The sequence below is a fragment of the Hylobates moloch genome, unplaced genomic scaffold (genome assembly GCF_009828535.3).
Source record: "Hylobates moloch isolate HMO894 unplaced genomic scaffold, HMol_V3 SCAFFOLD_2, whole genome shotgun sequence".
Classification (NCBI taxonomy): Eukaryota; Metazoa; Chordata; class Mammalia; order Primates; family Hylobatidae; genus Hylobates; species Hylobates moloch.
In genome coordinates, this window is record NW_026652277.1 from 125,887,700 (window position 1) to 125,956,904 (window position 69,205).

The window sequence follows — 69,205 nt, forward strand, 5'->3', positions numbered from 1 at the left end:
TTGGAATGTAAGCCTCTGCAAGTCAACAAAAGGAGTTGGGTTTAGAGAGAAAATTGCAACTGCAACAGCTATCAGCCTTTATGCTGAGAGAGCAAGGAACTCGGATCCCTCCGAGTCAGGGCCAGGAACTCGTATACCTCGGAGTCACCTCCCTGAGGAAATGCTCCAAAATACCCTGCCCTTGCAGAAGCTGAGCTATAAACTGCCTGAGGGACCTAAAGACTCTTCACAAATGAGCAGGACTTTTTCTGGATAGAGTGATCTTTTGGGGTTCAGAAATATTTTAATGGTGTCAGTGAAAAACAAACTGCAGTGGAAAAGCCAGAAAACGAGATAAAGCTCCACTGTGATCCTAATATTGATAGAGCAGAGCAATTTATTTTAAAAAGTTAAAAGAGTTGAGTTTTATTTTTGGTAGATTTGCCAAACTATGCAGATGAGTTGTGGACACTGCTCTAGTTCCTTGGCATCTTTGAGGGCAATGTAAAGGAGATACTGAGGGAACAAACAGCAGGTGCCCAGCCTAAAGTGGAACCAAATGGAGAATCCTTTAAATAATTTTGCTAAAGGAGCACTCCTCTGAGATAACTTGCAAGGGAATGAGATTCCTAGCCCAAGGACAACGGCATCTATTTGATCATTGTTTTCTGGTTTTAAACAAAATCAGAGCTAATTACCAAAAAGCACAAACCTTTAAATACTGTCAATATTGTAATTTTATAAATTAAATTATAATTTTATAAATTTAATTGCTATTAATATTTAATATTTTAATGCAATATTTTAATTGTGTCTATTCATTTTTCTATGTCCCCTCAAATTTTTACATAGTTCAGATTATATTCTACTTTTTGTTACTTTAATACCTTGATACCATATCATTAGCATTTTTCTTTCTTTTTTTTTTTTTTTTTTTTTTGAGAAGGAGTCTTACTCTGTCACCCAGGCTGGAGTGTAGTGGCACGATCTTGGCTCACTGCAACCTCCGCCTCTCAAGTTCTAGCGATTCTCCTGCCTCAGCCTCCTGAGTAGCTGGGGTTACAGGTGCAAGCCACCACACTCAGCTAGTGTTTTGTATTTTCAGTAGAGATGGTGTTTTACCATGTTGGCCAGGCTGATCTCAAACTCCTGTCCTTAAATGATCCGCCCGCCTCAGCCTCCCAAAGTGCTGGGATTACAGCCATGAGCCACCGCACCCAGCCTGTTTTTCTTTTTCTTTTTTTAACATTAAAAAAAATAGTTTTTCAATTTAGAGATAGGATCTACCTGGTTATGTTGACCAGTCTGGTCTCAAACTCCTGGCCTCAAGCAATCCTTCAGCTGCAATCCTCCTGCCTCAGCCTTCCAAAGCCCTGGGATTACAGGTGTGGGCCACCATGCTTGTCCATCATTAGCATCTTCTGTTCCCTTTTTTTGTAAAAATGGGAACAAGATCGCTTTTGGGTCCACATACCCAGATTAAAGGTGGGGGCAACTTGATATCTATTTCTAGAAAGCTCTCTGTCAGTTGTGGGGAAATAAGTGCTCTCATGCACTGCTGCAGGCATTTAAATTGCTACAATCTCTCTGGGCAATTTGGCATTATCTATCTTGGTAATTTTTGTAAATTTTGTAATCTTGCTTTGATGTAGCAATTCCTCTCTGGGAATTTTCCCTAGAAGTATATACTTGCACATGTAGAAAATATTATATGTAGAAGGTTATTCTCTGCAGCATTGTTATAATAGTGAAAGACTGAAAACAATCTAACTGTTCAACAGTAGGGAACTGGTTAAAGAAATATACTACATCCTAGACAGGACTATTATGCTGCCATAAAAAATAGATGAGGGTGCTCATTTTGTACCAATTTGGAATAGTCTCCAAAATAGCCTGTTAGGTAACAAAGCAAGCAAATAAACAACAGCAACAAGGAGCAGAACATTGTGTAAAATATGTCACTACTGGTGGGGAAAGGTGGGATTTGACATAGAAATTTTCTAGTAGTAGTTGTTTTCAAGAAGAGAATGGAGTGGCTGAGGAATAGCTGTGGGAGGGACACTTCATTATAACTTTCATATCTTTTGAATTTCGTACTGTGTCAATACTGGTTAATCATCCCTAATCCAAAAACCTTAAATCTGAAATGTTCCAATGAGCATTTATTTTTTGAGGATCATGTCAGTGCTCAGAAAGTTTTGGATTTTGGAGCATTTCAGATTTTGGATTTTCAGATCAGAAATATTTAATATGTTATTACCTATTCAAAAAATAAGTTAACTCTTGAGCCCAGGAGTTTGACACCAGCCTGGGCAACATAGCGAGACCCCGTCTCTAGAAAACAAAACAAAAAAATAAGTTAAAACATACACCTACATTTTTAAAAGAGAATGGGTTGCCATTTTCCAATGTGCTCTCTGCATAGCTCCGTACAATTCAAGGGTGGCCCAGTCTTAAAAGTGTCTTTGTTCATTTCTGTATACTAAATAGCTCATTTTAGACTTCTCGAAGTCTACCTGGGTTAAAAGACCCCTAAAATGGAAGGTACACAGTCACTCTCTCTTTGAAATTTTTAAATGTTTTATAACAAAAACAGAATAATGCATTCTGTGATTTAATTGTTCAAAATTAAAATTCAACAAACTGTTAATTCTGTATAAATAAAACATTCACAGGCTTCATCAGCACGTGCATCGGGACAAATGCTTTGGGCCTTGGAATTGTGAAAATATTTCCTAACATTTGAGATGTGCCAAGAAAGAGATAAAGAAATCAAATAAGATCTTGTATTATGCAAATTCTTCTTGCTCACAGGAGTCTGATTTACTTGTATCAATCAATGTAAGTGATTCACACTTCATGAGCTATATTAAGTGATTGAACTAAAACCTAGGGCCAATATTATTCTCTCCCCACCCCTCAACCCAGGCTGTCTGTATAAATAGGATTGGAAATTACTAGGTTGAAGATATGAAATTAGTGCTGTGTCAGTGGTTCAATACCAGCACTTTTTTTTCTTAGAGAGAGGGTCTTGCTTCGTCAGGCTGGAATGCAGTGGTGTGATTATAGGTCCCTGTAACCTCAAACTCCCAGGCTCAAAAGATCTTCCCCTCTTAGCCTCCCTAGTAGCTAGGACTACAGGCACATGCCCCCATGCCTGGCTAATTGTTTTACTTTTCTTTTCTTTTTTCTTTTTTTTTTTTTTTTGAGATGGAGTCTCGCTCTGTTGCCAAGCTGGAGTGCAGTGGCGCAATCTTGGCTCACTGCAACCTCCGCCTCCTGGGTTCAAGTGATTCTCATGCCTCAGCCTCTCGAGTAGCTGGGATTACAGGCACATGCCACCACACCCAGCTAATTTTTGTATTTTTAGTAGAGACAGGGTTTCACTATGTTGGCCAGGATGGTCTCGATCTACTGACCTCGTGATCCGCCTGCCTTGGCCTCCCAAAGTGCTGAGATTACAGGCGTGAGGCACTGGGCCTGGTCTACTTTCTTTAAAAGATGGAGTATTGCTATGTTGCCCAGGCTGGTCTTGAATTCCTGGCCTCAAGCAATCCTCTCCCTTCAGCTCCCAAACAGCTGGGATTACAGGTGTGAGCCACTAGGCCCAGCCCCAACAGCAGCAATTTTAAGATTCAACCTAATATTTCACATCATCATGATGTTGTAGCCTGTAGCAGAGACACTGTTAGTTGCCTGTCCAACACCCATTTTTCCCTTTTTCCCTGTTAGTACTCCCATTTAGTTCCCATTTAGGAAGGTAGTAAATCTCACTTCAGCTAAATCATAGAAATGGAATTCCGACTTCTTTTGCCTGTGATGGGTTTAGATTTGGGCATGTGATAAAGTTCTAGGCCCTTGGGGTGTCGTAAAAGACAGCCAGAGGTTTCTGGGAAAGGTTTTTCTTCCACTGGATATTTTCAGGTCTAGAATTCCAGCGGCCACCTTACCACTGCAAAGGCAGTAAGCATACAGACAAAATGAGCATGCTAAGGAGACACAGAAGAAAGGAAGGAAGTTGGGTCGCAATGATAGTACTGGGCCATTATATTAAACAGTTATGTAATCCCCCAAACTTGCACTTTTGCTGTGTGAAATGATAATTTTCCTTATAATTTAAGCCATTTTGAGTGGGTGTTCCATTACACATTTTCACCACATAAAGTAGTGTAAGGCTCAGGTAGTATTTTGTAAAAGCTCTTCAAGTGATTCTATTGTGCTCCTCTGGTTGAGATTATTGTATTATTTTGTTTTATTTTGAGACAGAGTCTTGCTCTGTCACCCAGGCTAGAGTGTAGTGGCGCCATCATGGCTCACTGCAGGCTCAATCTCCCTGTCTCAAGCCATCCTCCCACCTCAGCCTCCTGAAGAGCTGAGACCACAGGGGTGCACACCACCACGCCCAGCTAACTTTTTAATTTTTTTGTAGAGACAGGGCTTCTCTATGTTGTCCAGGCTGGTCTCAAACTCCTGAGCTCAAGTGATCCTCCTGCCTTAGCCTCCCAAATTGCTGGGATTACAGATGTGAGTCAACACCTCCAGCCAAAATTATTTTAAATCGTAAAAATAAATGCCTCCTCAACATCATTAGTCATTAGGAAAATGCAGATGAAAACCACAATGAGATACCACTTTACAACCACTAGGATAACTATAATAAAAAGGATGGATGATAGCAAATGTTGTCAATAACGTAGAGAAATCAGAACCTTCATATGTTGTTGGTGGGAATGTAAAATGGTGCAGCCACATTGGAAAATAGTTTGGCAGTTCCTCAAGAAGTTAAACATAGAGTTACTGTATGATCCAGTGGTTCTGCTCCTAGATATATACCCTAGAGAACTGAAGACATACATCCATATGAAAACTTACACACAAATGTCATATTAGCATTACCCATAACAGCCAAAGAGTAGAAACAACTCAAATATCTATCAACTTATGAAGAGATCAACAAAATGTGGCATATTCACACAACAGAATATTATTTGACAAAAAAAAAAAGAAATGAAGTTCGGACACATGCTACAAGATAAACTTTGAAACATTATCCTAAGTGAAACAAGTCAGAGGCAAAAGGCTATATAGTGTATAGTTTTATTTATATGAAATGTCCAAAATAGGTGAATCCACAGAGATAGGAAGTAAATTAGGCTGGGTGCAGTGGCTCATACCTGTAATCCCAGCACTTTGAGAGGCCAAGGTGAGTGGATTGCTTGAGCTCTGGAGTTTGAGACCAGCCTGGGCAACATGGGAAAAGGCCTGTCTCTACAAAAAATTTTTTAAAAAATTAGCCAGGCATGGTGGTGTGCACCTGTAGTCCCAGCTACTCAGGAGGCTGAGGTGGGAAGATTGCTGAAGCCTGGGAGGTGGAGGTTGCAGTGAACCAAGATGGCGCCACTGCACTCCAGCCTGGGAGACAGAGTGAGACCCTTTGTCACAAAATAAATAAATAAAATAAAATAAAAAAGGAAGCAAATTAGTAGTAGTTGCCAGGGGCTGGTATGGGGAAATGGGAAGTGACTGCTAATGAGTATGGAGTTTCTGTTTTGAGTGATGAAAATTCTGGAATTTGAGAGTAGTGATGGATATACAACCCTGAATGTATGAAAAACTACAGAATTGTACACTTTATAGGATGAACTTTATAGTATGTGAATTATATCTCAATAAAGCTGTTATAAGCCGGGCGCGGTGGCTCACGTCTGTAATCCCAGCACTTTGGGAGGCTGAGGTGGGCAGATCACGAGGTCAGGAGTTTGAGACCAGCCTGGCCAACATGGCGAAACCCCATCTCTACTAAAAATACAAAAAATAGCCAGGCATAGTGGCACATTCCTGTAATCCCAACTACCCAGGAGGCTGAGGCAGGAGAATTGCTTGAACCCAGGAGGCAGAGGCTGCAGTGAGCCAAGATCACTCCACTGCACTCTAGTGACAGAGCAAGACTCCGTCTCAAACAACAACAACAACAACAACAACACAACAACAAACTGTTATAAAAAATTAAGAAAATAAATGCCTCTTATAATTATTTAAAAGATCCCGGCCGGGTGCGGTGGCTCACGCCTGTAATCCCAGCACTTTGGGAGGCCGAGGTGAGCAGATCATGAGGTCAGGAGATCGAGACCATCCTGGCTAACACTGTGAAACCCCGTCTCTACTAAAAATACAAAAGAAATTAGCTGGGCGTGGTGGCAGGTGCCTGTAGTCCCAGCTACTAGGAGAGGCTGAGGCAGGAGAATGGCGTGAACCCGGGAGGCGGAGCTTGCAGGGAGCCGAGATTGCGCCACTGCACTCCAGCCTGGGCGACAGAGTGAGACTCCGTCTCAAAAAAAATAAAATAAAATAAATAAATAAATAAATAATAAAATAAATAAAAATAAATAAAGATCCCAAAATTACAACTAAGAGCCAACTTTCAAAATTAAATATAACCAGTTTAATAGAAAGACTACTTTTTCTCTAATTAGATTTGGATTTTTGTAGTCCTTTAAGCAAAATGAGTGAAGATTCTGTCTCCCAGCAGACTATAAGCTTCATGAAGACAGGATCCACCTATGTGTCTTTGTGCCAGCATGTCCAAATGGATTACACATACAAGTGAATGGATCTTGGTGTATCTTCTTAATGAGCACTTGTGGGCTTAGCCTCTAAAATTTAGGCCTCTGTTTATTTATCTGTAAAATGGGGTTAAAGCAGTAACTACCTTACAGGATGGATGTGAGAATTAAATAAGATAATGGAGCTAAAGCTTTACATAGTTCCTGGCGTATAGTAAGAGTCAGTAAGAGGTAGTTATTGCCATTTTATTATGCAGTTATTATGATGATTGTATTTTGGGACTTTGTGTCAACTCATCACAAGAGATAAGAAATTTCCTACCAGCTGGCATGAGCAAATCTTGAGTGATTATTTTTAGAATATATAGTCATTATTATTACAAAATGGAAGAAAAAGGAATTAGCAATTTTCAGATTTTGAAACAAAAAATTGGAAATTGGAATTCAACAATCGTAAGATTTTACAAGTCTATGAGTATGTGAAAAAAATCTAAAATATAGATTTGAATTCCTATAAATGATTTAGTCTGAAACAGCTTTCTAAATTTCTACTGTTTTTTTCAGTTACTCCATGAAGTTTAAATACCAAAGGCCTTTTTGTTAAATAGTGAGCTTTCAGCCTGTGCTGCTTACAAGTGTTTGAGGAATGTCCTTCCTTCTCCCCAACCCTTGTATCCCTCATTCGTCAGGCTATAAGATGTGCCTTATTTGAGTGCAATGCTTTTCACTTTGCATGAAGTTTAACACATACTGATAGGACAGAAATTGAGTTGACAACTGTTTGGGGTAGGTAGGGGTGTGCTAGAGGCCAGACTTTGGTCCTTCCATCTCACACAGAGAAAAGCAAGCGTAGGTAAGTGATTTACCCAAAATCATATAACTTGGTAAAGGGACTTTGAAAGGAAAACTCAAGACAAGCCACTTTTTTTTCCTGTTACTACAACACATAAATCTCCTCTATCATATAACACACAGACAAACAAGGGACAACAAGCACCCCCCGCAAACCATCTCCCAGCAGCCACGATGGCAAGTATTAGGAGAAGGGACAAGCACAATGGGGAAAAGTGCAAGATTTTCAAGGAAACTCTTCCAAGTTTCAATGCAGGTTTTGATCATTTATCCGGTCACAAGTTTTCACTAGATCAATATGCTTCAATTAGCCTTCTTGTTTGCTTCTGTGAGGAAAATACAATGACTAGGGAAAAGCAGGGGAATGATGAGCGGGGACGTGTTTTGCTGGAGATATTAGATAATCTCTGCTAGAATCAATTCCATGTATTCACACCATAGCCACCCACCTGACAAAAATAGAGACAGCAGAGGGCAGGATAGAAAGAAGAGTCTTCTCACCTGAGGTCAGGAGTTAGAGACCACCGTGGCTAATATGGCGAAATCCCGTCTCTACTGCAAAAAAAAGAAAAAAGAAAAAAAAGGATTTTTCTCATCTTACCGGTATGAACCGGGTAAGATATCACCAAACTGGGCTGGAAATAATGGATGGCAACCCCACCATTGCACAGCATCCCTGGTATCTGTTCCTTTTTCTTTGTTCTCAGTATCAGTAAGACCCACCCACAAGGGGCAAGATTTCCTCCCAGTGTGAAAAAACTTTCTAACAACTGAGAAAGTTGGATGTTTTCTCTGCTGAAAGGTTACATCTTGTTTATGGGTTGGAGTCTCTATTTTAAAAGTTCATGGGAAGAAGGACCCTGTGGAGAAGTATTATTCCCCATTCCCCCCAATTTAATCCTTTCATTCAATTCACATTTTTTCTTCCTCCTTTACCCTTTCTGGTTTCTCTCTTCTTTTCTCCCCTCCTTCCTCCTATTTTGCACCTCTATTTTTATTTCTCTTATCCATTCTTCCCTTCTCTTTCATCACATCAATCTTTAGTCGTATATTTAATGTTTCTCACCAAAGTGAGGAAGTCCTGCTTCTGAAACCCTAACTGCTCTGCTGGATAAAAGATGGGTTTAACATTAAGAATTGCAAGTGGTCCAGCATTCCCTCTCATATCAGCCACCAAACAAGGAAGCCCTATGTCTATCTAGAGATATTTTGTGGAGCTTAATTCAGAATACATGTAATTTACGTGTACATACATATTAAAGAATTTTCTGGATGTGGTAGAAACCTTTGAAGTCTCTTCTGCATGTTAATTTCTCTGCTAATCCAGATGCCTCTACTCTTTGTGACATTAGAGAGGTCACTGAGCACCATCCCGATAACCCTCCAGAAAACAATGGCATGCCAGTGCAGAACCCTTTTTTTTTTTTTTAACTAATCATTTAGTATTCTTTTTTCTTTTCAAGAAAAGCCAGTCAAGTCCTAGGAGGTCTTATCACTAATACTAATTTCTCCCCAGCTCAGTCGATAGTTACCCTCTGCAGAGAAACTTACAAGTGTATCTGTTCACAGATTTACACATTTCCTGTCTATGTAATTACTCTCCAGAAGGAACTACCTTGAGCTTCTGTGCCCCTAAACTGATCTTTCTGGCCTTCCCATAATTATGTAGTCCAAAGAATCATAGCTTTTACAGATGAATTTGCCTCCTGATGTGGACTTCTAAGAGCTCTAACTAGAGCTAAACTGTGTATAGACGATAGGAGTTTGAAAGAAGACTGCAGCCTTTTAAGCTACATCGTCGACAAGCAAAATACCAGCTTGAATTGAAAGCTGGGTGTGTGTGTGTGTGTGTGTGTCTGTGTGTGTGTGTGTGTGTGTGTGTGTGTGTGTGTGTGTGTGAGAGAGAGAGAGAGAAAGGCCTCTCACTCTGCTGCCCAGGCTGGAGTGCAGTGGTATGATCTTGGCTCACTGTAGCATTGACCTCCCAGGCTCAAGCGACCCTCCCACCTCTGCCTCCCAAGTAGCTGGGATCACAGGTGTGCACCATATCCAGCTAATTTTTTTTTTTTTGGTAGAGACTGGGTCTTTCTCTGTTGCCCAGGCTGGTCTCAAACTCCTGGGCTCAAGCAGTCCTCCTACCCCAGCCTCCCAAAATGCTGGGATTACAGGCATGAACCACCATGCCCATCCGGAAAAAATATTTTTGTTTTAGCAAAAATGTAAATGTAAAATTAATAAATTCTGGAGAAGAGCTAAAATATTAAAACTTTCTATAAGTTTATCAAATTATGTTAATTTGTTACTATTTGGTAAGTTTTAATTTTGCTGGCATGAAAATAAGTTTTTTGAAACTCAAATATCTTATTTGGATATGATTTTATAGCATATAAAAGCTTAGTTTTATATACTGTGCATCTGGCCAGGTGTGGTGGCTCACTCTTGTAATCCCAGCACTTTGGGAGGCCAAAGTGGGAGGATCGAGTGAGGCCAGGAGTTCAAGACCAGCCTGAGCAACATAGTGAGACCCCTGTCTCTACAAAATATATTTTAAATTAAATTAGCCAGGCCTTGTGCCACTGCACTCAGCCTTGGCGACAGAGCAAGACACCGTGTCTCTAAAAATGAAAAACAAAAACAAATAAAAAAAATTATACTGTGCATGAGAAAAACCCTTTTTTTGTTTGTTTGTTTGTTTTTTTGAGATGGAGTCTTCCTCTGTTTCCCCAGCTGGAGTGCAGTGGCATGATCTCAGCTCACTACAACCTCCATCTCCCAGGTTCAAGCAATTCTTCTGCCTCAGCGTCCCAAGTAGCTGGGATTATAGGCATGTGCCACCACGCCTGACTAATTTTTGTATTTTTAGTAGAGACGGGGTTTTGCCATGCCACCCAAGCTGGTCTCAAACTCATGACCTCAGGTGATCCTCCTGCCTCGGCCTCCCAAAGTGTTGGAATTACAGCATGAGCCACCGCACCTGGCCTGGAATTTTTAAACACAAATGGGGCTGGGCACAGTGGCTCACAACTGTAATCCCAGCACTTTGGGAGGCCTGGACGGGTGAGTCACAAGGTCAGGAGTTCAAGACCAGCCTGGCCAAGATGGTAAAACGCTGTCTCTACTAAAAATACAAAAATTAGCCAGGCATGGTGGCAGACATGGTGGCAGGTGCCTGTAATCCCAGCTACTTGGAAGGCTGAGGCAGAGAATTGCTTGAACCTGGGAGGCAGAGGTTGCAGTGAGTCGAGATCGCACCACTACACTCCAGCCTGGGCAGCAGGGCAAGACTCCGTCTCAAAAGAAACAAAAAACAAAAAACAAAAGAAGAAGAACATCATGGATAATTCTACCATCCAGATAACTACTGCTCGTATTTTCTCCCAGTCCTTTGGCTATGCATATATTTTGAAATTCCTTTTAAAGATTTTCACTGCCCTGTTTTAAAGCAATCAATAATGTTTCATGCTGAGGCATGGCTCAATTTTCATAATAAAGGAGGAGACAGAGAGTGAGAGAGATCAAGAGCGAGGAAGATTCAAATGTCTCGGAGGAATGGTAAAAGAAAGAAAGAAGAAGAGGCAGGCAGCCAGATCCTCTCGCCTCCTTTCCCCTTGACTGCTGACACTGCCCCCCTATACCTTCTTCCCCTGGAGGCATTCCCCAAACCTTCAAATAGAACAAAAAAGCTGTTCCAGACCCAAAAAGCATCACAAGCCAGTCTACTATGATTCCTTGTGAGGAAAATTTCAATGTATATGATAGCTAGGTAATTTCTGGATGTTTGCATTTCTATCACGACGTGTTTTTAGGCTTCTAAGAAATCATGAATATCTTTTTTCCCCAAAGGATTTTTTTCAATCCCCTGAAAACATATCTTACATTCTAACATGAAGATGACCATTATTCTGACCTCCTGGCCATCCAGTTATCCCTCTGCATTAAGCCTTCTTCACACTTTCAGGATTTTTGCAAGTTTGAGTAAATAACCCAGTTTCCAGAGTAGCTTGCATCACTATGGCCTAGAATGTGAGAGAATTACATGTATCCTCCTTTTCCTGTAATTCCGCAGAGGAAGAACACATAACCTATAGTACCTATAGTGAGCACTAGGCTACGCAAACAGAACAGTCTGTCAGCCTCCTAAGAGGATGCTCAGTATCTCCTTGGGCCTCTTTTTACTGAAGTCTCTAAGCATGACAGTACTGGGCTTCTTGATCATACTAACCCTTTATCATGAGATAATTATAGCTCTGCCTTCTGTTTCCAGTGTTCTGGTGGATTAGGTACTATGATGGTTAATTCTATGTGTCAATTTGGCTAGTTTATGGTGCCCAGTTGTTTGGCCAAACACCAGTCTAGATATTGTTGTGAAGGTATTTTTTAGAAGTGGTTAACATTTATTTTTATTTTTAGGGTCATGATCTTAGTCTGTCACCCAGGCTGGAGTGCAGTGGTGCGATCATGACTCACTGCAGCCTAAACTCCTGGGCCCAAGTGATCCTCCCACCTTAGCCTCCCAAGTAGCTGGGACCACAAGCTCACACCACCATCCTAGCTTATTTATTTATTTATTTATTTATTTATTTATTTATTTATTTATTTATGTATTTTACAGACAGGGTCTCAATATATTGCCCAGACTGATCTCAAACACCGGGGTTCAAGTGATCCTCTCACCTCAGCCTCCTGAGTTGTTGCGATTACATGCATGAGCCACTGTGCTTGGCTGCATATGGTTAACATTTAAAGTAGACTTTGAATAGAGCAGATTGCTCTCCACAATGTGGGTGGGCCTCATCCACACAGTTGAAGGCCTTAAAAGACTGAGGTCCCTAGAAGAGGAAGGAATTCTGCCTCCAGACTCAAACTGCAATATTAGCTTCATGTGAAATTTCCATCCTTCCAGCCTGCTCTATAAATTTTGGACTTGCCAGCCTCCACAATTTCATGGGTCAATTCCTTAAAATAAATGTCTCTGTCTCTTAAAATAAATGTCTACACACACACACGTACATACACAAACACACATACATATATGTGATAAATAGAAGATATACGTATATCTTACATATGTATCTATCCTCTTTATCCTATATATTCTATAGGTTCTGTTTCTTTGGAGAACCCTAACTAATACAGACATACTGAATGACAATCTCAACGGACATAACTAAAATGCTAGGTAAAATATTTTTAAGATATCTTTTAAAATGCATCACTGAGCTGGCACAAAAAGGAGGGATTTTCATATCCCAAAAACTAAATGAAAGCAGGAACCATGGTAGGTAAGCATTTTTCAAATGCACTTTCCAAAAAGCACATCCAGCTTTCACCCTGAAAGTTTCTGTCAGATTCTGGAGACCTTGAATCTCAACTCTGAGATGATGTTTAGGTATTGCCCAAGGTGGGGAACCTGTCAGGAGAATCCTTGCATAAAGCTGAAACCACAAAGGGTTATATCCTCAGTATAAAGATAAATAAGCCAGGCACGGTGGCTCACGCCTGTAATCCCAGCACTTTGGGAGGCCAAGGCAGCCGGATCACCTGAGGTCAGGAGTTTGAGACCAGCCTGATCAATATGATGAAACCCCATCTCTACTAAAAATACAACAACAACAAAAAATTAGCTGGGCATGGTGGCATGCACCTGTAATCCCAGCTACTCGGGAGGCTGATACAGGAAAATTGCTTGAACCCAGGAGGAGGAAGTTGCAGTGAGCCGAGATTGTGCCATTGTACTACAGCCTGGGCAACAAGAGCAAAACTCCATTTAAAAGAAAATAAATTAAATAAATAAATGAATAAATAAATAAATAAACCCTGCCCCAAAGAAGAGTGCCATTAGCCAGGACATTTGTCTATCTTGTTGACAGGAAAGGAAGGACACGAAGAAAGATCTCCTCTAAGAATTTGAAACTGTTAATACAAGGCGGTCTCACACAGATTTTCTATCTAGATGTACCATTTATGTGGTCCAAAAAAACTGAACCCTAATAATACAGTATTTCAATATAAAAGGAGTCTCCATTAGTAGTACAACCAGGTGACTTGACTAGAAAGAGCAAATGCAAATCTTCACACAAGTTCATCTTTAACCTTAACGTCCGAGAATCCCCAGATAGAGTGCCAAGGCAAAACCTAGGAGAAAACACGGCACCAGGAAGTGAAATAGAAAAGGCAAGCAGCAGACAACAAAAGTAGTCCCTCCAGGACATCAAATATTGGCATTTTTAGTTACCAGATACAAATATTACATGTAAATTAAATAACAGAGGAGCTTAAATATTAGCAAGGAACTGAGACTATAAAGAAAATCCAAAAAGATCTGAAGCAGAAACAAACAATACTTTAGAAAATGAAAAATGCAATGATTCAGTTTTGTTTTTTTTTTTGAGACAGAGTCTCACTCTGTCACCCAGGCTGGAGTGCATTGGTACAATCTCTGCTCACTGCAGCCTCAACTTCCCACGCTCCAGCAATCTTCCTACCTCACCCTTCCGAGTAGCTGGGACCACAGGTGCATGCCACCACGCCCAGCTAATTTTTGTATTTTTAGTAGAAATAGGGTTTCACTATGTTGGCCAAGCTGGTATCAAACTCCTGGCCTCAAGTGATATGCCTGCCTCTGCCTCCCAAAGTGCTGAGATTACAGGTGTGAGCCACTGTGCCCGCCAATGATCCATTTTTTAAATTAGGGAGGAGGGCCTTAAACAGCTGGTTAGACCCAGCAGAAGAGAGAATTAGCGAACTGGAAAACTGGCACAGACATTTTCCAGAATACATCCAGAATCAAAGAGATGGAAAATATGAAAGAGATGAGAGTTATAATTCATAATCAGGATTCGTGAAGGAAATAATAGAGTAGGGAAGAGAAAATTTCCAGAGATAATAACTGAGAATTTTCCAAAATTGTAAACAACACCAACCTTCAGATTCAAGAAGCCAAGTGCATCTCCAGCAGAATAAATAAAAAGAAATCCACACGTAGAACTATGATTGTAAAAATGCAGCACTCCAAGCCGGGCATGGTGGCGCATGCCTGTGGTCACAGCTATTTGGGAAGCTGAGGCAGGAGGATCACTTGAGCCACAGAGTTCCAGGCTGCAGTGAGCTGTGATCATATCACTACACTCTAGCCTGGGCAACAGAGCAAGACTGTGTCTCTTACAAAAATTAAAACTTAAAAAGGCAGAACTCCAAAGGGGAGATAAAACCATAAAGGTAGACAAAGGGGGAAAAGTCACTTTTTTTTTTTTTCTTGAGACAAGGTCTTGAGCTCTGTGGCCCAGGCTGTAGTGCAGTGGTGTGATCACGGCTTATTACAGCCTCAGCCTCCTGGGCTCAAGTGGTCCTCCTGCCTCAGCCTCCTGTGTAGCTGAGACTACAGGCACATGCCACCAAGCCCAGCTGATGTTTTTTAATTTTTTTGTAGAGATGGGGTCCTACTGTGTTGCCCAGGCTGGTCTCAAACTCCTGGGCTCAAGCGATCCTTCTGCCTCAGCCTCCCAAAGTGCTGGATTACAGGTACCATGCTCTGTCTGACAGGTTACTTTTGAAGATGCAGCCTTAGACTGAATACCGACTTTCCAACAGCAACAATAGCAACAATAAAACCAAAAGATAGTGAAATCACATCATCAATGTGCCGAAAGAAAATAACCATGAATCTAAAATTATATCCCACCTGTAGTCCCAGATACTCAGGAGGCTGAGGCAGGGGGATCACTTGAGCCCAGGAGTTGAAGCCTGCAGTGAGCTGTGATCAAACCACTGCACTCCAACCTGGGTGACAGAGTGAGACCTTATCTCTAAAAATAAAAAATAATAAGATAATATTCCCAGTGAAATATCTTTCCAGAATGAAGGTAAAATATAGATATTTTCACTTAACCAAAAATTGAGAGACTTTCCCACTGGCAGACCCTCGCCAAAGAAAATTATAAGGGATATGCTTCATAAAGAAGCAATGGGCTGGGCACAGTGGCTCACACCTGTAATACCAGCAGTTTGGGAGGCTAAGGCGGGCAGATCACCTGAGGACAGGAGTTCGAGACCAGACTACCCAACACAGCAAAACCTCTTTTCTACTAAAAATACAAAATTTAGCTGAGTGTGGTGGCATGCACCTGCAATCCCAGCTACTCAGGAGGCTGAGGTAGGAGAATTGCTTGAATCTGGCAGGCACAGGTTGTAGTGAACTGAGATCACGCCCTGCACTCCAGCCTGGGCGACAGAGCAAAACTCTGTCTAAAAAAAACCCCAAAGGGCTGGGATTACAGATGTGAGCCACCATGCCCGGCCAAATTTTGTTAAATAAAAAAAAAAAGGCAATAGAAACCTTCCCAGATGGAAGGTTTGAGAAGAAGAAATAATCAGCAAAGATATAGGTAAATATGTAGGCAACCCTATATAAATCTATATGATTATATGAACAATAATAATATCTAATTTGTGGGGGGAAGATTAAGCTAGAACTGGATCCCAGTACTAGAAACAGATGATAATATATTAAGATTTCTAAGGTTTTCATATTGTTCAAGAGGCAGAAAGATATTAACTTTGTTAACTGAAAATATTAAAATAGGTAACCACTGAAGGAATAGATGCACAAAGAATATAACTTCCAAACAAGAATGGGAAAAACTTGACAGAGAGGGGAAAAAAATTCTCAGTCAATGCAAAAGAAGGCAAAAAGGAAGAGGTAAAACATAGAAATATAAATCACCAAAAAGATGGTAGTAACAAATTGAATGTATCAGTACTCACAATAATATAAATGTAATAAAGACTCCACTTAAATGATGAAGCTTGTCAGCTAGGTTTTTGAAAATCAGCAATATACTGTTTGCATGAGATTTTTAAAACATAAAGTCATAGAAATGTTGAAAGTCAAAGGACAAGAAAACAAATATTAATAGAATAAATCTGATGGGGCTATCCATATTAATATAAAAAAGAGACTATCGCCAAAGCATTACTAGAAATGAAAAGGATTGCTACCTAATTCACGAAGAACATAGACCAATTAATTCTACATTCATATGCACCAAAAATCATGTACTCTTTTTTTTTTTTTTTGAGACAGTCTTCCTCTGTCACCTAGGATGGAGTGAAGTGGCAGAATCATAGCTCACTGCAGCCTCGACCTCCTGAGCTCAAGTAATCCTCCCATCTTAGCCTCCTAAGTAGGGGACTACAGATGCAAACCACCACATCCAGCTGATCTGCCTTATTTTTTGTAGAGATAGGGTCTCCCTATGTAGCCCAGGCTGGTTTCAACTCCTGGGTTCAAGCAATCCTCCCACCTTGGCCTCCTAAAGTGATGGGAATACAGGTGTGAGCCACTGTACTAGGCTGAAAAGACATTTTTAAATTACTTAAATAAATGGAAAAATAGCAAGTTGTTAGTAGAAAGCTTTATCAATAGCATGAAGATGTTAATTCTCCCCAAACTGATTAAATCCAATTCCAGTGAAAATATCAACAATACTTTTCACCAAACTTGACAAGCTAATTCAAAAATTTAAAGGGAACAGCAAAAGGCCAAAAATAGCTAAGTGTCCCTAAGAAAAAGAATAAGGTAAGGGGACTTGCCCTCCCAGATATCAATACTTACTATACAAGCTAAGTAAATAAAACAATGTGATATTAGCAGAGGTTTCCCACAGAGGGGCCGATGGAAGATGATAGGTAACCTGGAAACAAACCAATGCATATATGGAGACTTGATTTTATCATAGAGTGGGCTCCAGAAATGAGTAAAGAGTCAATCAATGTGCCAGGCGCGGCGACTCACGCCTGTAATCCCAGCACTTTGGGAGGCCGAGGTGGGTGGATCACGAGGTCAGGAGATCGAGACCATCCTGGCTAATACAGTGAAACCCCGTCTCTACTAAAAATACAAAAAATTAGCTGGGTGTGGTGGCAGGCGCCTGTAGTTCCAGTTACTCGGGAGGCTGAGGCAGGAGAATTGCTTGAACCCGGGAGGTGGAGATTGCAGTGAGCCAAGATCGCACCACTGCACTCCTGCACTCCATCCTGGGAGATACAGTGAGACTCCCATCTCAAAAAAAAAAAAATGTCAATCAATAGTACTAGGAAGTTTGATTTTTTATTTATTTTTTATTTTTTGAGACAGGGTCTCACTCTGTCACCCAGGCTGGAGTACAATGGCACCATCTTGGCTCATTGCAACCTGTGCCTCCTGGGTTCAAGAGATTCTCCTGCCTCAACCTCCTGAGTAGCTGGGATTACAGGCATGGCACCACGCCCGGCTAATTTTTGTATTTTTAGTAGTCATGGGTTTTGCCATGTTGGCTAGGCTGGTCTCGAACTCCTGACCTCATGTGATCCACCTGCCTCAGCCTCCCAAAGTGCTGGGATTACAGGCGTGAGCTACTGCCCCCGGCCAGGAAAATTTATTAAACAACTGCAAAAAATTAAATTGGAACCCTACTGAAACCATACACAAAAATCAATTTTAGTTGTATTAAGGACTTAGATGCGGCAAGTAAAGCTATAAAACTTTTAGAAAACAGTTTAAGAGAATACCATTACAATCCAATAAAGGGTAAGTTTTTCTAAAACAGGAGACAAAAATATCAACGCATGAAGGAAAATGTTGACAAATTCTACCGCGTAAAATTAAAGCTTTGCTTCACCAAAAGACATTTAAAAGAGAGGAAAAGATAACCACTAAATGGATGGGGGGTGGGGGTGCTTGGGGAATGGTTTGGAATGGAATTTGTCAAATATATAATTGAGACAAAGGATTAATATCCAAAATATATGTTTTAAAGCTCCTATGAATCAAAGGGAGAAAGAAAAAACAAGCCTGCTAACATAGCAGGACCCCATCTCTCTCTCTCTCTCTTTTTTCTTTTCTTGAGACAGAATCTCACTCTGTCACTCAGGCCAGGGTGCAGTGGCATGATCTTGGCTCACTGCAACCTCTGCCTCCTGGATTCAAGTGATTCTCATGCCTCAGCCTTCTGAGTAGCTGAGATTACAAGCATGCGCCATCTTGCCCAGCTAATTTTTGTATTTTTAGTAGAGACGGGGGTTTCGCTATGTTGGCCAGGCTGGTCTCGAACTCCTGGCCTCAAGTGATCCAACCACCTTGGCCTCCCAAAGTGTTGGGATTACAGGCGTGAGCCACTGCACCTGGCCAAGACCCCGTCTCTTAAGTAAATAAATAAGCTAAGTGTGGTGTCAGGTGCCCGTGTTCTAGCTATTTGTGAGGCTAAGGCCAGAGGTTCACATGAACTCAGGCATTTGAGGCTGCAGTGAGCTATGATTGTGCCACTGCACTCCAGCATGGGTAACAGAGCAAAACCCTGACTCTCAGAAAACAAAAAAGAAAATGAAAAGAAAAAAGAAAAAGATAAACAATACAATGGAAAAATGGGCAAAAGTCACAAACAAGTATTTTACAAAAGAGAAAACACAAATGGCTCATAGATACCTGAAAAATGTTTGATCTTATTAGTAATCAGAGAAATGCAAATTAAAACCACAGAGATATTTTTTCCCATCTGAATAAGAAAAATTTAAAAGTAAGTCAATAATAAGTGTTGACAAGGATGGGGAGCAATAATAACTCTTACTAACTTCTGGTGGGAGTATCAATTAATACAACCATGTGGAGAAACAGATTGATAGTAAAATTCAGTAGGAAAGTCAATTCTGCTCCTGGGTTTATATACTAGAAAAATTCTTGCATATGTACACCAGGAGGCATGCATTACAGATTCTCATAGCAGCATTGTTCAGAATTACTAAAAAGAGAGAGACAGAGAAAGGGAGAACACAAATGTGCATTCATAGTAGTAAGGAGTAGTCACTTGTGGCGTATTCACACAGTGGAATACTATACAACAATGAGAATGAAGAAACCCCACTGTGCAAATATAACACAATTAATTTAATATCAACATTAAACAGAGTGTTGGGGAAAAACCCAAATCACTGAAGCTATATAATGTATGCTTCTGTTTATGTAACATTCAAAAAAAAAAAAAAAGAGCAAAACTTCACATGATTTTAGGGATGTATATGTAGAAGTTGTAAAATTATAAAGAAAGCAAGTAAATGAATAAAACACAGCTCGGAGTGATGATTATCTCTGGTGTGTGTTGGTGGGGAGGGGAGACACCATCTAAGAGGGCATGAAGAGGTTCCTATGGATACTAAGATTCTATTTTTTTAATGTAGCTGCTAGGATATAAACATTCATTTTATTTCATTCTTTTAATTGCACAAATACATTCCTACTGTATTTTATATGTATGGTACATTTCACAATCAAATGGTCAATGTGGCTGAGCATGGTGGCTCACACCTGTAATCCCAGCACTTTGGGAGGCCAAGGCTGGTGGATTGCTTGAGGTCAGGAGTTGGAGACCAGCCTGGCCATCATGGTGAAACCCCGTTTCTACTAAAAATACAAAAATTAGCCAGATGTGGTGGCATGTGCCTGTAATCCCAGCTACTCAGAAGGCTGAGACAGGAGAATTGCTTGAACCTGGGAGGTGGAGGTTGCAGTGAGCCAAGATTGTGCCACTGCACTCCAGCCTGAGACAGAGCAAGACTCTCTCTCAAAAAACAAACAAACAAACAAACAAGTGGCCACTGTGTGTTATTTCTGGGATCTTGACTAAACACATTGAGGCTGGGCTATGTCTCCTCTGTTTCCCTCTCCAAGAATGAGTTAGAAAATTCCATCTGGTCAGGCGCGGTGGCTCAGGCCTGTAATCCCAGAACTTTGGGAGGCCGAGGATGGTGGGTCACCTAAAGTCAGGAGTTCGAGACCAGCCTGGCCATCATGGTGAAACCCAGTCTCTACTAAAAATACAAAAATTAGTCGGGCATGGTGGTGCATTCCTGTAATCTCAGCTACTTAGGAGGCTGAGACAGGAGGATCACTTGAACCTGGAAGGCAGAGGTTGCAGTGAGCAGAGATTGCACCACTGCACTGCAGCCTGGGCAAGAGAGCAAGACTCCGTCTCAAAAAATAATAAATAAATAATAAATTTTAAAAATGAAAATTCCATTCTCTTATTGATTTAAATCTAGTCGACCTCCGGATAAACCCTTCCGTTTGGCTTATTACTACCATATTCCAAATCTAGTGCTGTACTTGTCCCTGCTCTGCAATTATCAGCAGTCAGATTTTTGTACTTTTCTGGCAACCTAAGCTTAGGGGTACCAAGATCATCCTTCTGCCTTTCCAACAGTGTTTGCTCAGCCTGCAAGTGTAACAGGAAAAAAAAAGAGGTTTAATTATAATCACTTCTCCAGGAACTGCTTTCCTGTAATGATGTCCACATCAAGTGACTCCAAAATAATTCTTCATTCTAAAAGAGAGTAATTCTGGCCGGGTGTGGTGGCTCACATACTTTGGGAGGCCGAGGCGGGTGGATTGCCTGAGCTCAGGAGTTCGAGACCAGCCTGGGCAACATGGAGAAACTCCGTCTTTACTAAAATTACAAAAAATTAGCCAAACGTGGTGGTGCGTGCCTGTAATCCCAGCTACTTGGGAGGCTGAGGCACGAGAATGGCTTAAATCCTGGAGGCAGAGGTTGCAGTTAGCCGAGATCGTTTCACTACACTCCAGCCTGGGTGACAGAGGAAGACTCTGTCTCAAAAATAAATAAATAAATAAATAGATAAATAAATAAGAGTAATTCAAGGCCTTGAATATCAACCAGAGTGAGCGATAGAAAGGCTTGATACCAGTATGTCACTCATGCCTTTCATGGGTAGACCTTTTCAAAATCACCCAGTGTCCCCCTCTCTGAAGACCTTCATCTGTAAAACAGAAATAATAAGCAACTGTGCTGAATGTTCTTAGAAGGTGTGGTCATAAACTTTCTATCAATAGACAGTAGAGCCTGTTGTTAACTCTGTCTAAATCTACACATTAATTTGGAAGTTTCATCAGTCTGACTCATATTTTCTTTTTTCTTTCTAATAATTCAGTATCCCAGCCTTTACACCCTCACTCAACTTCTTCTGGCATGGACATGCTCAGCATTGCCACACTTGCTAATAAAGGTAAAAACTATATTATTTTTTGGCAGGCTTTAATAACTTTCATAATGAGCTACCATTCCTGTCATTTATTTGATTTGACCTTGCAAAGGCATCAGTAAATTAAAAGAAAGCATACTGAGATTTGGTGGAAGAAAAAAATGTCAATTCCCAAATTCGTCTTACGGGAATTCAAAATACACAATAGAGCAACAGCTGTTCTAGATTTCCATCAGAGATTAGCAGATAAGTTATTATTGAAATTCAAAGTTGTGACATCTTTAGATAAATATTTGCCCTTGATTTTCACAGCCTCTGATTCAACAGAAATCTGGAAGTGTTCACAGCTTGGCCCAGAGAATATCGTTTTAAATCTACAGCTTTAAAATGTGGTTGAAAAGGAGCCCAGGTTGGATCCTGCCAGCAGGTCCGCTGGCCGCTGTTACCTCTCCACTGTCAATGCCTAGGTCTCTGCCTCCAGCCCTGTTTCAGCCTGTCCTTGAGGATTTGCTTCACCTCATTTACTGAGCCTGCCACAGATTCATTACCTGGCATCAGAGCTCCCCTCTCACTGCGCCTGCCCAGAGGGGTGCCAGTATACTAGCCAGATGCCGCTGGAGGGACTCCACAATAAAGCCTGGCTATTAAAGACTTCAACAGTCTCATAAAGTCACTTTGCCAGCTGTAGAGCACACAAGTGCCCGCAGATCCAAGCCTCCTTCCTTCCCCAAAGAAACACCTTGGATAAAGCCTTGGGATATCATCCATTAGCACACAGCTCCAGCCAACACATGAATTCCCTTACACCAGCACATGGTCTCTATTTCCTGTTCATTCACTTTGGAAGACAGTCCTTGAAATGACAAGGCCTGGAGTGTCTTGTACAACCACCGCCAATCCGGTTTCCAGCAGAGGCTTGTGGGCTAGGGAGTGTATCGATTTGTATTGTTAAAGGAATTTCTGCTCCTCTCAGTGTCAGCTGAAGAGCCCTCTGCAGTCATTCTCCTATTTTGAGAGAAGAGAAATAAGAAGAGACGAACTCCTGGTTCCTTCCTACGGCGTGTTTAGACCAGTGACAATGTTAGTCCTACAATTTGGATTTATTTGTTTATTTTTTAATCACTGCCACTTCTCCAAGTACAAAGTCTGTGTCTATAAAGTAATTAGATATCTCCCATATGTGACACCGGCAAGTCCATCTCATCATTTTACAGAGGGTTGGTGACTTCCTTTAGCCCCCCATACTGACCGCGGTCCCTCACCTACTGACTGATTGACTTATAAATCTGCCGCCCACCACTTGTCTGTCCATTGAAGGCAAATTCGCCATCGGGAACACAGTAGTTTCTCAATAACTATCTAATGCATGGCCACCCTTCCCAAGATTTAGAATCTCAAAGGAGCGTGTTCTTTCCTCCGAAATCACCTGCCTGCGCTTCCCCCAGCCGGGTGTCCCCAGCCTTCACCTCGGTCCGGCCACCACCTCATCCCGCTTCTTCGCGGCTTCCAGGCCTGGGGCTGGGATCTCATCCCCTGCCTGTAGGTGCGGCCCAGAGGGTGCGACACGCGTCGGAGCGGGGCAGCGGAGGCGGGGACAGGGACGCGGCAGCCACACCCGCATCTCTTTCCCCTCTCGGGCATCCCCGAGGGCCCTTCTGCCTCCAGTTCCTTGAGCCCCCGAAGCCCCCCGTGCGGCAAGAGCGAGTCGCAGGCACAAGTGGGGAATCTTGGCCGCGGCCCCCTCCCCCGCCTTATAAAAAAGAAATTGACTTTTGTTTGGAGTTTGTGAAAAGTGGGGCTCGGGGCCCAGTCAATGGGGCGCCCCGCGGCGCGGGCTGAGTGGAGCTAGCGCGAACCGCTCAGCCGCGGCCCCAATTAATCCGCCCTTTGTGCGGCCCGCCCGGCCGCCCCCGCCGCAGCCGCACCAGCGGCCCATTGTTCGGCCTCGCCGGGCCGCGGGATTTACCCTTTTCAAACAGCCGGTTTTGTCCAGGGCAGTTCGAGCGGAAGTTTCTCACTGACAATTTGCCCCAAATAGATAGATTTGTCAGAAGCGACCTTCGGGAAGGAAGCAAAAAGCCACCGGCCCGAAGGTTGGGCCCGAAACAGGGACTCTGCGTCCCACTCGCGGCCGCGCCGCCCCCCCGCGCCCCCGGCCCTCGGCCCTGCGGTCCCGAAGCCCCGCGGGAGTCCACACCACGGCACCTGCTGAGCCAGGCACTCCGCGGACCTGACCTCCGTTTTACCCATCTGTAAAATGGGGCAGCTGGGCGCTGGCAAGCCGTAAGTCCAAGAGCTTTGGCTCCACCAGCGTGTACGACGCTCATTTCCTTTCTCTCTCCCCACACCCTTTCCAAAAACTGTAAGCCAGAAAACCTGGCCAGGCCTCCACGACGGCGAGAAACGGTCTTGAAGGTCGGTCGCGGTAACGCGGTCCGGATCGTGCACGTGCTGTTTCGCCGCTGCCCTCCGGCTCCTCCTTAACAAAGATGTCAACCGTGCTAAATCACAGGTGGTGCCTTTGTAAGACCAGCTATTGTCCCCTCGTAAGTCAAGATATAAAACGCTTTGTACTGAATGGCCCATGATCTGGAGCTCTCAACTTGGGAGTCGAGCTGTTAGATTTTTTTTTCCCCACCCACCAGAGCCACTCTTCTCCCAAATGACCTCACTTAATAAGCAAAATTTAAATGGGGCGGGGGGGACTCAACACGCTGTGGATGAAAAGAATAGTTACTGATTTCTTCACACTTAATGGCATGTAGGAGTCTTTTAAAATGCAGTCTCATACCAAACATCTCTGAATTTTAAGCAGAACTGAATTGTATTAATCAGTTGATGGGTTTGTTCATCTTCTATCACTAGATGAGAAATACAAAGATTGGGAATCCACAGCGTCTAATTCTACTGTACTTAAGCAATCTCTCCCTTTAGTCCAGAAAATTTCCTGCTAGTTGCACATGAGAGAAAAATTGAAGAAAAAAAAAATCTGTTTTTTGTTTATCCATCAGGTGAATACACACTTCAGTATCATACAGAGGAAACCCTAGGTGGTCTTTAGCAAGATTTCAGTGGTTAAGAGCTACAATTTAGAAAAGATGACAATACATACACAGTGTCAATAGTATTTAAACAAACATCCCAGACAACAGAATAATGGTTATTAACTATGATGCTTTGGGCTTCTGACTAATTTCCCATGTCTGTCTGCAGCCAAACAGCTGCAGAATTTTTCCCCCTTTAAAAACTGTTTGTGCATCATTTTAAAAATTGCATTTAACAGCCATATTCTCCAGAGCAGTCCCTCTGTGTGGAACTGAAGTGAATGGTTTAGCAATAGCGATGAAGCCAGTAAGTAGTAAGAATGTCTTTCATGCCAAAAGAACTCTAACTACTCTGCTAGAAATGGGCTACTTTAAAAGATTTTACTCTCTGAAATGTAGACAGCTGTCTGCTACTGTATGACCTTCAGTATGGTTTACATGTCTAAATAAATGGAATTCTTTAACCCTGCTCACACTTGCACTAGTGTTTTCAAAATTGATTAAGTTGTGCAACTGTACTAAATTGTACCTTTCTTGGGGTTTGAAAATATTAAAGAAATCAAAAGAGAGGGTAAGATTCTTTTGCAAAATTGCTTTCTCGCTCTTCCAGATAAATATTACATTTTAAAAATTACTTGGTGATCCAAAGATTAAAATGAATGCATTTCTGTACACCCCAAATATGCAATTCCAATGATTATTTAGCTACTGCAACTGGAAATACATATATTTAGGGATACAGATATGTACAATTATGAATACTTGGTTACACATTGTAACCAACTATTAATGCATGGACTAAAGTCAAATTACCTCCACTATTTTCATTGTTATTTAGTACTTAATAAGTATCCACTTGGCACTAAAAGATGGTCAAAATATATCAAACAATGTCAGCCTTCCAAAAAGGCATCAAAATACTTATATCCTAGATAGATACACATATGTTGTATGTAGTGCATGTTGGTGTTTCAAATATCTCATTATTTAATGTCCTGATCTGATAGAAATGTTAGATTTCAAATCACTGTTTCATCTACCCCAACAGTTACACCTGAAATTTCAGAGGCTGGGGAGAAATGTCTGCAACCTATCTCCTCAGTTGTGAACTCCTATACCTGAAAGGCCAAATCCTCCTCCTCCCAGCAGGCAATCATCTTATGCCCTGAAGCATGAGATCTGATTACCCCTATCATCATCTTAGCTTGCATAGATACAGATGTTATTAACGGCTGTAGTTTATCCAACCCTTTTTTAAAACGCAGCTGCAGCATTTGACTTGGGGACCTCCTGTGAATCCCACTGGTTGACTCCGTCTTGCACAAAGCACGTGGGGTTTGGGGGAGGGAGAAGAGAGAGGGAGGTTTGTTTTGTTTTGGAGGGTTTTTTGTTTTTTTTTTTGAATCAGAGTTCCCTAAATAGCCACTCGGCATCTTTGTAAGTGATGTGAATTCTGAAATTACTTACTAGAATAGGACAACAGAGTACTGTGTGAATTAGATCTGTTGGAAACAAAGCATAGTAGAATGTATGATGCTTTTCACTTCATTGGCAGAGATCAAATATGTGGTCCTGATATACTCATCCACATAATAAAGAATTGTAGCTTATTCTCAAATATATTGGCCACATTCAAACTGGAGTACCTGGTTTTACATAACAATTGTTTCTGCAAGTGTTGAAACAGTGATCTGGATAAAGTAGGTCCTAAAGCTGATGGGAAGGGAAGACAGGGACGTTTTTAAAATCTGAAAGGCCCAGATTGGCAATCCAGGCAGATCAAATTCAGCGATTAATTTCTCAATCTAATCATTGACTTTTTGTCAGCATCTATGATTTGTGTCCCTAAGTATTGCTCCTGTAGGTCACATCATCCCTTCTATAAAACAGAGAGGATACCTCACAGGTTTTCTATACCTTGGAACACAGCAAATTTTAAGTACTGGCAGAAAGGGAATTCAGAAAAAAACCCTGTGAAGTAAAGGAGGCTGACGTTGCACAAATACTGAACTATAGTTTCAAGATGCACAAGACACTGTTCTTAATTCTGATTACTTCACCAGTAAGTAAGTGAAATTGCTTTAATTGGAGCTTCCAGAAGCCCTTCTGGGAAATAAGAGGTAGCTGGATGCAGTGGAATGCAGTGGAATGAGTATTTCGAAGAGCACTGGACTCAGCATTAGGAGATCTGGGTTCTGGGGATGATCTCTGTCTGTCAGTGAGTAAGCAAGGACAAGTTGTCTCTAAGTTTCTCACTTTCCTCATCTATAAAATGACTACATTAGAGGAGTGCCTTGTAACTTATGTGTTCTGTGATTCCAGGCTAAATGGAAGCCAAGTTAGACTGTGTAATTCACAGGAAATTAGGAGGCTGAAGAAAGCTTGGCAGCCAGTATCTCCCTGGATGTAGTCTGCGTTCTGCTTTCTTGTTTCTCTAGTCATTCTTTTGTTTTCAGAAAGCCAAAAATGACCTGCACTGCTTCCCAAGGTTTGGAGATCCAGAGGACCTGTCCCTGTTCCCTTCCTACCCCATTGCTGGGGCTGAGCAAAAATGAGCCCTTCACCTCAAGCTTCAGTAGCTTTCATTGAGTATCATCAGGCAGGTTCACTCATACATTCCACATTTACAAAGCACCACTATATGCCAGGGTGCAAGGGACTAGAAAGATGTTTCTACTTGATTATTCTTGGAGCCAGAGAATGTCAAGATGCAGCGGGACTCTAGAAGCCTCGGAGTCTCAGCCTGACCTTAGAACTGAATTTTTGCCCAACCAAGGGTGTGAATAAATGCAAAGACATGACTTGTTATTCGTTAAGGTTGTGGGGTGAGGGGGGTGGTCACACAGAGCATTGTCTTCTTGTTGCTGTTAGCAGCGTTCATCTTCCTACTTGTGGGGAGTAACAGACTACTTTTGGCAACACAGTGCTCAAAAGTGTCAAGAAAAAACCCTGCAACTCAGGACCTTCTGGATTCTAGAGAACAAGGGTCCCTTTTCTGGATTGTTCTTGTTTATTTGGGGGGCAAATTTGGATAGGAATCAAACAACTTGTAGAGAGATCCACAGCAGAATCAAGAGCAAGCCCGCAAACACTGTTTCTTTCATTTGGCACTTAGCAAGCACCTACTATGTGCCAGACACTGCTCCATGTCCCACCTCCTCTCTCACCATCCACCGGGCAAACAACAGCCATAGGTTGAATTATGATGTGGAAGCAAATGCAAATCAACTTCCTCCTTCATATAAACAAACAAACAAACAAAAACTTGTGTCAGAGTGTTTTTGGATACTAAACATCAAAACTCAGCCAAGCTCAGCTGGTAGGTTTTCCCAGCCATTTCCTGGGTCTGAGCATCTCTTAACTCTGCATGTCAGTAAGGGGAATGGTATTTTAAAGGAGTGACTCTCTAGAGGTTGAATGGCCTCTGTGAGGGGGTTGATCACAGGGGATTGGGGAAGGGGTCTCTTTAACACCAATTCCATCAGCTCTGCTAGCTGATGGGAAAGCTTGTCCTTTCACCTTTGATATTTTAATTTAGAAGAATGTGTATGTGTGGAGGGAGTGTTAGTGGAAAAAATGTCACCGTTTTTAGAGAAGCTAGTGAATGGCAGAACTAGCAGTCAACCTCAGATAGTCTGAAACTTAGAGAGGTGCTCTGTACCCCTGCCTCTCTCATACAACCTAGTTAATAGGATTCTCTTTAACAGGGCATTAGCAGAGGAATGAGCTATAATACAATACAGTCCTCAGAGGACTATAGAATCAGTAGATTCTCCTAACACAAGGCCAGCTTTCCAGGGCAATTCTGGAGAGCCTATCTCACCGCACACTTGTTTAGGGCTCCTTGTATACATCTCCAGTGTCCTGTGTTTCATCCCAATCTAAAACATTTATCACCTTCTATGTGTCTGCTCACTGCTACACTGAGAAAGGAGTCATGTCATTAATCTCCTATATCCCCAGGGTCTGGCATATAGTGGGTGCTCAGTATTTGATGAGTGGGTAGATTGATGGATGGGCAGAAATACCCCTTGGTCCATGGTCCTCTCATGGTCTTATTTCCTATCTCTTGGACCAAAATGTAAACATCCTTTGATAAAAGATACCTTCCCTGCGTTTTAGGCTTCAGTTTTGGTTGAGAGCTCCATACTCACAAGCGCCTACAGAGGAAACTAGGGACTATGTCTGAACCTGTTTAGAAGGGTTTCAGAACCTCTGAGGGTGTGGCTGTCCCCACCACCTTCCAAAGCAATAAACTTATCCTTGTAACTTAAGGTCTTGTCTCTATTAAAAGATAATCCTGAGACAGATGGCATTTGCCCCTTATCAGTCATTTCCTTTAATGGACTCACAGGAAAAATCTTTGAAAGCTAAGACTGAACAGGGTGAGAATCCTTTTACAAAAAATATCTGGAGCCCAGAGAGGTCTAGTCACTTGCCTAAGGTCACACAGCTTGTTGGCACAGCCCTGAATCCCTAACTCGTGGTTTCCAGCGTTTAGCCTGGCTGTGCCTCCCGTGGCCCCTCAGGGCATCTGCAGGTGACTTCCCTTCATTTGCCCAACATTTATGCAGCACCTACTATGAATCAGGCAGCATGCTGGGGCCTGTGGATAGAAAGATGAAGAGCCATAGTCTTTGTCCTGCAGAGGCTTTCTTCTCTGAGCTGTACCCCTGGTAGCCCCAAGTTTCTACGCCTTAAATCCGAGGTCCCCCGTGGCCTGCAGCAGCTTTGCCTGAGTAGAAGACAGCCGGCACTAAGGCTCCAGGCTTATGTGGGACCTGGTGGGCGACGGGGCCTCAGCCCCTCCCGCCTACCCTGGAGCTTGTTGCCGCCATTACCACTGAACCAATCATGCCAGAAAGTCATCACGATGATTTCAGAACTGTATTGTGATTTATGCAAAGCGCGCCGATAATTACAGCCGGGCGCACAGAACACAGGATGCATATGCTGCGGGTGTGTGCGCGCAATGTTGTGCCTTTTGCCAGGGCTGAATGGGGTGTGTGTGTATTCCGTAGGCATCTTATTGACACCCTGCTTGATTAGGGATTGGTGACAGGAAAAAGAGGGAAGATACCCATTTTGATTTTGAGACAATTTGATAAGTCTTGGGAGTATTTTCCAGAAGTTTTGGTGCCTACAAATGAGCCAGCCTGGCAGGAGTGTTCGAGAGTAGGGGAAGAGGTGGTTTGGAGCCCAGGAAAGCCATCGTCCAGCCCCCGCACAGGCAAAGCAATTCGTAGTTCTCCTTCTCGAAATAGACCCCTAAATGCTTCCCCTGGAGACAGGCCTGGGTCTAGTCACTACCCCCCACACTGCCCTTATCTTCGCCCCAGATAAATTAGTTCCACCCTGAAGTTCTTTGTCCTGAACCAAGCACCCTCTTTCGCGTCCGCGTTATGGGGGTGGTGGTGGTAGGTGGCTGAAGCAAGTGGATTTCTGGCGTGAACCAGAACCTGAGGATTCTAAACGGAGCCTGGCATCTTACTGTGTTTCTCAAATCCTGCCCGAAATTCCTCCCCTCTCTGGGCGCCGAGTTCGAGAAAGTGCTACGCCGCCGGTCGGGCTAGCTCCACAAGCGGCTGTACAAGTTGGCTGTCAAAAAAGGCTGATTTCTCCTCCTGTCACCTAATAAAACCCTGCGCGATTATGGCCTCATCCCACAATTCCCCAATCTCGTCCCAATTCGAAAAACCGAGGAGGAGGGAATAACTTGAGAGATAAAGATCCCCCATCTTGCTCTTTCCCCAGGACCCCAGCCTTGGTCGCGGCGCTCCACTAGGGAGGACACAGGCTCTGGTGTGTGTGGTGTGCACGACCCCGAGATCGAGGCCGAGCCAAGTCTGGGCAGAAAGTTGCAATCACGTGCTGTCGGAGCCCACTGGAGCGCACAGCCCGCTCCCCATGGGACGCCCGGGCGGAGGACCTGCTGCGCCCTCCCAGGGCTCGGGGGACTCCAGCATTCACTTGCACGCACAGGCAAACTCTGATTGAAAGCCCGGGATGACACCGAGTCTGGAGAAAGAGGGACCGGGGGTGGGCTGGCGGAATTGCAGAGCGCCGGCCACAGCTCCCCTCCCCGCGAACGTCGAGCGGAGGGCGGGAGGTGTAACCTCTGACCTCTGGCCGGGCCCACGCCCTGAGGAGGGACTGGCAAGCTCTTGTTCGACAAGTTCAAGCTGCCGAGAGAGCTTAAATAGAATTAATCTCTTAGAGATCGGGGATCATCGCTCCCTCGGCATGCGCTCTCCCAGCGGCGCGCACAGAGCAAGGCGCGAGAGAGCTCAGGAATCGCGGGAAGGCAAGCGGAATGGGGAGGGGGTAGGGGATGAGGGCCGCTCTTCACTATCCCTCCGCCCGGAGAGCGGGAGACCGCATCACCCGCCGAGGACGAGCCGCGGGAGGGAACGCTCTGCCCTCCAGTCGCCCCGGTGCAGATAATGGAGGCGACAAGAGATTCGCTCAGCGTCGGATGGGCCAGCTCTGCTTGGGGAAGCTGGCGGCATCCTCCCCTCGGCTGGTGCCCAAACCCACCGCGCGAAGGCCGAAGGAACGCGGAACCTCCAGAAGACCCCATCCTCAGCCCTGACTTGCCGTAGATATGTGCAAAATGAGTAAATTACTCACCTCGGGCCAGATCCAAGTTTTACCCAACAGAAGGGGCACCGGACCAAGAATGAACCAACTCACATGGCCATGTCCGGCGCTCACAATCACACGCCAGCACACAGCCACCCAATTTCTTCCGCGAATCTATCTGGCACTCTGGAGAGAGGGGGAAAAGCGTTTTGAGAAAGCCCCGTCACCCCTCCCCTTCCTTCTTGCCGTGAAATACACGAATTCATTTTTATTACGAGCCGCACCGTCCTCACCATCACGCACGCACAGAGCCACACTCCCATATTCACACTTTCTAACTCGTAAGCTCCGACAGCGCCTGCATTTTCTTTGGGAGCCGCTTGGAGGTTCATTAATATCATTAGCATTTAACCCCCTCCCTCTTCCCATCCCCTCCCTGCACATGGCTGACGTCAGACCCCGCCAGGAGTTGGGGGAAAAGCTAAGTGGGCCAGGGACGCCCTATTCCCCTCCCCGCGGCTGCCTGTCAGAGCGCTTCTGGAGATATTACAGGGGACCCAGCCCGCAGCGACAGGCACAAAGTCACGGGGTAATGAACTTCGGGGACCCTTCGCCGCTGCGTGCGCGGCTCTCCCCGGAAACCCGGACCTGGCCGCCTCTTCCCTCGGAAGATTTCCCAGCAATCTAGTTTTCCCACTCTGCGCTCGGGTTCCGGCCGCGCGGAGCCCGTCTGCCTCTGAGACTGCAGTTGTGTTTTCCTTCTTTCCTTGGGAGACCAGCGGTCGGCAGAGATTGCCCACACTCTGCATGCCTATGTAGAGGGAGAGATTGAAGACTGAGTGACAGGAATGGGGAAAAAGAGGGATTTCGCTCCGTAGGAAGGCCATTTTCGTGTCTCCATCTCTGTCTTTCAGCATCCCTCTCTTGCTGTTCTTCCTTCTTCCTCAGTCTCCCTGTCCATCTCTCCATCTGTCTGTCCATGTGTGTGTCCATATCAAGCAGCATTCCCAGCAGCTGCGGTTTTGCAAGAGCCGGGAAGAAACTTAAGGATGCTTAAATTTCCACTGTGGAACGAATTCTGAGCGCCCAGGGAGCAGCGCAGCGCGCGACTGACACCCACCTGTCCCGCCCAGGAGCCTTGCAGGCTGGAGGGCGGCTGGAGAGCGGCGGCGCCCGGCGGCGAGGCGGGCGCTGCCAGCCGGGACTCGGGCAGCGCCCACCAACCGCTCCGCCCCGGGACAGCCAGCATGAGCAAGCCAGCCGGATCAACAAGTGGGTACCTCTCGGGCCGCCGTGGGGCCTAGGCGCGCAGCCTGGGGCGGGCGAGCGGGGAGGCTGGGAAGGTCCTGCCTGGAGCGCTGCGACTCTGAGCCCCTGAGAGGGACTCCAGTGGGCGTGTGCGTTCGGCCCAGCCCTGTAGACCGTGAGTTGGAGCATTTCGTGGTGAGGGGAGAGCTGTTTCGTTGCCTCTGGATTGCTTGATCCCCACTGTCTGGTGCGGTGAGAAGGTTACGACCCGCGCAGCCCACCAGTCGGATGAGTTGTCTCCATTTAGCCGCCAGGTGCTGGGTGGGGGGGCCATGGGGGCGGGAACTGGGCCGCAGCTCCAGGCGGTAGCACAATAACACACTCGCTCAAAACTCCGAGCTCCAGCGCGCAAAAGCAACTCTGTGCAAAGCGGATTTTGAATGGAATGCTTTGCACCCCGTTTCTAGCTATTTCAAATAATCCTGCAAACTGGGAAGCAGAAACAATTTAAAAGTCACATTTTCCTTAATCCTAAATCCGCGTAGGTCATAACTGGGGAATTTAAAGTATGGCGAACCACTCTAGCAAAGAGAGGACCAAATCCCTAATCCCAAGGACTTTTCGAGCCGGAGACCAGCAGAGGCAGGAGTGCGCGGCCTGCTCCCTCCGTGCGCTTCTCTCCTTCCTCGAACTTCCTTAGCTGCCGGCTCTCCGAACGCCAGGCCGCAGCTGACCTCTCACCACCCCGAGACTCAGAAGCGCAGGGCTAAGTGTGTGTGTGAGGGCATTTACTTGCACCCTGCCTGCGGAACCCAAGAATGTGCAGGCCCGAGCCAGCGTTGAGCAGGCGCGACCACGGTGCTCAGATCTCCCGGGGGCATTTCAGTTCCCTCCATGCCGTGGCCCACGGCTGCGGGCTCCAGGGTCTGAGGCTGGGGACGACCGTTGCCGCCGCAGTCCCCATATCCCGAAGTTGCCTTGCTGCCCGTGTTGTTTTCGCAGATAGCATTTTTGGCGCTCTATGCGTTCCTTCCCGCCCCCGCCCCCTTTCACTCGCCCTCATTGTCCTGAGTCTTTGAAAGTTGGGAGAATCGGAGATACTTCTGAGCACTGGTAATGAAGTCTCACTTAAGTGGGATGCAATTCCCGCCCTCCTACCCCCCTCCAAGAAGGAGGTTGTGTTTTCATTTTGTTTTGCTTTGGGTGCTGACTTTTTAAAAATTAGAGCAAAATGAACGTGAACAAAAAGAAAAGGAGAAATGTTTCGAGCTGGGGCAGATGGAGCAGAGAAGGAGCCCTCACCGCGGCCGGAATGCAGAGCGGACCCTGGCGCAGGACTGGGTTTCTGTTTAGGCTTGGGCCTACCCTGGCCCTCGCTGTTGGAATCTCCAGGAGGCAAAGCGACCTCGATTTTTGTTGCCCGCATTCCTGGGCGTGAGTGTCCTTCCCAGGAGGCTCAGGAGGCCGTTTCTGTTGCATTCTGCGCCTCCATTGCAAAAACTGAAGCCCGCGGGTCTCGGCAGGCCTCCTAGCTCGCTCGCCCCGGGACAGGCCCTCGCCTACACCCTGGAAGTTAGGACCCCCTGGCTCTTAAGTCTTTTTCGGGGTGTGGAGCCCCTGGGGCCCTTGAAAGGTGAGGCCTCAGAGGCGAGGGAGGGGTGAGCGGGGAGCTCTGCCCGCCTGCGGCTGCGCCCCCGCTGTGGACTAGGAGGCAGGCCAACCCTCCGGACTTTGGGGGAAAAACCACAGCGGGCTCCTTGCAGAAACTTTGGCCGTTCTAACTTCCCAAGAGCCTGAGTGAGGCCTTGGAGGCCTCCAGCCCCGGCTCAGGTCGGGACGCGGCTGCTGAGCTTTCTCAGGCCCGCAGGACAGCGGCCCCCGCCCGTGGCGCCGCTGCATCTAGGCCCTTTCCAGACCGGTGGCGGCAGCCAACCCGAGACCTGCGTCCCTCGGGCCCGGGGCAGCGAGGAGGTCGGCGCGCAGCGGGCCGGGTCAGGACTGGGTCGAGCAGCCAAAGCTGCAGCCCCCGCCTTGCCCGGCTTCTCGCGGCTGGAGAGCAGAGCGATGTCACCCGGAGCCCCGCCTGGGTGGTAACGAGACCCTGGCCAGTCACCCCTGCAGCCCAGACTAACTTCTTTCAACAGCCTCTGATGATAATTACAGTAATCGAAGCTGCCATATATCTTTAGGCAATTATGACACACAAAAAGCCCCGAGGGGACCCCCTGGCGAGGGAAGTTAAGAACGGTTTTCCAGCTTCAGGAAACTCCGGCTCGCCTCACGTCGGAGCTCGCTCGGCTTGCTAAATGAGAGGAGCTTTGCAACGGGGTCAACCAGCTTGTCTCGTGACCCCAAGTCACCTTAACGTGGCTGGGTGGCGGAGTCTGAGGCACAGATCCGCTATGCCCCGGAATTTTCGCGTCCCTCCCTCTTGGGCCCCGCCCCAGCCCGGTTGCCTGTTTCTAATCTGCCCCAGGAGCCGCGGCTTGGAGGTCTGCTCAGAGGCAGGACTCGCACTGGTGGTGGCCTAGGGGGCAACAGTCCGGAAGCTCGGGCGGGGGAGTCCGAGGAGGGGCCCCCACCCTGCACTGATCTTCCCTCCACCCTCATCGGGTTCTCCAGAGATGCTATCATGGGCCTCCTGTCCAGATGGGAAGTGGGAAAAAGAGACCCCACCACTGCCCCTCCCACTCACTCATCTTGGCATCTTCAACAGTGCCACGGGGAAGAGGACAGCTGGGGTGACAGTACTGCTGGGCCCCAAACGTGGACCCTGGAGCGGTCAGAGGGCACGTGTTAAGCAGAGGATGGTTGTAAGATATGGAAACCAAGTTTACTGCTTCCACAGTGAGTGCCGTGCAGTGGAGCTCCAGACCCGGTTCCTGAGGGACCAGGAACTCCCTTGGGCGCAGTGACAGGCCCAAAGGAGTAGAGGACAAGACCCGCTGTGCCCTCGCTTGGCCCTCTCCAGCCCCTCCCTCCCACAGCACAATCTCCCCTCCCGCCCTGTGGGAGGGGGGCGCCGAGCCGGTGGCCGCCGCGCCCCGCGCCTCCCCTGCCCGCCTTTGTCGCCGTCTGAATTCCCATGCTACTCTTTTTGACGGGTCACTGGTGGCTCTATAGGCAGGTGCTGCCGCGGGGTTGTAATTACCCGGCCGAGCCTGGTCGTTACCGAACACCCCCCACCCCCAAGCACGGTCCCCCGCGCTCTCCCTCCCCCACCCTCTCCACCTGAGACGAGGCTGGGACCCAGGGTGTAAGCTCGCCCGGACGCCTCGGGTTCCAGGAGCAAGTTTTACACCTCCGGTGCCTCGAGGCCCTCCCCGCGCCACGCCCTCACCTCCCCTGCTCCCCTCGCCCAGACGTTTCACTGCCGCCCCTCCCCACCTCAATCTCATCGTAGTCCCCAACCCAAGCGCTTTCGGCAGCAGCTGTCGAATTTCAGGGAGGCCTGAGGCCGCTGGGGCGCAAACTGGAGGCCTTCGGATAGGTAGAAGAAGAGAAAAGCAAGTGTTAATAAGTCGATTGTTATCGACTATTGTTATTTTTAAAATTAAAGTGTTAATTAAGTTAACAGCTTAATACTCCCTTTGTTTTGCGGGAGGAAGCATTTCTAAGTCCCTATAAACCGCTTCGGGCACTTGTTGGACTCTTGAACCTTAGAGGAAAAGAATCCCTCCCTTTCTAAACGGCCAAATGTTACCCTCTCCCTGACACTCCTCCAGGGTCGGTGGCCACCCCAGGCTTGAGGGGATTCCAGGGAAAGTTCTCTTGAGGTGGGGTCCATGGGGGGTGGGGGGATACAGCCTAGAGAAATCAGTCAGATTCTTAATTTAAAAAAAAAAAAAAAAATCAGGCTCAAAGAGCACTGGAAAAACCGGGAGGAAGAGACCCACACAGGACCAAGTGTGTGGACGCCAGTCTTCTAGGGAGAAAGGGCTTAGGAAATGGAGGGAGAAGGATGCCTGTCCCAAGCTAACCCGACAGGGAACCGACAACTTGCGTCGCTCCCCTCTCCCTTGCCTAGTCCCGAACCACTTTGCGGAGAAAATAATTTTTTCCTAAAAGAAATAATTTCTCTAAAGCGACTCACCAAGCATTTTTTAAATAGGTAAAGCGAAAGTTGGCCAATTACCACTACCCTTATTATCATTAATAATCCAAGTATTAGCATTACAATAATAATCCTAATAATAACACCGCCCGGCGGAGCTCAGAGAAAACTCGATTGCCTTCCAGCTGCCATCCCTGGTTCCAGCCGTGTTTGTTTTTCTTCTTTTCCCTTTTACATTTCAAGTTTGTCTCCTCGCGCGCTCACTAACAACTTTCTCTGTTAAATGCAAAAGCGAAGGAGGGAGGCGGCCAAACTTTCCGCGGAGCAGAAAGGCAGTGGAGGGCCGCACTGCCGCCCGGGCCTGCTGTCATCTTTTATTCCAAAATGGGTCTCGGCGATTAGAGGAGACCCAAATACATGTAGCGGTGCATGAATAATGCTCATTGTAGGAAACTGACACTTGCTCAAGGAAAAAAAGTTTGGCTATAAAATCACTTCATTATTTGCTTTTACCGCAGCTTCGGTGCTAATCCCTTCAGAGGTCAGATTGCTTAGCATCTCTCTCTCCCTCTCCCCTTTTCTCCCTCTTCTCCGCCCTCCTTTCCCTCTCGCCCCTTCCCCCCTTCCCCGTCTTTCCTGCGATTTCAGGCCGCATTTTAGATATCCCCTGCAAAGTGTGTGGCGACCGCAGCTCGGGGAAGCACTACGGGGTCTACGCCTGCGACGGCTGCTCAGGTTTTTTCAAACGGAGCATCCGAAGGAATAGGACCTATGTCTGCAAATCTGGAAACCAGGTACCTTAGCCAGGGCTGCACTGCTCGGCTCCGCTGTGCTGCCTCCTCACTCTTTTGTTTGTGCCAAGGCCTTCTCTGAGTTTCCACGCAATTGAGGAGAGACCCGGCCCTGACCTCTCCCTTCCTCTCCCCTCCTTCTTGCCTCAACTCTTGGATGCCCTTTGGCTGGGGAAAGGCGGGAAGAGGTAAGGGAAGATACGAGTTTACAGGAGGAAGTCTGAAGTCCTACAGCCTCCCTACACTTTTTTAAATTATTATTATTCTGACAGATTTTGACACTGGGTAAAGCCCACACCCAGTGGCTCTAAAGCCGGCCCAAGGGACCTAAAGAATTTAGCATCTAAACCACAAGTAGCAAGCAGGAGAAAGAGCTTTGTTATTGTGCCTGCTCACCCCACACTCACTCCTAGCAGCATCAAGCTCAGTCCCCTGATCACTTGCCTGGGATGCAGAAGTAAGTGGCACACAGACATCTGAGTCAAGGTCACCACCACCTTTAGCTGAGACCACCAAGTGAGTGCTAGCCACTTGGAAGAGAGGCAGTGCTTTCTGAAGGGTTGTGCCTTTTCAACTCCGGAGAAGCAGGGCTGCTCTGGAAGTGGGCAGTGGGAATTCAGCACCCATGTGACCTTAGCTATGCCTTGTCAGAAAAGGGCAGGGTGAGGAAGAAGAGAAGATTCAAAAGGAAGGTGCAACTGGGACCCTCCTCAAGCTTCCACATCCCTGTCCTCCTTCTCTGCTTAGAATTTGGGCCCAGTCGGTTGTTTTGGTCTTGAGTAGGCAGAACTGTCTCAAAGAGACAGAGGAATCTGGCATGGGCTGAGTATGAGCCAAAGCTTCTAGAAAGAGGGAGCAGAACCTCTTGACTCAGTTTCCAGCTCAGTAATAGGCTGATTTTAACTAAGGAGATCAACCTTCTGGTCCCACACTTTGCCCTCTCCTTATCAGCGACTCAGACCCTCAGTATAGAGGCCTCCATTTCACTCGTGGAAAGATCCCTGAGGGTGCATTAGTCAGGAGTCATCCTTTGGTAACAAAATAGTAAAACATTTTTCACTAATTAATAAATATAGGGTACGTGTATACACACTCATATATTGTCTGCTGCTAGTGAATTGTTCTGACGCCTTTTTCTGAAGTCATGTCTGCTCATATCGTTTTCTAATAGTTTTGGATTAACCACAAAAACAGAAGATATTTGCATTGAGATAAATTTTAGCTCTCTAGCCTTGTTACCTGTTTAATTGGATACTGTATCAGTTTCTAGCTTCACCATATGGACACATCACATTTTACACGCATAGGACTGTATCCCAATAACTCCACAGGATTGTGCGATTACTGGGGGTTGTCAGATTTGAACCAACTTCTACTTAGATTGTCTTTTGCTTTTATGCAGTGAACAGAATTGGAAAATCAAGATCTCTGATGTTGTGCTTGATCTTTTAAAAGGGGATGGCTATCAATTCAAGCATATTGATATCAGTCCAAGTGCTTGTAAAGGACTGATAGTAGACTCATCAGGCCTGGTGTTCTTCTTGCAAGGAGAGTAAATGATCAGAGCTGAGGCATTTATCCTTCTCTCTGGCGCTAGATATTTATATACATTTGATCTGATTTGAAGACACACTTAAGAACTTGTGAAGGTTTCCATTTTGCATTTGCATGTTTGTAAGAATACTGGAAAGATACCATCTGAGGATAGAGATATGATTACATTTAATAATAAGTTTTAAAAAACCTATTTACAATGAACTATTACATTGGCCAGCAAAGATGCCCTAAATAATTCACTTTGGACCCAAAAATTATTTCCTTTCTCTCTTATTCTAGGATTAAATTATATTCCAATTTATTATTAACAGTAATGAGGACATTTAGAATTGGATATGAACATCTGTCCCACCTTTATTTTAAATAAATCATCATATTTTAAATTGGAGAAGTGTGAACTAATAAAACTGCATTCTAATGTGTAATTTTCCCCTAAAGGGCTTCAGGGGGAAGAAAAACATACTTACTCCAACTCCAGAGTGTATGAATTTTTGAGATTATGAAGCAAAATTAAAATACATTTATTATCTTTCTTCTCACTACAAATGTAACAGTAGCAACTTCTATAAATATAGGAGAGCACACAATGTCTTAAATATTTTCTGTGTATAAAACTCATGCACATGACTCTTTATGTATCTATGCATATGTCCCCTCCGTAATGACATCTAACAGTGAATAAATTCCAAAGGAATCTTTATCTGTAGATTTCCTCTTTCAATGGCTAATTTTTTTTTTCGGAAAATTGCATTACGTAGAACATCTATTTTCTCATGCATCTCAGATAAATATTTCTAAAGAAGTGACTACCTTTATTTTTTCAGTTACCATGCTAACAGTCTCAGCCCACATTATCATTTAGTCTGACAGTCCGTCACATTACCTTCCTGGTCCTGTTTACATGGTGAGCATTTCTATACTTTGCTCAAGCCTTGAGCACTTCCTTTTTCACCCTCACCTTCTCTAGGCCTTGCGCTCCTAACCTCTCACCTTCCAGGAAGGGCTGTGTTTCTATGCACCTGGGCCGAGGCTAGTCTTTAAGGCAACTCTCAACTTGCTGATAATAAGGTTGGTTTCATGCAAAAGCAAAAGTGAGGTAATAGGAGAGTGAAGAATAAATGGGAGAGATTTATCTGATAGATAAATGGGCTCTCCCAGAAAGTGGCAGAAAGAGGTAGACTCAAGTACTGAAGGCAGAAAGAATCGTTGGTGGGAGGGCAGTATGGCGTGAATCCTGACCCAAAAGCCAGCTCTTAACGGAACTCAGAGGCCTCCTTCTCTGGGGCCAAGTCGCTGTCTTCGGTCCTGAAGTCTCGTGCCTGTTCCACCACTCCGCGACTGGCGGAAGTTCCCCTAGCGAGAGCCCCGCAGGCCTGCGGGGTCTGCCAAACCCGGCTCTCTAACCTTCACCTGCTTGGAGAAGGACGTTTCCCCCTTGTCCGCTTTCTTGGGGTCCGGGACCGGCCCTCTTGAAGTAGCCTGGGACGTCCCAGCCCCTTCTCGATCTGGCCCTGCTCATGCCCAAGGCCCTCGCGTTTTGCAGGCCCAGGCTCGGGGCTCCAGGGCCTGCGGCCGGGCAAGGTCGCGCCTCCACGCTGTTTCCCCGCCCGGGTGCCGGCTCCGGGTCTCCAGCCTAAAGGCCCGGGGGACCGCTGACCCCCTGCGCTCTGTTCCAGGGAGGCTGCCCGGTGGACAAGACGCACAGAAACCAGTGCAGGGCGTGTCGGCTGAAGAAGTGTTTGGAAGTCAACATGAACAAAGACGGTAATCAGTGCATCCCTTTATTCCAATGTTGATTGAGTAGTAAGTAAATTATATGTACAGAAAATACATGGCACTCCTATGCATGTAAATCAACTCCGGAGCTCTTCTTTCCAGATGCTGGGAATTGGCCTCGGGCTTTCAGTCGTATCCTTCCCGTCTTTCAGCAAGAGCCGCTGGCGACCCCTAGAATTCCCCAGGGCAAGACCCATGCCCACATCAGGAACTTGCGCCCCACAATCATCTCCACACAGGCAGCGCTTGGGGGGACCCCACTCTCCAGGGGACCGGCGCGCATTTTCTGCCTCCGGTCCTAATCCCTCTTTGCAGCCCTTCGTGGCCACGCTTAAGCCGGCTAGCCTCCCCCAGGATCTTAAAGTCTGGATAGTCTCAAGGGGAAGAGATCATACAGGCTGGAAGATCGCGGTGTGTTGAAAAAGAGAGGGCAGAGACGCGAAAACGCGGAATTTCCAGCCCCTGTTTGCAAATTCTCCAAGATGCCAAAATCAGTATGGCCACTGGGCCGACGTGAGTCCAGGGCCTTCTCTCTGTTCTACAGAAAAGAGGGAAAGGGGGCTGGAGAGGCAGGGTGACGCCCGTGGGTGACTCAGACACCCAGCTCTCCCAAGGCTCTTAAGCGCGCAACAGCAAGAACCAGGACGTCAGAGTGCTTCCTGGGCCTGGGGCATGGTCCAAGCTGCGTCCCCCGCTGCAGCCTGTCGAGGGCGCCCCAGGCCCAGGCAGGGGGCGAGGGTAATGGGCTGGAGGACACCGTGGGGCCTGGGAACAGGGTGCGAGTGGGTTTTGCTGTGAGGCGGCCCGGGCCTGGTGGCAGCTCCAGGAGGAGAAAGCCCCTTCCTCTGCGGCGCAGGAAGCCGGAGGGAGCGTCCAACCTGTTGAACTTGTGTATTGACAAGTTGTCAAGCTCGGCGGGCGGAAGATTGCCCTGAATTAATTTGTTTGTTTAAACTGTTGGTGGTAATTGTCACATCTCCCCTGCCTTTCTCCAGCATACTCGGAGACGGGTTCTCCCTCGTTCCATCCCCTAGCAATCCCGGGGCTCGGGTCCCTTTCTCCTGCGGCCCTCGGAGGCCAAAAGCTATTTCTGTGGGGGCGGGGCCTGGGGGTAGGGAGGATTGTTCTTGGACGGAGCTGGAAAAGTCTGTGCAGAGACGAGGTGTCTGGCGTGCGCGACGCTCCCTCTCTTTTGGATGGGGGCGAGGATACCTGGCTACTCCAGCCCAGAGGGTCTCTGGTTTCCCTGCGAACCCGCTTCCCTGGTGGGGAGGAGCCCTGGACCGAAGGAGAACACACCTAGTCTTGCCTGAGGCTCTGCCATTATCGTGGCACTTTGAGCACGGGCCCCTCTTCTAAGCCTCAGCTTCCGAATCTATTCAGTGTAGCGGTTAGACGATCTCAGAATCCCTTCCTCTCTCAGATTCCCTCTCCCTTCTTCTTTTCACCTCTTGGGCGATTTTGCCTGCCCAGACTTGACATTGGGGCGGGGCTGGGGGGAGCGCCGCAGCGGCTGTGTTGCGACGTCTCTAATTGCCGGCATGCGTTTCCCTGTTTGCCTCTGCAGCCGTGCAGCACGAGCGGGGGCCTCGGACGTCCACCATCCGCAAGCAAGTGGCCCTCTACTTCCGTGGACACAAGGAGGAGAACGGGGCGGCCGCGCACTTTCCCTCGGCGGCGCTCCCTGCGCCGGCCTTCTTCACCGCGGTCACGCAGCTGGAGCCGCACGGCCTGGAGCTGGCCGCGGTGTCCACCACTCCTGAGCGGCAGACCCTCGTGAGCCTGGCTCAGCCCACGCCCAAGGTCAGCGGCCTTGCTGGGTCCAGAGAGACTCGTGCCAGCGAATGGAGGAGAGGGACGCACCCAGGTCTTCTGAGCTGTGATTGGGGTCAGGCAAACTGGGGAGAGAACTCCAGGGTGCTTGGCTGGTCTCTGCATGGAGCTCCAGCCCTCCTGCTCTCCCTTGTTCAGCCAGGGGTGCTCAAACTTGAGTGTACAGTAGAGTCAACCTCCGAGTGGCTACAAGTGTGCGCTCCCGATCTTATCCCCCCAGAAATTCCGTTTCAGCAAGTTTGGGGTGGAGTCCAGGAACCTGCACCTTTAGGAAACACCCACTAGTAATGGGTGGTGGGTGGAGACCTCGTCTAAACCCAGAGGGCAGCTTCAGGCATTCCTAAAGGCCAGAAGAACCAACGTTCATTTTTAGAGGAGAGGAATTGGCTACAGCTGGAGGAAGGGCTCCAAAATTCCACATCTTGGCATGTATGATCTTGGGCAAAGCCATGAGTTTCTAACCCAAGAGCGAAATGTGGAGATCACACTGTTAGAACAGTTTGAGGAATCTGAGTTCATTTCCCATGCTCCCCTCACCTGCTTCTGAGGCAGGTGGATTTACAGCAGGGTTGATTCCATAGGAGCAGGGCCACAGCCTGAACCACCTGGAAAGGCTGCCACCTAAGGCCTACCCTCCAGGCCTCCAGCTGATACCTACTAAGACCCCCACTCCAGGCGGATGAGGGCCTAGGATCTCCCTCAGAGGAGGGCCAGCTGCAGCCCCACACTGCAGGGAAGCCAGACACCTGGGCACATGCACACGCACAATATTTAATATTGCTTTCTTACCCTTGATGCGTATAATAAGCTCGGGAAAGTAGTGTTATGAATATGTTGTCAGTTATGAATGGGAATGCTCTGTGAATGATTAAGATGTCTAATTGAAATATTTCCATAATATACTAATCCTTTCTAAAAATACTCATATGCATATTTGTGTTTGGGATGCCTATTAATTTATACTTTTTCACATCTATTTTTATTTACACAAATGCCAGCAGCTCTTGTCTAAATTGGGAGCCAGGCTTGGACTTGGCTCAGCCCAACGAAAATTTGCTGCAGGGGATAGAAAAGCCAGAGGACCCTCTGGAAGGGAGAGGCTCCCAAAGAGTGGAAATGGACCTCCCCCAATCAGTATTACTTTTCAAACTCTATAGATAGAGATGTTTGATTTTTTTACCCACCAATGTCAACTGCATGTTTAAGCAAAACATCCAAATTCCTTTTTATCCCCTTCCTTGCTTTAATTAGAAATTAAAAGTTTGGTTCTTCTTGCAAAGCTGTGGTTTCCTCACTTCCAGGTGTCTTTCTTTCTTCCCCACCCAGTACCCCCATGAAGTGAATGGGACCCCAATGTATCTCTATGAAGTGGCCACGGAGTCAGTGTGTGAATCAGCTGCCAGACTTCTCTTCATGAGCATCAAGTGGGCTAAGAGTGTGCCAGCCTTCTCCACGCTGTCTTTGCAGGACCAGGTATGACCACATTGAGGCCTTGGGAGAAAGAGAGCTGGGAAAGAAGCAGTAGCACTCAGACTTATAAAACTCCCTCCATCCCTGGGTAAACCACCCAAGGCAGGCATCTATTCTTAATAGCAATGAGGAAACTACTTGTTTTTACTTGCTTCTTCCCATGGGTTCAAAATATCTACCTATATGATCCTTAGTAAGAAACGTAATTACATTATTTCAGAAAAGCTGGGTCCAGTCTATGAAAAACACACATACAAGAACATTACCTCTTTTTGTTTGATTGAAACAGCAAATATAATCTCAAATTTTAAAATTGTAATGATTTTCTAAAACTGTTGATGAAACAATGTTTTACCAAGAACATTGGAACTGAGAGAAGTAGAAGGTGGTAAGAGTATGCCCTCATGAGATTTTTCAGAACTGATGTTATTATTTTATATTCCCAGCTTTATGTTCTCCATTGTGATGCTCCCAGTTTTGGTCATTAATTGATCAGCATGTAAGACCAAGGGGCACAGTGCACACCTCCTGCCGTCTAGGATCTTCCTTGATTCTTCATGTGCTTTTAGACATTTTGTAAACAAATAGGCATTTTGCATAATTCCGTGGTTGTAAATGACATTCAGAGGAAGAAAAAGCGTGTGCAGCAAAACATTGTATTGTACTGAGACCCAGAAATTTTGTTGTTAGGAATATCACAAATGCTAACATTTTTCTAACCTTAAAGGAAAGAAAGAAAATAAAGTATTCCCAACCATTGGCTGTTACCAGTGCATTCACAGGAATTAATGATAAATTTTCCAAAAGGCTAGTAAGTAGTTCTAAAAGCAAAGGATTTATTTCTTCAATTCATTTCATACCTAATTAAAGCATAATAGTGCCCCTTTATATGAAGTATGTTTCCTATGGAAAGATCGGGCAATGTGCTAAAAGCATTTCATTTTCTAGCATGAGATGTTCTTTTTTTCATGGCCTGCCCTTTCAAATATGGCCAGAATTAGATATTGTTTACCTTGCATTTTACAATTATTTCCTATACTTGATGCAATAAAACTAAAAATAAAACATTAAAAAAATTAAACCCTTTGGTCTAATTGTGATTTTGGTTACAAGCCTTCATGATTCAGCTCTTAGCTCCCAAAAGAAATCCTTTTACATAAATCATTTAGAGTTGACTGGCTTTTGAGTTCTGAGATTTTTTAAGGTAGTTAGGTCCTATCTTTGACCAGATTTACTGGTTAGCTCTAACCATTTGCTGTGTGTGTGTGTGTGTGTGTGTGTGTGTGTGTAGATTGGCTATTTTTTTTTTTTTCAAAATAAGTATTTGTATACTCTCACCCAAACAAAATTTACTTACTGTCTGCCACTTAGCCCTTTGGTAGAAATCCTTCGACAACAAGCAACCTGCAGTGAAGTGGAATCTGGTATATTAATTTGGAAAAAGAGACAGATTTTCATTTTAAATATTCAGAAGCACATTTTATTGGAATAAAAATGACAAGCACCTTGATGCTGTCCATTTATGGGTCTCAGAAAAATCAAGCAGTGAGATGAGGAAAACTCAGCAAAACCCGATTAACATAATTACACCCTGATTTCCCCCAATGCCTCTTGGGAAGTAGTGATCTCTGTCTCTCTCCCAGCCCAGCCCCCTCAACCCTCCAGGAAGATGGGGACCCAGCTCTGCAAGCGTCTGAGGAATCCTCAACCCTGCTAATAGCAGCATTCTCTGTGAGGGGAATCCACCTGCTGAGCTGCTGGCATTTCATAAAGCCTCGCTCTCTAGAGGAGCTTCTAGGTGGTCAGGAATGGGTGGATACAAGGACAAGAGGGGCAAATCCTTTTCTGAGAGAAGGAAACTTTGGAGAATTGGAATGGCTGACTCTCAAATCCATGTGCATATCTATAGGCACCTTTTCAAAAGGAAAATATGGGAAAATAAGGGAAAGCTAGAATATTCGGAAAAAATTACCAAGACAGGCATTTAAAACCCACTTTAAAATAATGGAAATTTACATAGTGAAATTGTTTATAAATTTATAAATTACACACTATATTATATTATACATCTATTGTATGACAGCTGATGCTTTTGGAAGATGCTTGGAGAGAACTGTTTGTTCTAGGAATAGCACAATGGGCCATTCCGGTTGATGCTAACACTCTACTGGCTGTATCTGGTAAGAATTGCACAATTTAATGACTTTGTTGTAGAAATTACCATAAAAATACATTACTGAAAAAAGAACAACATGTAAAGAATAACAAATTCCTGCTGAACAATAGAGTATACCTGTCATTTATAAATCTATATTTAAATGCAAATAATGTTGTTTTGTTGTATTCATGACTGCTTGCATTGTTATTTAAATGCAAATTACTGTGTTTGTTATCATCCAAGAGAAGATTTTATATTAACTTTCATACAATATAGCCGGTTTACATGGAATCAGATATCTTAGAGTGACAATTGAATAGATATTGATATGCAGGATTTTGTCAAAAATCAATATTAAATCATGAAAATGCCTTCATATTAGAGTATTTATCCCGTATTTTTATTCTAGGCATGAATGGTGACAACACAGATTCCCAGAAGCTGAACAAGATCATATCTGAAATACAGGCTTTACAAGAGGTGGTGGCTCGATTTAGACAACTCCGGTTAGATGCTACTGAATTTGCCTGTCTAAAATGCATCGTCACTTTCAAAGCCGGTAAGCAGACATAGAACTCTGCTTCTTCTCCTTCCCCAGTTTTGCCACCTCACTAATTCAGCCACCTCAAAGTCTGAACTGACTTTTGCAAAAAGAGGTGATGGTTTTCAAGGGAGCTGATACTCTTAATCTGGCCCCATTTTTTATTGCTATGGGAACCTGCATGTTCTGCTGGGCAGCCACTTCCAGAGAGGTGCATTCCCAGACCCGATTTCTTTTTTTCTTTTTTTTATTAAAAAAATTTTTTTTTTGAGATGGTGTCTTGCTCTTGTCACCCAGGCTGGAGTCCAATGGTGCCATCTCGGCTCACTGCAACCTCTGCCTCCTGGGTTTAAGCAATTCTCCTGCCTCAGCCTCCTGAGTAGCTGGGATTACAGACACATGCCACCATGCCCAGCTAATTTTTGTATTTTTAGTAGAAACAGGGTTTCACCATGTTGGCCAGGTTGGTCTCGAACTTCTGACCTCAAGTGATCCGCCTGCCTCGGCCTCCCAAAGTGCTGGGATTACAGGCGTGAGCCACTGCGCCCGGCTCCCAGATACAATTTCTATGCTGTCTATCACAGTTTCCTGGTCTTCATTTCTAGTTCCTACACATAGTGGTTCTGAACTGAGAAGTTTCCGGAATGCTGCCGCCATTGCAGCCCTTCAAGATGAGGCTCAGCTAACGCTCAACAGCTACATCCATACCAGGTGACCCTTGTTTGCCTTGAACATGTACTTAAGAAAATTGCCTCCATTGTGAATGCCTGAGCAGGCAGTAATAAGCCAGTTCAAACATTGTGACTAATTATCTTGTTGCCAGCCAGTTAATTTAGGGAGAATCCATGTCTTTACCTATCTCTCAGGGTGGGTGAGAGGAGCAAATCTAATTAGAAGATCAAAGTGAAAGCACTGTCAGACATATTATAGTTGTCCTGGCGAAACAAATTGATCCATCAAAATAATGGAACAACATTTGTGTGAATGGGTATGGAGGGGTCAAAAATGAAGCCTAGGCCAGGCACAGTGGCTCACGCCTGTAATCCCAGCACTTTGGGAGGCCGAGGTGGGTGGATCACGAGGTCAGGAGATCGAGACCATCCTGGCTAACAACGGTGAAACCCCATCTCTACTGAAAATACAAAAATTAGCCGGGTGTGGTGGCACGTGTCTGTAATCCCAGCTACTCAGGAGGCTGAGGCAGGAGAATGTTGTGAACCCGGGAGGTGGAGCTTGCAGTGAGCCGATATTGTGCCACTGCACTCCAGCCTGGGCAACACAGCGAGACTCCGTCTCAAAAAAAAAAAAAAATGAAGCTCAAAGTGTAATGGTTGGTATGTGAGAGAGTGGCCACATCATCCTTGAGAAAACACAGGTGCCTTTTATCAGGTGCCAATCTCAAATAAAAGGATGAGAGAACTCTCCAGAGAGGCTATCTTTTTTTTGAGACAGGGTCTTGCTCTGTTGCCCAGGCTGGAAGGCTGAAGTGCAGTGGCATGTGAGCATGGCTCGCTGCAGCCTTGAACTCATGGGCTCATGTGATCCTCCCACCTCAGCCTATTGAGTAGCTGAGACTACAGGTGCATGCCACCACACCCAGCTAATTTTTTTTTTTTCACTCTTTCACCCAGGCTGGAGTGTAGTGGTGCAATCTCGGCTCACTGCAACCTCTGCCTTCCGGGTTCAAGCGATTCTCCTGCCTCAGCCTCCCAAGTAGCTGGGATTACAGGCGCCTGCCACCATGCCTGGCTAATTTTTGTATTTTCAGTAGAGACGGGGTTTCATCATGTTGGCCAAGCAGGTCTCGAACTCCTGACCTCGTGATCTGCCTGCCTTGACCTCCCAAAGTGCTGGGATTACAGGTGTGAGCCACCACGCCCGGCACACCCAGCTAATTTTTAAAGTTTTTGTAGAGACAAAGTCTTGCTATGTTGCCCAGGCTGGTCTCAAACTCCTGGCTTCAAGTGATCCTCACACCTAAGTCTCCCAAAGTGCTGGGATTATAGGCCTGGGCCACGATGCCCAGCCTAAAGAAGGCATCTTTTCACCTATCATAACTGTTGTTTGGCCTTGGTGACTGGTATCTGTTATTTTGAGTCATAACATCTACCAGGTTACTTCTGGCCATGCAGGGCCCACAGGCAGAGGCTGTTTTTGGCTGTTTGTAGGAACTCTCGGACACTGGGGCACCAACAAAGCTCCTCCTGGCCCAGCACTGGGCAAGCCCATTAAGAAGTATAGATGTCGGCTGAGGTGGCTCCACACCTGTAACCCCAGCACTTTGGGAGGCCAAGGCAGGCAGTTCACTTGAGCTCAGGAGTTCGAGATCAGCCTGGGCACAACATGGCAAGACCCCATCTCCACCAAAAATTAAAAAAAAAAAAAAAAGAAGTATAGATTTTATTATGCCATTAAAAAAAAAAAAAAAAGCCAGGCTTTTAAAGAGAAATGGAGCCTTTCTAGTTTCCTGAGTTAGGACTGGTAGACTTGAAGTTAGAATAGAGTTACTGTTCTCTAGGCTGATTTGAAAGGAACCTGCGAAAACCCAGCTCCATAATCTCAACATCAGCTATAGACACTGTGGGGGGATAAATACATCAAATGGGTAGAGGCTGTTAATGCCTCCCTCAACTAATGGGTCAGAGAAATCCCAAGTCAACTCTGTCCGTTTGGGATGATACCACTTCTGCTAGAGTCTCCCTATTTCTATCATAAACCCTCTTTTGAATACTAAATGAATAAAACTGTTCCCTGTCCATGGAATATCACTGAAACTATGTTGGCAGATAGTGCACCTGTGTATGTTTTTTCAAATTAAAATGCCAGGATTTGAATTTTAAATGCATATTGAATTACAGAATATATATAGTAGGCAGTTAATATTTGTTCAAAATTATTAAATGGAGCAGTACATAATCTGGGTACTTCTACTAACTTGTAGGCCGGGCACAGTGGCTCACACCTGTAATCCCAAGCACTTTGGGAGTTCAAGGAGGGCGGATTACCTGAGGTCAGGAGTTCAACACCAGCCTGGCCAACATGGTGAAACCCGTCTCTACTAAAAATACAAAAGTTAGCTGGGCGTCATGGCACGCACCTCTCGAGTAGTCCCAGCTACTCGAGAGGCTGAGGCAGGAGAACCGCTTGAAGCTGGGAAGTGGAGGTTGCAGTGAGCTGAGATTGTGCCACTGCACTCCAGCCCCAGGTAACAGAGTGAGTGAGACTCTGTCTAAAATTATGGTATTAAGAACTTAAAAATGAGAAGGACGTGGTATCCAGTTACTGATCCAGTCAAGCCTTTGCCGAGTACTGGCCACATGCAGGGCTGCAGGTGGGCGTTATGGGATACCAGAGGGAGCAAGACACTGCCCCTTATCATTGCAAGAAGTGGGCAGCAGTGTCACTCCAATCCAAACTAGAGAAGAGAGGAAAGCAATGTGGGGAGTGTGAGAGATGAATCCTAGTCAGAGGGAGTGAGGGACAATCGGAAAGGTTGAAAGTCTGATGGGTGGAGGAAAGAACATGTGAGTTGGTCATTCAATGGGAGGAGGAACTCAGCAGGGGAGAAGGTGTGTCCTGAGAGTGGTGGAGGAGCTGGTAGGGGTCCTGTGGGAAGTGCCAGGGAGGTGAGTGAGGAGGGGAGCCTGATGTGCCAGGAGCTGCTGATAGGGTGGCCCGAGAGAATTCAACCATGGGTTAACAACAGCCTATTTTAGAGAAATGGCAAGTAAATTACATCTCCCCAACACCCCAAAAGAAGAAAATTATGTGTAGAAAAAACACATCTGCTTTGCCATGGAATTCTTATTATTTCTATTAAATATTAGAATAGTAAATATTAAATAAGTATCTTATTTCTTATTAAATAATGGAATTATGGAATTTATTTCATGGAATTCTTATTTCATTCTGATATCAGCTACAGCTGTAATTTAATGTTTATATCTAGGGTCATACATGTGACAAAAATGACTATGCCTTATTTCTTAGCCCTTCAAATCAGTGAACACTTTTTCCTCCAGCATTTTCCTGTCTAGAAAAATAAAACCTGAAATTGAAACGAAAAGTTAACATGCAAACTGAAACTGAGCCTAATTGTATATTACAGCTCTCTAAGCTATTTCTCTAATTATCCAGGATGTAAGGAGAAGGCTAGGAATTGACATTCCACACAAACTATATTCTATAACTGAAGATCAAATATGCAAACCTGTAATAGACCTAAAACACTTAAACCTGAATGAAAATCCAATTATTGATGCTAATGGATGAAGACAAGGGCATAGATACTCTAAAAAATAATTTTGATTAGTCAGACTCTCTCTCTCTCTAACACACACACACACATGCACACACACACACACACACACACACACACACACACACCACACACACACACACACACACACACACACACACACACTGTTTTTGTTTTTGTTTTGGATGCCCAGGCTGCATTGCAGTGGTGCAGTCATGGCTCACTGCAACCTCTGCCTCCAAGGCTCAAGCAATTCTCCCACCTCTGCCTTCTGAGTATCTGGAACTACAGGTGCCCAGCGAATTTTTGTAGAGATGAACCTTGATATGTTGCCCAGGTTCATCTTGAACTCCTGGGCTCAAGCGATGTTCTTGCCTCAGCCTCCCAAAGTGCTGGGATTACAGGTATGAGCCACCACACCTGACCTCATACATTGCTATTGTTTCTAGCAGTACAGTATGCTACATGTAATAGACAATTTTTGTTGACTGACTAACCAACCCTTTCCCAACTAGAGAATAAAGTAAGTGGGAGAGTAGATGAGTGGGTAATCTATTCGCAGAAAATCAGGAGTTGGTTTTCTATGGATTCCCCCAAATTCATCCTTTTTGGAGGTGATTATTTCTCACAGTGGTTTCTCACCGTGGGAAATGTTCAGCATGTTGGGTGGATGCTGCAGATGGCAGAGGTCATCCAGGCAGCCACTGCCTCCGACTTGCTGCAGAATTATCTCTACCATGCCTGGTCCTGGGAAGGGAAATAGAGCTGTTGAAAAGAAGTGGCCAAGGTGAAAGGGAGACATGGATTTGGGGATTACTTTTCAAGAAACATTAGAAATACATTCAACAAGGAGAACAAGTGGTAGGATTTAAGTATTTTTTTAAATGTGGATAAGCTTCACCATTTCCACACCACACTACTAGATGTGGTCTGGTGGCCCCTATCCACAGGGGCTCATGAAGCTGGTCAGTGAAAGAGCCAGCTGAGGTCCTGAGAGGCCCAGAATGAACTATAAGCCTTGTATGCTGTGGAAGAGAAGGACTCTTCTGTGCCCAGAGCTAAATAGACAAGCATGAAAGTTGCTCCCCTGAACTTTATTTGCAGGGTGGAGTTATCAGGCAGTTAAACACAGCCACCTGACTCCTTCGAAGGAATTTTGATATCCCTTAGTTTCTAGCACCTGGTGGCCTGGGTTGAACCCAGCTTAGTCACAGATGTGTACCCCGGAAGTTCAGTTTTTTGGGTGTTTCATTTCAGTGGAGGGAGCCCTCCTTATGTATATTGATATCTAATTCTAACTATTGGCTGAAGAAGTATCAGGTCTGCAGTGAGGAGGTGGCTTGCAGGCATCTAAAGGCAGCAGAAGATTGAACTTGCACATCTGAACACAGATATATGTTGGACATCAAGAGAGGAAATTGTTAAGAAATTTCTCACATCTTTAATTACATGCCAATTTCATTGACATGAGGGTTGGGTGGCACTGCCACCCAACAGAACTTAGTCTTTAATTTGCAGTGTAATAAGGATGGAATTATTCCTGAGAGAGACTAAGTATAATGCCTGAATAATAATTTGGAGAATTGCTTAGAAAAAGAAGCCATTTTATTTGAGGGAAATAGCCTTGTGAAGGAGTCCTGAGAATTAGAAAACACGGATTCTGTTGCTAGCTTTATCCTCAACTCCCTGATTGTTTTCTATAATGGAAACCTTAAATTTATTATTTGGCTTAAAATTAGTATTATGTTTCTTAAATTTTTTTTTTTCCCAAATAAAATGCAATCCTTTTGTTAATGTAGAGAGAGTGTCTGTGTGATTTTGGCAGCATCATTTATGGTCTCCCTGCCTCAAGTAGTCTACCTGCAAAACAGGGACAACAGTGCCTGTCCAGAACTTTGCTGCAGGGGTACTGTGTTATTCAAGAGACCTAGATGAGCAATGCTGGAGATGATGTGTGTTCAGGTATAAGACATTAGTTTCCATGAGTAATGGCCTCTGACCTTGTGTTCATGGCTTCTCTCATTCCAGATATCCCACTCAACCCTGTCGCTTTGGAAAACTTCTGTTGCTTTTGCCAGCTTTACGTTCTATTAGCCCATCAACTATAGAAGAAGTGTTTTTCAAAAAAACCATCGGCAACGTGCCAATTACAAGACTGCTTTCAGATATGTACAAATCCAGTGATATCTAAGCTCACAAGGTACCCACTTTTCAGGATGGGACAATATCAGATGAACTTCGATCCATGGAGAACAAGCCTCAACTAACAAACCCTTCAGGAAGGATATACCGGGGAATGTGTAGCCTTCAGGAAAAAAATGCCAATTGACACAAAGCATTCCAGTAGCTATGACCTGCCGCCCTCACCAGGGTAGGGCGGCTGGGAAGGAGAGGGGTGCAACAGGACCGCCTGCGCTGAAAACTCACTGCTGCCATGCCCTGGGAGGGGGCAAACTGGGGGTTGCCACAGGCCGTGCCATTCTGCCTCTTACCTGGAAGATCAGGCTGAACGATCAAAAGCTACATAAGTAGTGCTTTCTCTTCCTTTTTAGCATATAAAGTTTGGTAACCAAATATAGCTCTGTGTATAACATCGTACTGTGGCCTTCAAAACTACACTATGTTGGAGCATTTATTTTAAAAATAATGTTAGGTTTTAAATTAAAAGTGTTATCAAAAGTTTCCCCTCTATTGTAATACATTATTAAGTGGCCTTCAGAACTGAGTTAATAAGTGAAAAGTAGCTTATGCCATGTGATTTGCTTTTTCTCTATTTTCTTTTTTCTTTTCTTTCTCTTTCTTTTGTTCTTTCTTCTTCTTTTTTAATACCATAGGCCAGGCAACCTTGTCAAAGGAATTGGTGGACAAAATGAGATTCTCACCAGGACTTCAGGTTGGATAACATCTCAAAAAGAGAAGAGCTTTACTAAAAGAACATAAGTCAAGGGAGGATGAATAAAAACAGCAAAACCAAATAAAGTGGAGATGAGTGATTGAGTGAGGTAGATTGCTGTCCCGTTAACATAGTGCTGAAACCAAAGGCAGTGGGGGTCCAAACTCGTGGTGCAGCAAGTCACACCAGACAGGAAACGAATATGGACATAATTGCAGAAGGAACTTCAAGGAGATGAATGCTAAAAGGGTTCTTGATTGATCCATTGCTAACAGCCTGAGACTCTTCAATGCCTTTCCGAAAACTGGTTTCTAGTAAAGCCTTGAATGAACACACACACACACGCGCACGCGCGCGCGCGCGCACACACACACACACACACACACACACATCGTCCTACACTTTAAGCTGCTCCTTTGGTATGACTCTATACTTATGGAAATGTAGAAACAAACATTTTTAAATAGCTGCTGTACTTTTCACATTTTGATTTATTAGGTACTAGCACTGAGGAAAAAAATTCAGCACTTGGACTATCATAGGATGAGTAAAACTTTTCTTGTACAAAGTGAATTAACTGATTTGTGAAGTTAAAAGGTTGTACTCATTGTATTTACAAAGAATAAAAATATATTGAATTTAAACGAACTCTTTCTGATTTCTTACTCTCCCTCCCTGGCTGGTTCTCACCCACCAGAAACAAGGTAGGGGCAGCAGCTGGTGTTAAAACTGAAGCTCGGAGCACTCCAGCACAGAGCCTGCAGAACTGAATTACAAAGGCAATTTCCTTCTTACAGTGAATACCATTTGGAAAATGATGAATAAAGAAATAAAACATAAGATTCTGTTCTCTACAGCTCTCAAATGTAATTGCATCTGTTAGAAAAATTGCTGTGTGAGGAGGAAGGAGGCCGATTAACAGAGTCTTCATTCCTTCCTCTGTTTCTAACTCTCTTGCCAACATTTCAATCCTGACCAGACACTTGAAATCATTTAATGATCAAAAAGATAAAGTATGATAAAGTTCATATGGTGAGTAAGATGTGGAGGGAGCAGTAGAAAGGTCATCCAGATGTTCCCAGCAAGTCTTAAGGCACCGGTCCCACAAGCAAAGGCCAGAGATGGAAATCGGAGGTGCCCAAGGCCACAGGCACTGTGGACTCCTTTTGGGTGGCAGCTCCAGCAAGAGATTCTCGTGCCTCTGCTCTTGCTAAAATGGCCTTGCAGACTGTATATGTGAAGTTTCCATCAGCCATGCACTTCTTGTCTGCTTATTCTACAAAGAATGAGAATTGGTCTTAAAGAAAAGCACAGTACTCAAAGATTGTGCAAGAATGTCCCTTGCAACACTGTTCATATTTAACAACTTTAATATCCATTGACAGACAATAGGTACATTGTAGTGAATACAGACAGTGTTACCGCAGGCAAAGTGAATGGCTGGAGCTAATGTATCAATATGGGTAAATCTGAAATACAGTGTGTTTTTGTGTGTTATGGGGAAAGTAAATTGCAGAGGACACATACAGCTTGGTATCATTTATATAAAGTTTTACAACCTACAGAACAATACTAGACAATGCTTATGGGTATATAAATGTATAGGAAACATTTAAAACAGGCATGAGTATTATAAACACTAACTGCATGATAGTGGCTACTTCCAAGAAGAGATGCGATGGGTGAAGGGTACTTAGAGGACCCTCAAATGTTTCTGTAATGGTTAATTTCATAAGAAAAAAATATCAAACAAATATGAGATCAATGACAAGATTTAGTAAAGCTGAGTGACGGGTCCAAGGCTGTTCATCTGTGTATCAGTCAAGTTTTCCTTCAATAATACTGAATAACAAACATCCCTCAAAGCTTACAGCAACAAACTCTTATAACTTGTTCACAGGACTGCCAGTCTTGTGTGGCTGTGCAGGGCTTGGCTGGGCTCAGCTGGAGCTGACTCCAGGCTATAGTTTGGGTTTGAATATGCTCCAGGGAGTCTGGGGGAGGTGACTCACACCTATAATCCCAGCACTTTGGGAGGCTGAGACAGGCAGATCACAAGTCCAGGAGTTCGAGACTAGCCTGTGCAACAAGGTGGAACCCAGTCTCTACTAAAAATACAAAAAATTAACCAGGTGTGGTCATGTGCACCTGTGGTCCTAGTTATTTGGGAGGCCAAGGTGGGAGGATCACTTGAGCCCAGGAAGTTGAGGCTGCAGTGAGCTGTGATCGTTCTTTTGCACTCCAGTCTAGTGACAGAGTGAGACCCTGTCTCAATAATAAATAAATAAATAAGCTTCAGGGTTTCCTCACCCTGGACTAGCAGCTTTCCTAGGATAGCTTCTTTTCATGGCAACGTGCAGGAGTGCAAGAGGCTGATGCAAACACATTTACAGCTGCTACTCACTTCACATTGCTTACTTTCCCCCGGCCACGGCTAGATCGATGGCCAACCTTCCCAACCTTAAGTGGGCAGAGAAGTGCACTCCTCTCATAGAGGTGGTGTGAGGACAGAAGATTCACTGAACTATAACAAAATCTAGTACAATCACAATCTACTTTAGTCTACTATAAATATTCTCAGGAAAATTAAAAGGGAGTAAGATTCTTGTGAAAAGCCACAGAATACTGATTGATTCCTACTGGGATTGCTTTTCCTTTGGGCATCTCTGTCATTATTAAAAAAAGAAAAAAAAACAAGCCTGGCGTTTCAACATTTGAAAAGGCCCAGAATTTAAAGCTCAGTAGCAGTCTTTTCTGGGATTTGGGGTTTTCTGCTGGCTGTAGCCTGAGGATGGGCTCCTTTGCGTCCTTGAAGAACATTACTACTTGCATGGACTTAAGCAGATACTCTCTATGGCTGGTGTTGTGGGGGAGGCTCAACAGTGGTCCGTGAATACACAAGTTCAAGATAGACAATCCAAGTGGACAAATAAGAGATGCATTCAGCCAAGTGATTATTCCAGTAAAAAAGAAAAAATTGTCTTCAGTGTTTCTCCCTTTTTTTTTTTTTTTTTTTTGACAGAGTCTCACTGTGTCTCCCAGGGTAGAGTGCAATGGCCCAATCTTGGCTCACTGCAACCTCCGCCTCTGGGGTTCCCGGGTTCTAAGTGATTCTCGTGTCTCAGCCTCTGGAGTAGCTGGGATTGCAGGTGTGTGTCACCACGCCCAGCTAATTTTGTGTTTTTAGTAGAGATGGGGTTTCCCCATGCTGGCCAGGCTGGTCTCAAACTCCTGACCTCAGGTGATCCACCCTCCTCAGCCTCCCAAAGTGCTGAGATTACAGGTGTGAGCCGCCATGCCCAGCCTAGTGCTTCTCCTTTGATAAATGTTTTTTCTAAATCCTGGAGGGTCACTTTTCAAAAGTGTTATTTACATACCATGGCTATTAAGTATGATGTCTTACATTTGTGTTTAACTTACTTTTAGTTATCCTTTGATACAAGAGAAGAGTGAGTTCAGTCTCCGAATTGAGACTCCTAAATTATTTTACATATAGCTCAAGGTTTTCAATCCAGTGTAGGAGCCCAAGCACTGAATCCATTGGCCAGAGATTACTCATGGCTGCCTTCCTTTAACATTTTTATAAAAATGGAAACACTACTTTTCTGCAAGTTTCTTTTTTTGCCTAAGGCTATCTCTCCTGATGAATACCTATGGCTCTACTTTATTCAATTTAACATCTATCTAGTATTCCATTTTAAGGATGGACCACTGTTTACCCAACTAATTCCTTGTTCAGGAACTTGGGTTGCTTGCAGTGTTTCACTATAATAAATTAAACTGCAAAGAACTCACCTTCCATATACACTTTTGTGGGTTTGTGGGGGTGTTTCTGTAGGATAAACTCATAGAAGTGGCATTTCTGGGTCAAAGATGATATGCATTTTTAATTTTGATAGATGCAGCCAAATGGCTCTCCAAATGGTTGTATCAATTTGCACTCCTGCCAAGAGGGTATGAGAGGGCCCATTTCATTGCTCAGAATTTAAAAGTGCTTAATCAGACACAGGCTTGATGAACACTTCAGAAGCTGTTAGAAAAATACAGAGAATGCATATGTTTCTATTGTGAATATGCCTCTGCTACAATGCTTACTGGACTCATTAAGTAGGTCTCACCCTGTACTGATAGAGCTTGGTTCCACTAAATTTTTAGTGCAGGCCACTTCTAAGAACTTTTGGGAGTGCCCATGCTACAATGAAGGTTGAGAGAAAGGGTAAATGAAAACGTGAAAATGTAGAACCATGCTGGCTGAGGCTTTTTATTTTATTTTAAAATTTTAATTTAAAAAATTTTTTGAGATAGTATCTCACTCTGTCACCCAGGCTGGAGAGCAGTGGCACCATCTAGGCTCACTGCAACCTCCGCCTCCTGGACTTAAGTGATCTTCCCACCTCAGCTCCCCAGTAACTGGTACTACAGGCATGCGTCACCATGCTCGGCTAATTTTTTCTATTTTTTTGTAGAGATGGGGGTCTCGCCACGTTGCCCATGATGGTCTCGAGCTCCTGGACTCAAGTGATCTGCCCATCTCAGCCTCCCAAAGTTCTGTGATTATAGATGTGATAATTAATTTTTTTTTTTTTTTTTGAGACAGAGTCTTGCTTTGTCACCCAGGCTGCAGTGCGGTGGTATCATCACATCTCACTGCAGCCTCCAACTCCTGGGCTCAAGGGATCCTCCCATCTCAGCCTACTGAGTAGGCTAGGAGTAAATGTGCATGCCTCCATGCTCAGCTAAATTTTTTACTAAATTTTTTTTTTTTTTTTTTTTGGTAGAGACAGGGTCTAAGCTATGTTGGCAAGACTGGTCTCAGATCCTGGCCTCGAGTGATTCTCCTACCTCAGCCTCCCAAAGCACTGGAATTACAGGTGTGAGTCACTGCACTTGACTGGCTCATGCCTTCTACTACTAAGATGCTGCTCTAAGGATCCTGTACTATGCATTTTACAATACCTTTTTAAAAACAATCACTTATGGAAATTGAAGAATAACAACTCTCTTTAACTGAATAACTCCAGTACCTTTACCACAAATTACAAATGGCTTCTTTTCAATGTAGTCTTCATTTTAATAATGTTTTTAGATTTTTGAAACTCATTTTGTCACATTGCTGAATATTGAATATTGCTGACTTCAATATAGACTGTCAGGGAGTCTCATCAGAGCTTTCACCACGCACTGTTAGGCAGGCTCGTCAGCAACGTAGCAGAGGGAAGACTCTCAGATGAAGAAACAAAGATGTTGCCACATATCCTGGGCATCTTCATGGTGTGCCAATATGCTGCAATGCTCTGCTGGGAAACCATGCGTGGAGTCAATGTATTGAGGACACTAAGGTCATAGGTTGGATTTTCAGGTGAACCAGGTGGCCTTATTCTGTCCACGGAACTGGTATCTCTAATATCTGTCAATTACTATGTCCCAGGAAACTGAGCAAGAGTCAGGAGAGACCTGGACTGTTCTGCCATGCAGGCTAGAAAATAGCTCACAGCTCCCGACCCCCGACAGTCAGAGCAGAGCATCTTGTTTGACACAGCAACGGGCCTAGTAGAAGGAGCATTGGCCAGGAGGAAGAGACTGAGGTTCCAATTGTGACCAGTGTGACCTCCGGCAGGTCAGCTAACCCGTTTGCACCTCTGGGTTTTCATCTGTGAAAGGAGTATTAGGCTCAGTGATGCTTAATTTTCCTCCTTCTGTTCTAAAATCTCATCATCATCTTTAATTGGTGTGGTGCCAGGAGACCCCAGAAGAAATTCTCTTTTGTGGGAAGAACTAACCAGAGTGCCCAGGTGCAGTGACTCATACCTGTAATCCCAGCACTTTGGGAGGCCAAAATGGGAGGATTGCTTGAGGCCAGGAGTTTGAGACCAGCTTGGGCAACATAGTGAGAAAAAGAAAGAAAAGAAAGATGGGAAGGGAAAGGGAAAGAAAGGAATGGAAGAGAAATAAAGGAAGAAAAGAGAGAGGAAGGAAAAGAAAGGAAAGGAAAGGAAAGAATAAAAGAACAAATTGGATGAAGCACATTTGCAAATGTGTTCAACCTTGGCCATTTGCTTCTTTTAGACTGGTCCTTCTCAATCTTTGTTGCACATGGAATCACCTGGGGAGTGTTAAAAATGCTCGGTGCCCAAGCTGTACCCCAAATAGATTACACTAGCATTTCTGGGGCAGGGCCCAGACATCAGTGTTTTTTCGTTTGTTTGTTTTTTGAGATGGAGTCTCACTCGGTTGCCCAGGCTGGAGTGTAGTGGCGCTATCTCGGCTCACTGCAACTTCCGCCTCCTGGGTTCATGCCATTTTCCTGCCTCAGCCTCCTGAGTAGCTGGGACTACAGGCACCCACCACCGCACCTGGCTAATTTTTTTTTTTTTTTTTGTATTTTTAGTAGAGACGGGGTTTCACCATGTTAACCAGGATGGTCTTGATCTCCTGACCTCATGATCCATGTGCCTCGGCCTCCCAAAGTGCTGGGATTACAGGCTTGAGCCACCGTGCCTGGCTGGCATCAGTGTTTTTAAAGCAATTCCGATGTGCAGCTAAGGATGAGAAGCACCAATGCTGGCCTTTGATCAAGAACCCTGGAAAAGGGGCTCATCTTCAGGCTCCAGAGTCATCTGTGCCCTCATCCATTATGCCTGGTTGCTCTCCCCCTACTCTCTGGTGACCTTTTAAAAAGTTAATTCTTCCCCTCTTTTTTGCTCTGGCTTGTCATTGAACTCACCCAGCTGATTGTGGGCTTATGATTGAGAACCTCTTCTGACCGCTTCCCTTTCCCCAGAAATTAACATGATCATTAAGGCTTATAATTTTACTCACCAGTGCTATCAATCAAGGGGCTGCAAAAAGGAGTTAAGAGTCCTTTTGTAATTGGCAGCAGCCTGTGATTTGGAGCAGAGCATCCAGGGTCTGTGGGAGGCTGGAGATGGGGAGGGCCTGGGGTGCAGGGAGGGGCTCTGCCCCCTTGAGCTGACTCCAAAAGCTTTCCCCAGGGGCTAGCAAGCTTCAGTCTTCCTCTTCCCTGAATATCAAAATAAGGAAGCCAGTTCTTGCCAACGGGACTCCAGGCTCACCCCAAGCTCTGCAATAGGAAGGAAGGTCTCTCACAGCATCCCTGGGATAAGGAAGATCAGGGAATTCCGTATACACTAGGCAACCCAGGTCTGGCTGGGGAGGGGCAGTGGGCCCAGATTATCTGTAGTTCAGAAGTGGGGTTGAGACTGTCAGACCCAAGGAGGTGATCCATCCTTCCCTAGTCCCCTTGGAACCTTGTTTAGGGCAATAAAAATAACAGCTGAGCCTGATGCAATGCACCCTCTGCGGCTCCCCGCAGCCCAGGTAACTCCATGCTCCTTCCACATGCAGCGAGTTGCAGAATCACAGTGCCCCGGGACAAGGGCTGACCTTCCCTTCTGGGAGGGCTAGGCTGTTGGAAGACATTTCTGATCCATGCAGTGCCTTGTGGAATATTTTATAGATACATGGTAAGTGGTATGTATGCCAGAGGTGATTCGGTAGTTATTCTTTCTCTCTTTTTTTTCCTGTTTTTGAGACAGCGTCTCACTCTGTCACCTAGCCTGGAGTGCAGTGGTGCGATCTCCACTCACTGCAACCTCCGCCTCCCAGGTTCAAGTGGTTCTCCTGCCTCAGCCTCCCAAATAGCTGGGATTACAGGTGCATGCCACCATGCCTGGCTAATTTTTGTATTTTTTAGTAGAGATGGGGTTTCACCATATTGGCCAGGCTGGTCTTGAACTCCTGGTCTCAAGTGATCTGCCCACCTCAGTCTCCCAAAGGGCTGGGATTACAGTCATGAGCCACCACGCCCAGCCCTATTTTATTTCAAATACAGCATTGTAACAGCATGAAAGTGATTTATTTTTATTTTCATTATTTATTTATTTAAGATGGAGTATCACTCTGTCGCCCAGGCTGGGGTGCAGTGGCACAATCAGAGCTCACTGCAACCTCCGTCTCCTTGGTTCAACAATTCTTCTGCCTCAGCCTCCTGAGTAGCTGGGATTACAGGCGCCCACCACCACGCCCAGCTAATTTTTGTATTTTTAGTTTTGTATTTTAGTTTCACCATGTTGGCCAGGCTGGTCTCGAACTCCTGACCTCAAGTGATCAGCCCGCCTCCGCCTCCCAAAGTGCTGGGATTACTCTCAAACTGGCATTTAGCCTTTTTTTTTTTTTTTTTTTTTGATAACACTATAGGAAAATCTGGAGAGGGATAAATCACCTATAATTCTACTTCTCTAATACAACTATTTTATTTTTGCCTTTTTTTTCTATTTCCTGCACATGTACCTATGTATTTTAACATAACTGTAATCAGAGTAAACATGTTTTGCATTCTGATAGCCCTCTTAACATTCAATCACTGACATTGTTAGTAGTGGTTATGAAGTCTAGAATTCCTTTTGGTGTTTGCATAGTAATTCTGTTACTTGGTGTGTGCCATCATTTTACCTGCCACTCATTGTTTTGGCTAATTAGGCCCAACAAAAATGTTTAAGAAAATCAGTTCACAATATATGAAACAGCATGACTATGACTTACCCATGGAGATTAGATTCCCAGTTCTTACCTCCTGAGAGTGGGACTCAGCAAGTGTGAGGTAGGGCCCTGGCACCTGCATTTCACAACCCTGATGCCATTGGTCCTCACTCTGTACTTCCTGAAACACTGCCCTGAGGCTTGCTGAGTTTCTTCAAGGACCATCAATGATAGGGGCTTGGTTACAGCCACCACAGAAACACCAAGAGCGGTTGCTTTCATCTTTCCTTCCAATTAACGCCAAGGTTGGGCAGAAGATTGAAGTTAATATCTCTTCAAAAATCGTGTGTAGGGTCCGGGCGCAGTGGCTCATGCCTGTAGCCCAGCACTTTAGGAGGCAGAGGCAGGTGGATCACCTGAAGCCAGGAGTTCAAGACCAGCCTGAGCAACATGGTGAAACCCTGTCTCTACTAAAAATACAAAAAATATAAATAGCTGGGCGTGTTGGTGCAAACCTGTAATCCCAGCTACTAGGGAGGCTGAGGCAGGAGAATCGGTTGAACCCGGGAGTCGGAAATTGCAGGGAGTGGCGATCACGCCACTGCACTCCAGCCTGTGTGACAGAACGAGACTCTGTCTCAAAAAAAAAAAAAAATATATATATATATATATATATGAAATACATATACACACACACATATATGCGTGTGTGTGTGTGTGTGTATCTCACATGTGGGTGGACCAGGTGTGGTGGCTTATTCCTATAATCCTAGCTGCTTGGGAGGCTGAGGCAGAAGGATGGCTAGAGCCCAGGAGTTCAAGGCTGCAGTAAGTTTTGTTTATGCCACTGCACTCCAGCCCAGGCAAAAGAGTGAGATCCTGACCCTGGGAAAAAAAAAAGAAGAAAAGAAAAAAAAATCAACAACAGTGGGTCACACTGGAGCTTCTTCTCCATGGGGCTGTTCTCCCCCACCTGGGCACTGGCTTTCCTGGAAGGCGGTGCCGCAGGACACGTCAGCACCTTGTGGCCCTAGGTCACATCTCCTCCAGGTACCTTTGTTCCAGTAACTCAATACTCAGATGATGGGGTAATGGGAGGGGCCCACATTTTTCAGCTGGTGGAGACCTGTGCAGTCAGCATAGGGAAGGGGGCAATGAGGGATGGCTTGGCTCATGCTGGGCCTTGCTCCTAGCAGCCCGGGCCTCTCTCTCTGCATACACAGGCTGCACTTGCCAGCATCTCTTCTCTCCCAAGCCGAAACCATCTGGCAGTGTCTTCAACCTGTTCCCTTTTCTCCTCTTTGGTGTCTTGGTGGTCCAGAATTATCTGCAGAAAGGAAAATGCCTGCCTTACCTTCCTTTATTTGCCTGAAACCTCCCAAATCTCGGTCTAGCCCAGCTATAAGCAGAGGCTGAGCAAGTAGGCCCCGGGAGTGAGGCTGGGCCCAGAAAATGGCTCCAGAAACCACCAGATGACCACGAGTAGACTATGGTGAACACTTGGAGTAACTGCCATGTGATTCCACCCAAAATCTGGTTGCGGCTCAACTTCTTTCAGAAAGGGAGAGGGAGCTGCCACCTCTGAAAAATCAAGTCAGTGACCAGCCCAGCCACCTGCCATGTCCTAGCCTGAGTTTTGTTTCAAGGCCACAGTCACGAGCTTATTCTTTGCTTTGTTATGGGATCTCTGGGGTGTTGATTTTTCTGGCTAGAAACCTCTGTGGCCTGAGTTCCTGTCCTGCGTCCAGGAAGAATGAGGTACACAGACAAGTGAAGGGTGAAGACGATGAAGAGTTTTATTTAGTGTTAAAACAGCTCGGAGGAGCCCCACAGTGGGTAGCTCCTCTTTGCAGGCAGATCATCCTGTGGAGTGTTCAGCTTTCAGCAGAGAGGAGGCCCTGGAGAGGTTGGCTCTTCTCTGCAGGCAGGTCATTTGGATGTCTCTGCAGGTGTCTGAAGCTCTCAGCAGAGAAGGTCGTCTTGTCTTCCCATTGTCTCTCTGCCCTCTTCTCCTCTGGCCATCCTCTGCCCTGCTCTGGCTGAGCCCAGCTTTCATGGACCTCAGAGGGGAGGAAGTGGGTGCCGATTTGTCCATGGGCGGCCATGGGTGCTGTGAAGAGGCACCACCAGTCCCCACTCCAGTCTGTGGGACTGGCAGCCTGGCTTCAGCCTTCAAGCCCTCTCTGGCCTGAAAGTGGGGCCTTGCTGGGGACCTGCCCCCTTCAGGCCAGGACTCTGTCTGCCACTGCCATTCAAGTCCCCAGGGGCTCAGCCCCAACCCCACTCCAGGATAGGAGCAGGCGCCAGGAGTGGAGAGAGGCCAGGCAGTGGGAACAGACACCTTTGAGCCTGTAGGGATGCGGAGGGGGTGGGGAGTGTCCTTCCTGGGGCCCCTGAAGGTGCAGGCTGCAGCAACGCAGAGGTCCTGCACCTAGGAGGGCCAGGCAGTGGGAGCAGACACCCCCGAGCCTGCAGGGATTGGGGCAGGGAGTTTCCTCCCTGGGGCCCCCCGAGGGTACAGGCTGCAGAGACGCCGGGTCCTGTGCCTAGGAGGGTGGCTGCAGTCTCAGCAGATCCTGCCTGCACCGGGCCATCCTCCAAGAGCATAAGAGGTTCGAATCCACAGCTGCAGTTTGGGTAGCTGTAGCCTGCCCAGGAGTTGGGGGACTCCTGCCTGCTCCATAGAGCAGGAGGCCTGGGTCTGCAGCTCTGGTTTGGGAGGCTGCGGCAGCTCCCAGAGTTCCCATCCCAACTCAGAAAGGGCAGAGCTTCCGACGGGGCTCCCACTGGCTCCACGGAGTGTGCAGCCCCAGCCGTGCCTCCCTGCTGCAGTTGGCGTGATGGCAGCATTTAAGTACAAGCCATAAGAATCATTACAAATGACCAATAAAATAACCGGGATGATAATTTAAATATATATATTGCCTGGTTTCTGAGGGGATAAAAACCAGCTTACATTTTCTCATCAGCTTCATATCCCTCATATTGTCTTAATTTTAGTTTTGTTTCTTAACTTTTTTATTTTATTTTACTTTTCTTTTGAGAGCCGGTCTTGCTTCGTTGCCCAGGATGGAGTGCAGTGGCATGATCTCATCTCACTGCAGCCTGCATCTCTTGGGCTCAAGCGATCCTACCACTTCGGCCTCCTGAGTAGCTAGGACTACAGGTGAGCACCACCACGTCCAGCTAATTTTTGTATTTTTTGTAGAGACAAGGTCTTCCTATGTTGCCCAGGCTGGTCTCAAACTCCCAGGCCCAAGCAATTCACCCACCCCAGCCTCCCAAAGTGCTGGGATTACAGGCATGGGCCACTGAGGCTGGCCTTAATTGCTGTATTAATGCAGATTCATGGCATGAAAGGAAGGGCGCAATGGTAAAACCTACCAAAAAAATTGAAGCTGTGTAACTAGATACATCAGCTCTGAAAAATCAACAAATTATTCCCTAGGACTGTAGTCCTTTATTTCAAAAAGGATTCTCAAATGCATATTTTAGTGGAATTGGCAAATTTACTAAAATTTCCATTTGCTTTGAATATTTATGTGGTGCACACATTCACTCTAGGAGGTGCTGCCCATCTGTGGAGAGAGAATCAGAGAAGAGGAAGTTTTATGACCTGACCCCCGGGGCCCGGCAGGCTGGACCTCACACTGTGTCAGTGCCTTCTTCCTCCAGAGACGTGCAGTCATGGAGGTCAGCAGGCCTGCTAGACAAGGTCTGGACAGTTTGAATTTTTTTGGCAGTGGGTGGTGGGGGACAGAGTTTTGCTCTTGTCGCCCAGGCTGGAGTGCAGTGGTGTGATCTTGGCTCACTGCAACCTCCGCCTCCCAGGTTCAAGTGATTCTTCTGCCTGGAGACAGGGTAGAATCCCAGACTGGTCTCAAACTCTTGGCCTCAAGGGATCCTCCCACCTGGGCCTTTAAGTTATCTTTTCATCTACATTTTCCAAAAAATCTATCATGTGGTTTTTAATTTGCATTATTTTATTTATTTATTTAGAGACATGGTTTCGCTCTGTCATCCAGGCTGGATGGAGTGCAGTGGTGCACAGCTCACTGCAGCCTTGACCCCCTGGGCTCAAGCCACCCACCCACTTCGGCCTCTTGTGTAGGTGGGACCATAGGCACACACCACCACGACCGGCTAATTTCCCCTGCTTCTTTTATGTATGTATGTATGTATGTATGTATGTATGTATGTATATATGTATGTATGTATGTATGTATATATGTATGTATGTATGTATTTATTTTTTGAGACAGAGTCTCGCTCTGTCGCCTAGGCTGGAGTGCAGTGGCGCTATCTCGGCTCACTGCAAGTTCCGCCTCCTGGGTTCATGCCATTCTCCTGCCTCAGCCTCCCGAGTAGCTGGGACAACAGGTGCCCTCCACCAAGCCTGGCTAATTTTTTGTATTTTTAGTAGAGACGGGGTTGCACTGTGTTAGCCAGGATGGTCTCGATCTCCTGACCTCGTGACCTGCTCGCCTCGGCCTCCCAAAGTGCTGGGATTACAGGTGTGAGCCACTGCGCCCGGCCTCCCCTGCTTCTTTCTTAATATGGAGGTACTGACTCAGTGTTTACATTTGAGGCTTTCTTCTGATTCCCCCTGCCCGAGGGCTTTGTCTCACAGTGCTCTTGCCAATTGCTTCCCTGCAGGCCCTCCGCAGCAGCAGTGCCCAGGCTGAGGACAAAGTGCACCAAGCAAGCTTCTGTTTGGTGCTGAAATGTGCGGGAATGTCTATAGGAAGGTTAGAGAGTGGTCAGTGGTGTCGCATTTCTGCTCAAGTACAGATCCAGGATAGAGAAACATACTTCCTTTTTTCATAAATTCTTAGAAATCAGGAACACTTTTTCAAGAAACTATTTTTAATTTTTTTTGGTCTTTTAAGCAAATTATTGATATGTGTGCAACATGGATGACTCTTAAAACATTATGTGGAGCGAAAGAAGCCAGTCCGAATAGAAGTGTAGCGACCTGGCCCAAGTCTGGGTGACTTCAAAGCCTGTGTTCTTTCAACCACTCCCCAAGGGCCCCCCCCAGCTCCCTGAATCCCAGGCCCCTCCCCTTGGTTTCTAGTCTGAGCCCCAGTTCTGCTGTTAGGGGAGGCCCTTGGACAAGTCACTTCCCATAATGAGAGGCTTAGATGAGATTGCTTCCAAGATTTGTTACAGTTCTAACATCCTAGCACTTTCCAAGTCTATTTCTTTTAAAAAATTTACTTGTTTTTGGCTGGGTGCGATGGCTCACACCTGTCATCCCAGCACTTTGGAAGGCCGAGGCGGGCGGATCACGAGGTCAGGAGTTCGAGACCAGCCTGATCAACATGGTGAAACCCCGTCTCTACTAAAAATACAAAAATTAGCCGGGCATGGTGGCACGTGCCTGTAATCCCAGCTACTCAGGCTGAGGCAGAGGTCATAATGAGCTGAGATGGTGCCACTGCACTCCAGCCTAGGCAACAAGAGTGAGACTCCACCAAAAAAAAAATAAATAAATAAAAATAAAAAATAAATAAATATATTTACTTGTTTTTGAATAGTTAAGAGTCACATGATACAAAGTTCAAAAGGATATACATGTCACAGACCAGGAAACTAAAGAGACAGGAGGACTAAGTGAAATATGGTTTCCTGGATTAGATACTGGAACAGAAAAAGGATATATTTTTGTGTGTGTGTGAGACAGAGTCTTGCTCTGTCGCCCAGGCTGGAGTGCAGTGGTGCGATCTCTGCTCGCTGCAAGCTCCGCCTCCCTGGTTCACGCCATTCTCCTGCCTCAGCCTCCCAAGTAGCTGAGACTACAGGCGCCCGCCACCACGCCCGGCTAATTTTTTGTATTTTTAGTAGAAATGGGGTTTCACTGTGTTAGCCAGGATGGTCTCGATCTCCTGACCTCGTGATCCGCCCGACTCGGCCTCCCAAAGTGCTGGGATTACAGGCATGAGCTACCGCGCCCAGCTAGAAAAAAGATATTCTTTAAAAACTAGTGAAAGTGGCCCAGCACTGTGGCTCACACCTGTAATCCCAGCACTTTGGGAGGCCAAGGTGAGTGGATCACTTGAGCCCAGGAGTTGGAGACCAGCCTGGGCAACACAGTGAGACCCACACCCCCATCTCTAAAAAATTTGAAAAAAAAAAAAAAAAAAAACTGGTGAAAATCAAAGTTTGGAATTTGGTTAGTAACAATGTACCAATGCTAGTTTCTTTCTTTTTTTTCTTTTTTCTTTTTTTTTTATGAGACAGAGTCTCACTTTGCGCCCAGGCTGGAGTCCAGTGGCACGACCTCGGCTCACTACAACCTCTGCCTCCTGGGTTCAAGCGATTCTCTGGCCTCAGCCTCCTGAGTAGCTGGGATTACAGGTGCGTACCATCACGCTCGGCTAATTTTTGTGTTTTTGGTAGAGATGGGGTTTCACTATGTTGACCAAGTTGGTCTCGAACTCCTGGTCTCAAGTGATCTCCCGCCTCGGCCTCCCAAAGTGTTGGGATTACAGGTGTGAGCCACCACACCTGGCCCAGTACTAGGTTCTTAGTTTTGACAAATATGCCATGTCCTGTAAGATGTCAGCATGAAGGGGTATATAACTCTTTGTACTCTTACAACTTTTCTGTAAATCTAAAATTATTCCAAAATAGGCCAGGCGCAGTGGCTTACACCTATAATCCCAGTACTTTGGGAGGCCAAGGTGGGCGGATCACATGAGGTCATGAGTTTGAGACCAGCCTGGTCAAGATGGTGAAACCCTGTCTCTACTAAAAACACAAAAATTAACCAGGTGTGGTGGCAGGTGCCTGTAATCCCAGCTACTTGGGAGGCTGAGGCATAAGAATCGCTAGAAACTGCGAGGTGGAGGTTGCAGTGAGCTGAGACTGTGCCACTGCACTCCAGACTGGGTGACAAGAGCAAGACTCTGTCTCAAAGAAAAAAAAAATTATTCCAAAATAAAAAGGGTTTGTGTGTTCTTTGTTTTTAAAGTAATGCTTTCCTTTTGCCCCTGTCCTTGAGCCACCCAGTCCCCAAGCCAGACAACCAATGTTCAATGTTATCTGTTTCTTATATAATCTTTCAGATATATTCA

The 69,205-nt window shown here is 45.5% G+C and overlaps 1 protein-coding gene across 2 annotated transcripts; it reads left to right on the forward strand.

Annotated features, from left to right (window-relative positions):
* Positions 1–31,551: 31,551 nt before the first annotated feature.
* On the forward strand, positions 31,552–54,271 carry NR2E1 (nuclear receptor subfamily 2 group E member 1). 2 transcript variants are annotated; one of them, XM_032156061.2, is made up of 9 exons: positions 31,552–32,320; positions 36,999–37,144; positions 40,375–40,462; positions 42,042–42,277; positions 43,634–43,780; positions 45,861–45,957; positions 46,345–46,494; positions 47,082–47,187; positions 52,763–54,271. In XM_032156061.2, exons 1-9 carry the CDS (start codon positions 32,296–32,298, stop codon positions 52,923–52,925), a joined length of 1,158 nt encoding a protein of 385 aa, XP_032011952.1. In that variant the 5' UTR covers positions 31,552–32,295; the 3' UTR covers positions 52,926–54,271. The 2 variants fall into 2 exon arrangements, with proteins under 2 accessions (XP_032011952.1, XP_058286379.1); XM_058430396.1 differs by lacking the exon at positions 31,552–32,320 and adding an exon at positions 33,556–33,691.
* Positions 54,272–69,205: the final 14,934 nt, after the last annotated feature.

Coding starts and splice junctions, on each gene's coding strand:
- NR2E1 (XM_058430396.1), top strand. CDS start 33,556: ATGTTTCGAGCTGGGGCAGATGGAGCAGAGAAGGAGCCCTCACCGCGG. Junction 33,692..36,998: donor GCTGTTGGAATCTCCAGGAG/GCAAAGCGACCT, acceptor CTGCGATTTCAG/GCCGCATTTTAGATATCCCC. Junction 40,463..42,041: donor AGTCAACATGAACAAAGACG/GTAATCAGTGCA, acceptor TTGCCTCTGCAG/CCGTGCAGCACGAGCGGGGG.